Genomic DNA, 62,662 nt, shown 5'->3' on the forward strand with positions numbered 1-62,662 from the left:
CTTCATTGTCTCTTCAAGGCCTTTATTCTCTTACGAATCACCTCAGAACCTAATTTATGCTACTGGATGCTACTTGTTTCACAGATCAGTCAGAAAGTGGTTTGTGAGACCAGTGAAAGTCGATGTGGAACAGTGCGGAATTATATTTGTCTAGGTTGCATGCAAATAGTTCATGAAACACTTCTGGCCACCTGCAGGAATCATTTCAAACACTGGCCCTTGTATCACACTGTACATTATCAGTTAGATTATGCAGGATTAGGTGCAATAATAACAGCTCGGTACAATGGCAGTGTGGTTAGGGGCATATGAGAATGCACAGCCTTTGAAGTGGATCCGTAGTCAAGGTACGCAGCCATTGCATGTATATATGCACCTGGGGAGTGATTCATGAATGTTAAAATGATCGTTTTTGTTTATTAAATATTTTCCTCAAGAGTCAACAACTGCACTCTCGCCTTAATAGAAGGAATTATCTAGATGGGAACTCAACTCATCGCTTACAAAATGTCCCAAAAGTATATCTCAGCACTGTGCCCTTGAGGTTAAGACTTCTTCCCTAATTTCATATAAATAGTGGAATAATGCAGATCTTTGTTCTTTCAGATTGGGGGTGGGGGGGGGTTGTTTATGGCTAATGGTTTGGAGGCGGGATCACTGCTCTGGGTTAGAACTCCCGAGGAGCCAGGATTTCCTGCTCCTGGACATTTACAGAGCGCCAGAGGTTTGAACTGCTCCTCTCTACCCAAAATTCCATTCCCCCATTGACAGACCCGTGGATGCAAAATTCCAGACACTGCATTCTTTCAACCTACCCAACTGCAATGCTTGAAACCAGTTGGGGAATGTAAGTTTAGACTGTAACAATAAATGATCTCTCTAGTCGTAAAGTGCAGCATCTTAGCTATCCTTTATATAAGTCTCTCGTGTTCTCATGCAAGCACTCAGTATTTTTCATTCTTAGTCTTCAATAAAAGGCTGTACTAGGCTTTCTGTTCCAAGCATCTAAAAGGCATCCATTAATGAGTGTGCAATAAAGAGTCTGTTAACATCAAAAGGAGATGGGAACGGCAGCATGTGCGCCATGATCTTACTTGTGGAAAATGTGGTCTCTAGTGGTTGGTTTTATGTCTTGCCTCATGTTTATAATTTTTTAATTGAATCGTCCCATTTACAGAGCTTCTGTACAGTACTGCCATTATCAGCACTGCAATTCATATTAAAAGTCTCTAGAAAAAAATGCGTAGATGGGTAGTTTGCACTGATTTGTTTAAAGTAGCCTGATGGCGTCGAACTTCTCTATGAAACAGCACTACACGGCTGAGCTTCTGGCTCCCTCTAGTGGTTAATAGAATGAGCACATCAGAGTTGCGGATGTCTGCTGCCTCGCGGCTGACTGAATGCAGAGCGTTGTTTATAAATAGAGCAGTGCAATAAACTCTGAACGGGCTCATAACCTTGTAGTAGTAAATAAATGTTCTCAGTTTCGGGGAGCTCCAGCTTCATTCATAAAAAGTGCAAAAAATAAATGCTGTGAAATATGACCCAGACCATGACCTTCATCTGTAGTATATCTTTGATCCTGAAGTCTTACATAACATTACATTATTTGTGTGTGTTGCCGGGGTTACATATTGACCAGGATAAGCGGCTGAATGTGGAAGTATTGTGCTTCTGCTTTTCTCAAATGCATTTGGACATACAGGTGATCTCTCCACAGAGACACAGCATCTGCGCAGATAAAGTTAAAAAGTACGACTTCGGCTGGTCGTCGGTCTCTGAATCGTCCACCAGGGGGCAGATTGTTCAGCAAAACAACGAAGGGAGAAAGCAAGTTATACACATCTTCACAGAAACATACGGATATACACACACAGACGCACGCAAAATAATTACATTTATTCTTTAGAATAAGCTGCCAATTTATGTTTGGTGAAACATACAAAGTTCTCAGGAAACTGTCAAATAAACCTGTCGTTGGTTTTTTTTCCCCTCATAAAGTATTTCGGAATCCACACGTTCCCCACACATGCACAGTAACTACGCTGAAAAAATCCCGCATTTTAGGGGTATTCCCTTAAATACTGCAATGCACATAAATTGCCTCCATATTGTAAGAAACTGTAAAGGTATAATTACCAAATATTTAGCACCTTTTAATTTTTGGAAAAAAAAGAAAAACACAATATTTAACATACATACATTTTTTGACTGGTCATAGCCAATAAAAATACATTGGCAGCCTAAACCAAAATGCTTGTTTTTGGCATTTGGGCTACTGCTTATTTTTCAATAAACAGATTTGAACATTTCTGTCGCAGACTGTTGCTTATACTCGCTCTTTGGTTTGACAAGTGTTTCAGGCAGTTTAAAAACGAGACAAATAAATTAAAATGTAGATTTTTCACAATAAAATAATTTCAAAGCAACTTTTAACTAATGTACCATCTAACTAAACATTTTTAACATTATCTGACAAAGTGTCACAGCAATGCTATGTACAGGTATGACAGACATAAATAGGATTCTCTCATGCTGTACTACATACAGCCTCTAATGATGACAGTATCCTCTTGAGGGTCTTCCTCTCTGCTGATGACCTCGAGTTATTCCTAGTCACTCCAATGTACATTTCAGGCCAGGCTTCACGGGGGGGGGTCAGGATCGGCCTGGCCCACCCAATCATGAGCTTGGTCTACATCAAGGCTGGTCACATGCCAGCCAATCACAGGCTTATTTATTACTGTAAATAGAAAAGAAGCAAGCTAATTTCTTAAAACACTCCCCAGCCCTCCAGAGACTCTTGTGGTCCACCCGATATCTCAAAGCTGGAACAGGACCCCATGCAGTCACTGTCGGTAATCATTCTTTCTTCCTCAGCACGAGGTACAATAAGCCACTGAACAAGGCCAAGGGGAAAGCCACCCAAGCCAGGAAGTATGCAAATCCAAAGAAATTACCCTCCGGTACCCATTCTGGACTCATCAGAGTGTAGATGATTGCTGCACTCAGCACCAGCAAGCCTTGTGGAAGAAAAGAGGAAGAGTTAGAGGAGGAGTCCAAGTTAGTCATCTGGGAATGTAAAACATGTGATGTGTATTTCTCTTGGTTAACCAACAGCAACCTCCGAGAGAAGCAAACGCTAAACCAAAACTAACGAAAAAGCCAATGGTAGACAAAACAAATCGTTAACCATAACTCATAAAAAGCAAACGATAAGTCCATTCAAAACAAACTTTCAGCCTGCTCCAGGGAAAACACACCATCAATTAACACCATGCAAAACAAACCATAAACCAGCTCCAAGAAAAACAAGGGAAATCGATGATATTCAAAACGAACGGTCACCCGGCTCCAAGAAAAACAAGCGAAACAAACCATCATCTAACTTGAAGAAAACAAACGATCAACTGCCTCCATTCAAAATACTCTGTCTGGCTAACCAAGTCCATAAAAAACAAGCTATGGGACGGTGTATATATTAAAAAACAACATTATCTTGGTTTTCATCATTGATCGTTAAGGTTGTTTCTTTAATGCTTTTAGCAGGTTGTAAATGTGCAGCTTTTAGTTAACGTTAACTAATTACCGTGTGATTTAAAGGGTGATGACTTTGGCATACGTAGGAGTTTGCAAGCTTAGGGTATTGGATGCCACTACTGACGTTACCATATTCTTGGTCATGTGTCACATGAATGCAGTGAAAGGTTTTGCTTGATAAGTCAGGGGTAGAAATGTCTTGGGGTCACACTCACTGGCAATGATATGGATGATCCCGGTGAGGATGAAGCGTCCACCTTTCTTGAGGGTGAAGATCTGGCAGAAGAAGACGAAGAAGGCGATGCCACAGAAAGAAACAGACAGGACCATGAGGCTCTGCACGGCCAGCATCCACTCTGAAAAACAACGGGGGGGGGGGGCCTAAACTCAGGCATGTCGGGCAAATAACTGGGCAGCAGAAGAAGGACTGCCAAGAGCAGCTGGACATACCCAAGAAGCCATGTCTGGAATAACTGGGGAGCAGGGTGGAGCACGGGGAGTGGAATAGTGCCCCTTTCAGCAGCGGAAAATGCATGAACAGTTTACAGTGGGCCTCTGCTATTGCACCCTTTAACTTGCATCTCATACTGTATATACTGCAATTCCAAGAGCACAAGCCTTTGTCCATCAGATAGACTATTTTTGTCTACTTCTTGCCATATCTAAGAATTAAACAGGCCCAACTAATCAATCCTCAGACTAATACAGTAGCTCTGTACAGTATGACAGTCTACTTCTGCTTAATGCCTGTACTCCTAAAAGCACTACAGTTAGCTGTTCTATTTAGGGTGAAAGTCTAGTTTGGTGAATTTATATACACATCGTTGCTACCAAAACCATCAAAATCCTCAATCTAGATTCTCTATGGACGACTAACTGAACTAGTGATGCATTTGTTTTTTTGTGTGAGGAGCTAGAACCAGTTGGATCTGGTCCTTTTACTGTTTCCCAGAATTCTGAGAAGCTCCTTTCCAGTTGAAGCATTCGGAATTCAAAGCAGCACTCTTTCTACACAGACCCGGTCCCAGTGGCCAGCAGTGCGGCGTAGACAAGCTATTTGTACCCCTATGAGGGTCACGCACGTTGGAGGTCTGAGGGTTTGAGAGGGTTTGGGTTTCTCCGTGCGTAACCCGGCAAGGCCGCGTCTCAGAGCCTCTCGTGTTCAGCTGTGTCCGCATGTCCTGTTTTGAGCTCGGCCTACGGCATGGGCGGTCTTCCGAACGTCTGGCTCCCACCCAGCACTCACTCACATCGCAGGTGACCGCGATATTCCCAAATAGGACAACAATGAGGAGTAATGCAGCCGTCGCGCAGCCGTCACGCAGCCATCGCACAGCCGTCACGCAGCCGTCGCGCAGCCGCCGCGCAGCCGTCACACAGCCGTCATGCAGCCGTCACGCAGCCATCGCACAGCCGTCACGCAGCCGTCGCGCAGCCCAGAAAACAGCTTCAGAATCGTTTCTCAAATTCCATGACTTTGCTCGCCTGTGTTGTGCATTTTGATGCTACCATTGAATATTCAACGTTTATGCATAATTTTATATAATGAAACCTGAATTACTCATTTGTAGCGTAGATATTTTTATCCATAAGTGTGGCTGGAATTTCAGTGTAGCAGCCAAGGTAAATTGTGAAGGACACGACATTTCCTGACTAGCTTTACAAACACACAAATACTCTGCATCTATGTGCAAGGTACTTCATCATCAAGCCTCCAACGAGAAGTAGGGTTGGTTAAGTTTCGATCTTAGCGAATCTTTTCCCTGAACTAATGAATTGGATGTTAATGTCAACAAAGACTTGCAGTCCTTCCAAATGAGCCAATGCAGCTTGTACCATGCAATGCTGAGATATCCTCTACCTTGGGTGTGGTTCTGAAACCAAATTTTGGGAAACAAAAAACAAAAACTCCTACTAAACAGATATTAAACCCAACAGCAATCTGGAGCACAATGTAACACTTTACGTGTGACGAACAAATGGATAATCGTCATTATTTGTACTATTATTGGGGGCATTTTTTACATTTTCCCTCTAGATGGCAGCACTAAGTGACATCTGAGTGCTGACACGCCCACTACTATTATCACTGTCCAAATATAACATCTATATTACAGTATCTTACAGTATACTTGCGCTCGCTGCTTGAAAACTTCGACTCATCAATGATTTCCTCGGATAAAACCCGTAACTCTTACTCCGGATGCCCATTTGACCAAGCATGTCTGTCTATGCAGTAAAAGCAGTCACTAGTTTAACGGACACTTACCTCCTGAGTAAGTAGACACACAGTGATAGCCTTCATTGAATGAGGAGCAGTTAGTCCAAAGGTCAGAGCTACTGCTTTCTCCCACTGTCCAGGCCTGAGGCATAAACACAAAATCTATGCACCTTGGGGCATCTCTGCCGCCGCATCTACACATATCAATACACGTTTGAGTGCCACATAAACACAGCGTATGCAAATATATCCCTGCACGACAACTCAAAGCCACAACAGCGACGACGCATTCCTTAACTTTGGATGAAATACTTTAAATATAGGATTCATCAGTTTTCACAATAAATAAGCGTTGGCATGTTTATAAAGGAAAGGAGTGCCGAAGGTAATTGTAACTCAAGCAGTTCTTAAAATAAGTAAATAAATAAAGTACTACGTTACAGGTAGCGAATACTACGATTTGCAAAACAAGTACTCACGCTGAAAACAGTGGAGACGAAGAGGACGGTGAGGGCAGCCAGGTGCAAAACCACTATTCCAAATAGCAGGAGAAGCATTTTTCACAGCTGAAGAAAAGGAGATTTAGGGGACTGCAGTACACAGTCTGGTCAATAGGCGCCCAGTAAGCGCCCGATTGATCAACAATTCATACGGAAAATATTTACTTACGTCGAGGCGATAAAAAAAATAAACGCAATATTTTGCTTGTAAGCACACCCGAAAATTCATGCTAAGATCTGGTAAAACATTCAAATAACTAGAATTATAGGCTACTTAACTGATTTAATACAGACCAGGTCGTGCCACTTTAAAACTAAAAGATTCGACTAGGGAAACAAAAAATAAACAATTCTATTCAATTTTATTTTCCAAAAATAAAAATAAAACCCCTGCGATACCGTGTTTATTTGCATGCAAATTTACATTAACAATTACTCGAAATATGAACAGGTAATTTAAAGCTGTACGTATTTCTAAGCAGTGTGCATTGTGTATTTTATTGAAATTATTATAGGACATCAGGCACAATAAAAAAAAATAAGTGAATAGTATTCAACGTCATGCAAAATTATAACTGCAAGCTGCGGGCAGAGATAAAATTGTGCCATACATTCCTGATATATTTTGAATAGGAGTAAGAAGTTCTTAAATTCTGAAATTGTATCATACAGCATATCGCAGTTCAAGTACAAAATATAATCATGATAGTATAAAATAAAATCAAACATTACTGAGTACAATACATTTAACTTACTTAAAACGTGTGAATGTGTATTCCACAAAAGAAAACGACAAAAACGAAAAAGAAGAGGGAAGGAGAAGTGATTTTTTCCCCCACAGATATACTCCACAGTGCCTGCAGCCCCCGACCACATCGATTCTAGCAATAGCTCCCACTTATAGTCCCTCCATGCACGCGCGAGGAACGTGAAGACTGCGTCTCTGCGTCACAATATTGTGGCATTCCAGTTCCAAGAATATCCATAAACTGCCCAAATGCCCAGGTACGGCAAAGAATCTTGCAACATACAGCGCATATGCACAGATATCATTTAAACTGTATTTACTGTATATATGACTGTATATATTTGCACCGCAGACACGCTCATATATTGGCTGAAGGGCATCTCGAGGTGCTTTTGGATCATCGCAGAAACTCACGAACATTCATTCTCGTCGCTGGTGCAGAAGCCAGTACAGCAATACCTGCCAGGGATTCCCGTCGAAGTGTTTCGAGTTCCGCCATGTGCAGAAATACCTCCCCCCGCCCCTTTTCTGTTTGTTGTCCGTCCCATTGTGGATTACTCAGTGCGTGCTTAAACAATTCTTTTTAATAGCAACCCATCTGTGTTTTTTTGTGTATTATTCTATGGAAACCCACGGCTTCATACAATATTTAAGCGTGCAATTTAAATCGCGCTTTTATTGTGAGTGTAATGTTCCGGACCGTAAGTGACGGGCCTCTTAAAGAACAAACAGCGCGAGGCTGTTACGGCTGGGTAATGAATTACAGGATTTGTATTAGCTAGCTTAATTTATTGCTATTTTTTCACTTGATGCCACCAGCAGAGATAATTAAGAGATGGGTGTATTGATTTCACATGCTTACGAATGAAAGCTGTACTTCTAGCCCTCATTTATTGCGTTTGCGTTACTTTTAAAAGCAGTACCAGTAACAGTTTCTCAGGATGCCATCAGTCCTTGATTCCCTTTCCTACTGCGCATATACAGGATGTCGGTCCAGCCGAGCTCTTAATTTATTAGGCTTGACTGAAACAGTAATTGAATGCCTCGACTCAAATTGCATTATGGGATATGCAAGTTGAGCTCTTGCTATATATTTATAAGGCAACTCAAATAAAAAAAAATACGTGAGAACATTACTATTATTTGTGATAAAGTCGATATTGACTCATGCGATAATATCGACCACATTCCGCCAGAACATTCTGTCAGGCTTCCCATTGACAGGTTCACTCATGATCAAGTCCATGTTTATGGCTGTCCTCTCCCTCTTTGGCCTACAAGTTTTCTGGTGCATTGCATCTTCTCCTAACATGCCCAAAACGAGCTGGAGGTGGTAACCTGGCCTCACACCTCCAAGACTGAAGGTTCACATCCCGGCTCTGCCCTGTGCGTGCAGTGTGTATGTCCTCCCCATGTTGCTTGATTGATTTGCTCCAGTTTATTCCCACGATCCATAGCTAGAGTACGGATGGATAACATTACATCTCAAGGCTAAGTATGATCGAAGGCTTATTTCAAGTTTTACTGCATACATATGTTCAATCTGGCTTTCAGATTTTTTTGTGAATGCTGAAAGATTAGGATTAGGCGAAATCGCATTAAGCTGTATTTTTGCAATTTGCTGAAACTGAAAAAGTCTTAAGTCTCATTCAGACCTGCACTGCCACCCTGAAACTTTCTAGACGTCACCTGGGGGGCTTACATGTGTGAACACAGACGTCCAAATCAGTCGTACTGGGTATTTAATAAACTTTACCATACTAGCTCCATAGTGCAAGGTCCGGGTAATTTCCCGGTTGACCTCCTGTCATTACTCAGACTCAGGTATTTGAGCATACAGATTAAAAATGTTTATTAGTCTATATGGACAACGTTTGTAACAGAATAGCTCAACCTGAGCCGTCCATCCATCATGCCAGGGATTCTGCTCCCTGGCCCCTGAGATCAACAGCCCCAACACTGCTGGAAATGGGGAACCAGGGGGGACTAGGGCCGCTGACTGGACGGACGGCCTCCAGGATGAGGTGAAGAAGAAGTCGGACTCCAATGCAGGAGGCAGGTAAACAGGAACCAGGGAACGTAAACGAAAACTACAGGACCTGATTCTCCGGACGGCATCTGAAATCCATGTATGAACACGGCTATGCTGTACGGAACAATACCAGATGCGTAGTTCAGTTTCCTAGGACTAAAACTTGACACCACAGGTGTTGCTAGTCAGCTGGCTACCTTGTAAATTTCGGTGATGGACGATAACCACGGGCTCGAAAAAACAACAAGCAAAAAAATCTGCTTAGACAGGCATTTTTGGCCTTGGGAAGGAATGTTGGAATGGCAGGGTGTGAAAGCAGACCCCGGCGTGCGAGATCTGCGGGGGGTCTTACTCCCTGCTTCCGCGTACAGGATGTGCTATAGCTTGGTGTACGTTAGCCACACGCTACACATGAAGCTGATGACTGCAAATTGTCCTTGTGGCTGAAGCAGGGATTGCACCAGTTTGCATGTGCTACGTGGCTAACTGAGCTGACGGGAATTAGGGCCAATGTGATGGCTGGCATCTCAGAGAGTCTCCCGGAGATTTTTCTTCTTAGCGGGAGCAGAGCACCGAATGTGCTGTTGCTAAGCATGCGTGCCCACAAATATATACAGAGCCAGCCCTCCTGACTGGAGCCCTGCAGGACTTGGCAGGGCGACGTGAAAACCCCATTATTTCTCCTGGCAAACAATGCCCCTGCAGGTGAGAGTGAAAACACGCCTTCAGGCCTCTGGAGGGAAAAACTCTGTCACTCAAACGGAAGGGAAGATGGGGAAGCCGAAATGTCCGGTAGTCGTCACCATAGCTCTGACAAGTGCTACTGCACATTAATAAAATAAATGTTAGTTATGTTACTGAATTGTGTCATGGGTAATGGAAATAACTACTGCAAGGTACAGGGGTTAGGTAACAGGGGTTGAACATGTTTCATGGGCAAGAGAATACAGAACCCAATCCTTTATGTTACTAATAATGGAGCCGTGTGTGGCTCTGTGATCGGAAGGCTGCTGGTTCAAATCCTGTGGTTGGCAGAGTGACATCATCAGCAAGGCCCTTAACTCCAGTTGCTACAGGGATTGATTGACCCTGTTTCCTCTATTATACATCACTTTGGATAAAAGTGTCAGTTAAGTAAATATTAAGGCAACAAGGGTTTCACATCCATGCTAAAAAGGCAGATCTAACCGTCTGCTTATTCTATAACCAGAAAAACCTTTCAAAGAAATTGTAACAGATTCTTTTGAACTTTATCATTATGACCAATATGTTGAACTACAGTATGAGGAGAAAACGGAATCATTATTCAGAGGGAATGATGTTAAAGTACGTGGCTAACAGCTAAGAGGAAAGCACATTTCCTTTCAGTGTACAGAGATATAATCCTATATTCCTGTTTTTCAATAAATGCCATATTCATTTCAACTGACCAGGTGTTAACAGGCTATTGAAACTTACTGGATTATTTCGGATGTCATCTTCATTAGGGGTCGCAGCATCTACAGATTGTGTCAATATTGAGCCATACAGGCATGTTCCTATAGGAACTTCAAAACAGCAAAGACCAATAAAAGTCCATCGAACGTGGGAGAACCAAGATGGCTGCATCATGGACAAAACTAAGCACTCTGATTTGTTGAAAATTTGATCATTCCTTTTTATTACAGTAAACACAGTATTTTCTGCTACAAGGTGACCGGTGTGTCGCCTCCTCCAGAGCAGCCGAAGGTGGTGCAGTTGGCAGTGCCCGAAAAAGGCTGGCACAGAAGGCTGGGTATTGTGGTTGGCAACGACGCTGTGCTGATTCAAGCATTAATCCATCTTTCAAGAGGGATCGTAGGAGAGAGCCGGTTTGCCATTTACAATTCATGGGATTAGACTACAGATCCTGTCCTTGTTAATAGCATCGGCTTGGGCTATAAAAGACTTCAATGACTTCATTTATTTGTTATTTTTTTAGGTCTGGAAAGTTGCCTCAGTGGAGTAAACTCTCCTGCCAATGCTTTGATCTCGTGGGCCAGACTTTCCTGCAACGTAAGTGAGGTTTGTTGGCTTCCCTCCCCTGTATCATGCATGATCCGCCAAGCAGTACGTCCATCAAGACTGTAGACCCAATCAAAGAGAAAGGAAGCCAGACACAGGGGAAATCCCATGGAGCTGCGTCCAGTCGTCAGTTTGGGGATCCTGTGGCATTCCGGGGCATTGCGAGGACCTTAAGACATCCGGGGCTTAGCCCAGAGGGCTAATCTGTCCAAAGGTTCTCAAACTGAGAGCATGGTTGCTGAAACATCTGAGCTAAGCAAATGATGCGGGGGCTCATTTGGATTCATTTGGGGCTTCAGTCCCAAATTCCCCAGGCTCACGATGGATCTGGTGGCATTCTCAGCATCTTAACTGCATACCTTCTCCAAGTCATTCCCCCCAAAAAAGGGAGCAAACATCTCAAGCCAAGGGAAAATGGGGAGCTGAAGAAGATGACAGTGGACCTTGTTTACAAATACCAGACATTTGGTAAGAGCTTGCCGACTTGCATTGTTGACCTGCTTCCAGACATCTGTACCGTGACTCTTAGCATTTAACAATAGTACTGCCTTGTCTCTGAGACTTCAGAGAGCACTAGCTTTGGCATTGTCTCTAAGCCTTTTTTTAGTAACTTTACATTTGGGCTTGACTTTTGAGTCATCGGAGACAGTATGACCAACACACCCGTGAGTGTTTTGCCAAGGTGAAAGCTGTTGGTCTTCCCCTGTCAACTTGCTCAGTAACGTAGCCTGGTGGCACACTTAACATGGACAGGTCTCCCCAGCACACGCCAATCCATTCCTCTGATTTCACAAGATATAAATACACCCGAGAAGCCAAGAAAAGCTAGGCCTTCAGATTCCAGCCGTCGATCGAGTTCCACACGCCCTCCTGGGTGGCTCAGCCACAGTGCCTCCTTATCCGTAGGATGAGCAGCATTGCTATGTAGGGGAGTTAAAGATGCAGAAGACACGTTCTTTCGACTGTTTCTAAGTGGTGTACACATTCTGCTTTGGAGGACAGCAGCTACTGAATTTCTCGATGTAAAAGTGGGAGGGGAGACCGCTGCTCTATTGTCCAACTGAAGTAGTTTCAACCTGAGAGGTGAAATTCGTGGAGAGGCATGGTGGTGCAGTGATTTACGCTGTTGCCTCAGACCTTTAGGACCAGGATTTGAGGCTCCGTCGGGGCTCCATGTGTGGAGTTTGCATGTCCTCCCTGTGTTATTGCGGGGTTTCCCCTGACTACCCCCCCCCCCCCCCAATTCCAGGTCATTCCCTGCCTTCTGCTTGTAGCTCCAGGATAGGCTCTGGACCCCTTGTGACCTTAAATAACACAAGTGGGAACAGAAGATGAATGGGTGGAGGTGAAATCTGCAATCTGTTTAATCATCGCGTCATGCATTGTGCCTAAATCCAAAAGCTATTCTGTCTAATGGGACAAAAAAAAAACAAACAAAACAAAAGCACAAAGGCGGAGCGTTAACTGGTCATCAGCATCTACTAATGCAACCTGTGTGTTTGTAGGACGTTTCTGTCACATTTCTCAAGCTGTCAGCTGTCTCTGTAGGGAGAGCAGGCCAGCCTGAGACCTAAAAGTGTGCTGTTGTATCCTTGAATATCTATGGGAAAAAGGTCACTGCATAGAAGCGATGCTAACATTCATAGTTTACTTATTCGGGACACATTGCTTAAGCATACCTTTGCAAATTAAGGCATCCAGTGCCCTAATAACTAGCTTTGAGATTATTTTAAGGGTAAACAACCCCAGTCAGGGTGAATGAAAAGTAAAACTTGAATTTGTAAGTGAACAGGCGGGCTGCAAATAGACTAAATAAGGTCAGCAAAAACCAACGTAGTTGCACATTTGGGGGCAGTTAAACTGCATGCTTTTGCAGTCACTCTGTGCGCAAAGGTGACCTCTTTTTTGATTTGACACGCAACAGCCAGAAAATCTCACTGCAGGGTGGCTTGCTGATTCAGTGCGGATTTATTAGCCTGGAGCCATATCAGAGATTGATCATGTCAACTTTGGTGCACCAGGATGTGATGGAATATGTGAGTCATTCCTATCTTCAGGAAGGGGAACGGTTAGTGTATTTTTTATTTTTTTTTTGGAGGGAAAATCATAGAGTTTTTTTTTTGGTCAGTGCATGATTTGCTGTCCTCAGCAGTCTGTTTATGCTCTCTTTCCCTTCGAAGCTATAAATATTAAACGTCGGCTTTCTCAGGCTTGACGTGATGCGCGTACGTAAATGTAAGCAAAGGGGCTTTTGGGCTGCTCTCGTACACCTGCCAAAGCGGACGGGCCTCTCGCCGTCATTAGCTGGTTTCAAAGCAGCCGGGCCTCGGCTCAGCAGAGACGTGGAGCGGCTACATTCTGTCTTTTCTCCCCTGATCAAAAAGAATGAAGTTCCGGCTGCAGGCCGGACGAAACCGTCCGTCTCTCTCACGTGCAGTGTGATGGCAGCCAGGCCAGAATTCCTCCCCCCCCCCCCCCCCCTTGTGATACCCATTCATTATAATCACAGCCCAAAACTGGATGGAAAGAGAGATTTTAACAATCCCAATGCAAGAGTCAGGGTTTCATACAGTATAGTTGTATTTACTGAGAAAATAAACTATCCGGAACACAGGGTACCACTGGGTGGGATTCCAGTTCATCGCAATATATAGAGACAAAAAAATGTTTACGCTGAGTGCATGTTTTTGGCCTGCAGAAGGAAGCCGGGTGCCTGGAATAAACGTGCCCCACACTCAACAAGGGCGAGACTGCACTTAATATCCTGTCAGAGCACCTTCCAGAACCTCTGTGTTTTTTGACTATCTGCATTTCAGCACCTACTTGCACGGATCCAGCATCTTTATTAGTTTACACTTTATTAGTTTACATTTACTCTTAAAAAATACATAACATGCTTTCAGCACCGCGCTGTGTACCAATTACAGGGCCTGCCCCCCCCCCCCCCCCCACTCCCAGCACTGATAACAAGCCTAAACTTAATTAGCGAACAAGAAAGCACGACTCCCCAGATTCCCCAGAAATTCGACACCGAAGCAGATTTATTGCAAAACACTGCCGTTAAGTGAGCCTTTATTCGTGCTTGGGTGTAATACCCCCAATGGCCACTAGAGAGCCTTCATTTGTGCTTGGGTGTAATGCCCCCAATGGCCACTAGAGAGCCTTTATTTGTGCTTGGGTGTAATGCCCCCAATGGCCACTAGAGAGCCTTTATTTGTGCTTGGGTGTAATGCCCCCAATGGCCATTATAAATATTCACGACAAACACTGCATGCGACGAAAAGCGCAAATTGGCAATGTGACAAAAATGTGTTTCTTCACTATTGACACTTACAAGAAAGCCGGGAGGGAGTAAAAATGTGCACTGTCCGGGGGTCTGCAAGAATCAGGTTGGGAAACCTTCTTTACCTCTTTGATGTACAAACAGTATATTCGGTAATTACAGGTATTGTGATGTTATCGCTAGAGGTCATGTTGTTTTTTTTGCTCCATGTCCTGGCAGTCCCGCCCACCTGCCGGCCGCCCTCGGAGCCAGCCTCTGTCCCTACACATGGGCCACACTGCACCACACTGCACCACACTGCGCTGCTGTGTTACGTGGGTGTCGGGATGCTGGCAGGATGGTATGAAACCCTACCCAGGCAGCTGGCCGGCTGGCTGCTCTGAGACACACACACACGCACACACACACACACACACACACACACTCACACACACCCTCTCCTGGTTTCTTTTTCGCCTTGCCGTCAAATTAATAAGTAAAAGCAGCTGGCGCTAAGGGGGAGTGGTAGGCTGTCGTCGATAGAGTAACATCTCTCACTGGAGGTGATGTGGTGGTGCAACTGTATGTCTCCAAAAAAATAAGATAATAAACTGAGCCCTTGGAAACTTGAGTAGTTTATCAGAATAATAACACCTTAAACTTGCAGTACCATCCAGCATTGCTGCCATCAACAGCACAACCAGCTGTAATCAACAGCTCCCACCTCTGACCCCGGAATGACCTCCAACATGTGCTGAAACTTGACCCTCTGACAGCGGTCCAACCGGAGTTAGAGGCATATGGAGTGGGACACTGCTTGCTGAACCATAATCAATGTATCTCATATAAAAAACTATTTCATCTGACAGGGTATATAATGTTTACCTAGGTTGAAAACCAGTGGGCTATTCCACAGCGCAGGATTTCCTAGTTAGCTGGATATCTTTAGCCAAAGGTGAAAACTGTCCAATAGGAAGAGAGATGAGTGACATTCCTATTGGACAATCGTTACATTTGGCTTAAGTTATGTGGCTACTGAAAAGTTCCTGCTTTGTGTCTCAGGGTACCCAGGAACTTTAAATGATGCACGTTTATTTAGTTGGCAGGTATTTCTACCTAAAGTAATATGTAGTTGGGTAATTCATCTTGCGCATCTCGATGACAACTGAGAGCTATTTCAGCAGGGGTTTTGCCCCTGGCAGGTTCAACCAAGCTAGGCAGGGTTCAGTATCAAGAGCAGACGAAATTCAGCACCCGGTCGCCCAGGTTGGAGGTTGCGTGTAGGGCCAACGACCCCACCCCGTAAAACTCTCATCAAGTTACGGAAACAAAGACAAATGCTACAATTGCAGACTCTGTAGTGGACTTGAGCCTAATCGCTGGTAGTATGACTACTTCTGAAGAATGCCCCCAGCAGGAAGCAGGAGGTATTACAGATAGCCTACTCGGGGTCCAAAACTAAGGGCCGCCAATGTATAGCTGAGAAAGCAGGGTCCGTCAATCCCAGGAGGAATTAAATGTTAAAGGCGTTACGCAGGGGATCCATCACGCTGACTTCCACAGCACTTGAAACAAGAACCGTCAGATCATAAGTAGAGAAACCTCACTCACTGAGCCACACGCAGCAGCTCACCTGCGAGTTCATCTGCGGCACCAAATCAGTCCTTATGTTTGTAGTAAGTACGAAACATTCTGTGGCGCTGCGAGAATTTCACACTGCGTTCATGGTCCCGCACGATGTCATATGTGAGAAGGGTATGGATGGGAATCCATGTGTCCTGTCGAAATCCACAGAAGAGAAGCCTGAAAATGCTTTAACTCCAAGGGATAAAACAAAACTGGAGACAGACTCTGCATCTGTCATGAAGGGCAAGGCGGGTATGTGGGAGCTAAAGCATCGCAATCCACTGTGAACAAACTGCAAATATATGAGCTAACCCGCCTTATCGTTCACATTGCGCATCAGACAGGCAACTGTCTTTATAGTTGTCAGACAAAAAAAAAATACATCTCCAGTCTTCTGGAAATGTATATTTTTCTCCATTGAACAAACCTTCAAATCTGAGACAGTTCTGATGTACAGATGCACCTGAGATGGGAAATTCTGTTGCCATAGCTACCGGGAACAGAATGACATCTGCGGCAAGTGATAGCTGCTAATGAATGGATAGCGCTGGGATAGCAGTAGCTGCAGCTGCATTAGGGCTCCAGCTGTAATGGCAGTAATCATATTGAGCTTGAAAAGGCTACATTGTTCTGGGACTTGGTGGAGGCTGCACCAGCTTGCAGGTCCCAGCACTGCCTCAGTCCATGTAGGACATATGGATGCAAATCAACAAGAGCAATGTTTCCCAGTCCAGTCCTTGGGGACCCACAGACAGTCCACGTTTTTGTTGTGCAGGGTGCTGGATGGGAGCAAAAAATGTGGACTGTCTGGTAGGGAGCAAAAAATGTGGACCGACTGTGGGTCCCTGAAGACCGGATTGGGAAACACTGGTCAAGATAAAAGGCCTTTCTTTAACGAATGAAGAAAAAGAGAGCATGGCAACGTTTATATACGGCGCCGGCCCAGCTGCCCTGCTCACGGAAATGCCAGAGAGTGGGCCACAGCAGTTTTGATTGGCTCTCCTGGGGGCATATTTTTTGCTGGGGAAAGTGAGGCTTGTTGTTGTTTACATGGTATGTTTACCAGCTGGTGCAGAACCATTAGCAGTAGCCTCGGTGTTATTCAGCCCTGCTGGAATCCAGGCCTGCCGGGTTCAGAGCCGCGGATCACATTGTGCTCATTAACACCCAGTCACACCCCCCTGAGCCACACCCCTGCCTTGGGCAGCACCCCCACGCTCCACACACTGGGGGGGGGGGGTGTGGCGGACTGGAGGCCATTTCTCAGGTTTCTGCATAGGCTTGATTTGGCTACTCTGCCCGAGGGGAGGAATCCGGAGGCCTAGAATAAAGTATCAGCTGACTGTTTAAGGGCAGGCGGGTCTCTGCAGCCAATGGCTTTACTGCTGTGCCACTGGCTGCCCGCCATTCTATAAGCTCTGTTTCAAATCAAAAGAAACTTGTGCTTTTTCTGCCATAAAAGAGCGCAAAATGTAAATTGTAAAAATTGCAGCTTTCCAGTCTGGGGAAGGGGATACAGTTTTATTGTAAACAGTTCCTTGTTGTCTTTGTTATTGTTGTTGCTGTTCTTGGGGGTCTCCCTAGAGGGCAGAATGACTGGCGATTGAAGGGGACTGAAGAGCCTGAACCTGGGGTTTGGCGCCACCTGAAGGCTGTTTAAGGGGATGTTTTTGCAAGATTTCTCTCTCTCTCTCTCTCTCTCTCTCTCTCTCTCTCTCTGTTGTTCTGTTTCAATGTCCAGATTCCGTGGCTGTGGCCATTTTTAAACTACTTACAGAAAACGTTGATTTCATTTACTAAGTTGCCATCCCTGATTAAACAGTGAAAAGTTTTTGTTTGTTAGTTTGTTTTTTTACCGAAGGGTGCAGAGTATGAATTTTCTCTGTCTTGTTCATTATCAAACACACACGTAACGTATTTGCTGCTTTCAGTGTTGTTTCAGTTATATTCAGTTTCGGAGGAGGTAGTAATAGAGATTAATAGAGTAATCTCTGCTGGTACTGGGAGATCTGGAGGAAAATGGTCAAATTTGAACCAGATTCCGTAATATTAATAGGGACAGGTATCGGACCTAAAAAAATAAAATAAAATAAATAGCGAATTGAAGAAGGCAATTTCCGGGAACCAAACTATGGAAGCCCGTTTCCGCCACAAAAAGAAAAAAAATAAGTCATAATAACGAGAAACTTTCTCATTATTACAATTTAGTATCTCATAATAACGAGAAACTTTCTCATTTGTACGACTTAGTATCTCATAATAACGAGAAACTCTCATTTTTACGACTTAGTTTCTCGTTATTATGAGATACTTTCTCATTAGTACGACTTAGTTTCTCGTTATTATGAGATACTAAGTCGTAAAAATGAGAAAGTTTCTCGTTATTATGAGATACTTTCTCATTAGTACGACTTAGTATCTCATAATAACGAGAAACTTTCTCATTTTTACGACTTAGTTTCTCGTTATTATGAGATACTTTCTCATTAGTACGACTTAGTTTCTCGTTATTATGAGATACTAAGTCGTAATAATGAGAAAGTATCTCGTTATTATGAGATACTTTCTCATTATTATGACTTAGTTTCTCGTTATTATGAGATACTAAGTCGTAATAATGAGAAAGTTTCTCGTTATTATGAGATACTAAGTCGTAATAATGAGAAAGTTTCTCGTTATTATGAGATACTTTCTCATTAGTACGACTTAGTATCTCATAATAACGAGAAACTAAGTCGTAAAAATGAGAAAGTTTCTCGTTATTATGGGATACTAAGTCGTACTAATGAGAAAGTATCTCATAATAACGAGAAACTAAGTCGAAAAAATTAGAAAGTTTCTTGTTATTATGAGATACTAAGTCGTAATAATGAGAAAGTTTCTCGTTATTATGACTTATTTTTTTTCTTTTTGTGGCGGAAACGGGCTTCCATACCAAACTGATGTGTTCTGGGTCCCACGTAAAAAAGGTTGTGCCGAGTCCTTCCCACCACAAGAGGGAGCCCAACCTATTCATATAAATAAGGTTCTCAGTTTACGCGAGTTCAGTTCCAAAAGCATGCCTAGAAATTAAAGTAATAACTGAACCAAGCAAAAATATTCATTTTTAAAGCTCTACATGTGTGATTTACATTTTTTTAATTATATGTAATCACAGTTGTAATACAGTAATTCTGTCTTTATTCTAAGTTTCAATTTGGTTTCCAGACATCCCACTTTAGGGATATTCGGGGAGGAAGACGGGGGGGGCATCCAGGAGGGCGGGGTGCGGGCCAATGCTTGGCTGGTATTACGGTAATACCATATATACACTGCTCAAAAAAATTAAAGGAACACATTCTAATCAGAGCATCAAATCAATTAAACTTCTGGGATATTGATCTGGTCAGTTAAGTAGCGGAGGGGGTTGTTAATCAGTTTCAGCTGCTTTGGTGTTAATGAAATTATCAACAGGTGAACTAGAGGGGCAACAATGAGACGACCCCCAAAACAGGAATGGTTTAACAGGTGGAGGCCACTGACATTTCTCCCTCCTCATCTTTTCTGACGGTTTTTTCACTAGTTTTGCATTTGGCTACAGTCAGTGACACTAGTGGTAGCTTGAGGTGATACCAGGACCCTAGAGCGGTTGCACAGGTACAACTCCAATTAGTCCAACTCCAACTCCCCACGCTCGCCTGACCTAAATCCAACAGAACACCTCTGGGACGTTATGCTTCGGTCCATCCGACGCCGCCAGGTTACACCTCAGACTGTCCTGGAGCTTAGTGACGCCCTGGTCCAGATCTGGAAGGAGATCCCCCAGGACACCTCTCATCGTCTCATTCTGAGCATGCCCAGACGTGGTCAGGCATGCATACAAACTACTGAGTACGATATTGAGTTGCTGCAATGAAATTTCGGCAAAATGGACTAGCCTGCCGCATTTTTCACATTGATTTTCTTTGAAGTCAGCCTTCTATATATTGATCATTTTCATTACCATCAAACGATGTGGTATCTTTTCTTTCCTAACACATTAACCAAGTCCATATCAGTATAGACATCCAGAATGATGTGTTTTCAAAGTGTTTCAAATTTTTTTTGAGCAGTGTATATTGTCGACCGGGGCTAGAGTGGTGGCAAAATTTGGGGCGTGGCCGCAGCGTTTAAGCTTCCTGCCAGCTTATTCCACCACAGGGGAATAACAGAACGACACACTTGCAGAACATTGTGCATCATTCGCAGGTATCAGGGAGCTGCTGTCAGTTCTTTGCCGAACTCCTAGAGAATTTGCTGTTGCGATGGACCAGAGATTTGTTGTTGTGATGCGATTCCCAAGGGTTTTGTTATGCTGTTTAAAGGAGTGGCTGGAGATTTCTAACCCTATACCTGGAACCTAAATGACACGAAGGTAGGGATGATTTGCTTTCGGTCGAGTCCATCAGCTCGTAACAGGAGAATTAGATCTTTGGCTCAAGAAAACTCAGTAAGTATACCAAAAGCCATTTCATATTGGAGACGGGTTGTTCCAAATATTTTGTGGAAAAAAGTTTGGTCTTTGTCATCCAAATATGTCATTCTAATAAACCTACAGATGTTTGTTATAAATTGCTACGCAGCTGTTACCCGACAAATCTTTATTTACAGACGCTGAAGAAAGATGTTGAGACAAACTGCTCTTTTTGTAATGTACATGTTGAAACAGTTTTACATCCGTCCCGGAACTGCCTTTTTGTCACTGTCTTGCAAAGACTTCTCAATTTGTATGCCAATATATGAGTGAAAACTTTTCTTTCATTTAAGGACGCGTTGTTTAGATTTTATAATATCTGTCATTCTAAACAGAAAGAATATCCCTTACAAATCTTTTTATCATGCTGCAAAATTTCACATTCATAAAGCAAATAGTGCAACAGAACACCCAGGCCTGTTTATTATTTTTGAAAACGAATTTCAACAATATCTCCGAACTGTTTACTATTGTAATAATTCCGAAGACATAAAGGCCATCAGTATTTGTAAAGAATGAAATGTATTGCTTTTGTAACCTACATTATTGTTCATTGTGTCTTTTCTGTTTTATTTATGTGCTGATCCACTGTGCTGTATCACATGCCTGAAGTGCTAATAAAGTATTGTTCAAAAAAAACTCTCGGAACTCGGAAATTCCGAGGTGAGGAAAAAAAGGTGTTCGGTTGTCTCCTTCTGTGGAGCTGCGGTGCAGCTGAAAAGGGAAAGAGGCAGTCAACACAAGGAGTGCACCACAAAAAAGGTGTATTTATTTCAGTGCGTCTAAACACCCCAAAAAACCCTGCACGCATGAGCATTGATTTCTGGCAGTATGGCGGTATTATCCATATTTTGTCATTTTGTTATATTAATAGTGTGAATAGTCAATCCTCTATATTGGTTCTTTCTATGAATATGTGTTTAATTAAATAAAAACAAAGAAAAAAATTCCGAGGTGAGTGATCCTGGGTTCGATTATCTCTCTCCGAGTCGGACCGTGGATAAAAACGTCACTTCCCGTCGTAAACACGCCTCTTTCAAGACGTTTACGTCGGATATCGACCGTAGGATCAAAATTTGCCTGAGACTCCCGGAACTTCGGCATATCTTAGCTTTCATTTTCGCATCGGCCAATTTAGAAGTTCTCTTCGACAGCCTGAAATTACACCTACAAAGAAACGATTACCGAAAGTATTCCACGTTAAAATGCATTAAAATTGAAGACAGGTCATTTTTTTCGACAAGTTTAATCAGTTCCTACGTTTAGCAGGGGAAGGTTTCCTACGTTCCCAAACTTCATAGAATCGGCAAATGGCGTCAGTTGAAAGTAAGTTTAAAAGTTAAAATATTACGTTTTATGTTACGTTTTTGCAGTTGACTGTAGGGACGTACGTCTCAAGTTAATATGCTGTTAATGTATATTTTGCCACTGTACCTGTGTATAGACACTTTTATCTTGATTTTAGTCGATGTGACACGAAGACGGAGAAGACGGAGTATGGACGCACCTTTAACAAGTAAGTCCTTCGACAGCAACAGCAGTTCAAAGGGAGTTCAGTTATAATCCTGAAACGGAGTGAATGTTGTCCATGTTCATTGTGTAGTGTAACGCAAAGCCAACATACCCTTCATTTTCAGCTTGTTATTATTGTTGTTGTTTTGTTGTGTCGTGGTTTTTTCTCCTTCCCCGCCAAATCAGAAGTCAGAGGTCCGCTTGTGCAGTATCCAGAATTCAGTCTTTATTGCAACAATGAAGTTACAACCAAGGCTGGACACGTAAAAGTGTGTCCAGTACTGTTTTACACCAATTTTTATATAAGTTCTTATTTAACAATATCTCTTCACTTAAGCATCATCATTCCTTCAGCCATTCACAATAATTGTTTTTTCCCTTAATCCACACCCCTAGGTGATAAGTTTGTCCATCATTTCTTTTACCGTTTGGTCTCTCGGCTGAACATAATGGTGGCGCGACCATCTCCACTTGGTTTTTTAAAAATGCTCAGCCGTGAACTTCTGGTGAACTCGGGCGATTCACTTCCTTCAGTAATAACCTTGGCAGTTTCAGCCTGTTACACATTGTCGAAGTAAAAGGTTGATAATATATTTGTCCTTTAACATAGTGATGAAATATACGTTAATAAAAGTGAATATTCATAGATTCAAGACTAACATAAAATAGCTAACAGAATCTCAGACTAACAAAAGGTGCAAATACATACTCAGTTGATTACATTATAATGTTTACATTGTAATGATTACATCATGGATATTTGGCATACTTTTTAATAATATCATAATACTTGTATTCTACGTTATATAGTGCTAAATAATATTCCATAGTTGTTGTTATAATATTATTAATATTATTATTATTTTATTATTATTATTCACTCCCTATTTGCAGTTTTTTTCCAACAAGGTACCCCATTAAATAGTGGTTCTCTCTGTTGATTAACAAGAACAAATCAAGTTAAAGTTTATTTATGAAGCACTTTTAAACAACCAAGGTTGACCAAAGTGCTGTACAGATTCGCATCATTAAAAAAGAAACACCAATAAATGACATCAAATAAAAAACGTAAAACGAAGAACAACAGACTCGGCATTTTATGCCAACTCAACCTCAATAAAATGCCATCGAGAAAAGATGTGACTTGAGAGAAGATTAAAAACAAAAAAGAGCAGTGAGAGGGGTTGCTACTGAGGGCTGGAGAAAACAAAAGTATTAAGAAATAAGTCATTTGTGTGCTTCAGTTTAATTCATCCACGTCTGCACTACCTACACAGCTCCAAACAAAATGTCATACTAGGTAGGCTTGTAATACCATTGGGGGCAGCGTGTAGCTCAGTGAGCTAAGCCTGTGTGCCTGTCATCAGAAGGTCTCTCTTGGAAGGTCTCAAACCCCACCTCTGCAGGTCCTTGAGCAAGGCTGTTAACCCCCAGCTCCCTTTGCAGGTAGCTTGCTCTACAAAGGGCAAGTTGAAAGAGGCATAAAAAACAATAAAGGATCTATTATTATTATATAGTGCGTCATTTTTGTTCAAACCCCCCTCAGCAAAATGTATCAAGAGAAAGCCGGAGTAGCATTGCTCTTTTTAAATACTGTCAAAATACCTTACTCTGTACTTCTGTTCGTAGTATTTCTCTTTAACTGGTCTTTAGTAATGGAAGGTGATGTAAAATGCATACACAGTAACACAGGTAAGGTTTAAAATGTGTATTTAGAATACGATTTAGTTGCAGGCACTGCTCTCAGACCCTGTCAGCTTCACGCAGACACACAACAGTTCATCACTCTCAAGCTTCACCACTCTTAGGACCCCACATGCGCAAAGTAAAAATAATAAAATAATCGTGTAATAATATTGCTTCAGTATTATTTGAATTCTGATGTAAATGTATGTTAAGAAATATAGATCGTGGACAATTGTATGTGTCGGACATTTTTTTTTCAAATACGTTAAACTATATTTTGAAAATTGGTGAAAACAATAATGAACTCCATGTTTCATACGCATTCACTCGTAAGTTTTCAGGTTTTTATTGTCGTGTTCAGAGTAACAGTGAAATTCTTGCCACAGGATACTTCTATTTGTAAATACTGCTGCCGTCAGTTTTTCAGAGTAGCCTTTTCATTTGTTATTTTTATATTTAAAGCATGTTTTACAGCCCCGTCATGAAGAGAAGTGGTTTGATTGACGTTACTTTAATAACATTTTTGTTATTCCACAGTGTCTGCGGAGTTGAGGATTGTGCTGTTTGGCAGCAGAAGTCCCTTACAGTTCATCGTCTCAAACTGTATCCTGGGACGACAGGTGTTCATGCCAGCTGAATGCATCCTTTCACAGAGTTTGAAGAATCTTGGGGAGACAGACGGCAGAAGAGTATCAGTGATCAACACACCAAACTTCTTTGAGAAGGACCGTACACAGCAACATATCAAGAAGGAGCTGAAGAGATGCGTGTGTCTGTCTTGCCCGGGACCCCATGCTGTCCTTTTAACCCTGGACTTGGAGGACATCTCAGCATCTGATGTCCGTACTGTGGAAGAACTTACCAAGTACTTTGGGGACAATATCTTAAAGCACACAATTCTTCTTCTGTGCCATGAGGGTAAGGAGGAAAATCCAAACTTGGAGGATAGACTGCGGAAAGATAGAAACCTCAGCGAGATTATGGACAAGTGTGGACATCAGTATCATTTGTTTAACAAGGATTCGATGGGAGCTAAACCTTTGCTGAAGAGCATTGAGAGTTTGGCTGAAAATGGAGACAGATTCTTCACTAATTACAAATATGAGGAGATAGAAGGTAGCATTAGAAAAGAGCAATCAGTTATTGAGAAGGAAAGAGGGAAAGAAATGAGTAAAAGGCTTCGTGAGCTAGACTGTTTGTACCAGGGAGAGGAGCTGGAGAGGAAGAGAGACCTACATCTGAAAAGTGTCAGGGCTGCCGTTAGAGAAAAGGCTGAAATTGTCGTTCTGGATCGACTCGGATTTGCTGCTCAGGCTATGAATTATGCAGCAGCCGTGGGTAAAGGCATAGCTGTAGGGGTACTTGGAGGGGCAGTACTGGGGCTGATGGTAATTGTTGGGGGAGCAATAATAGGGGCAGTGCTGGGGGCAGTGGTAGGGTGGAAATTATGGAGACGTTAGAGGTGCTGCTACTGACATTGCAGAAGATTGAAAGCGGTGCTGTATTATACTGTTTCTTTTTAAAAAAAATTGTGAAGAATTAGTTGAGTCACTGGTAAGCTAGATCGAAAATAAACTAGAATTAATGCATCACCAAAGTAGACTTAAAAAACATGGAGACATGAAAGAAAAGTTTTGGATAACTGGGTGACAAGGTAGGGATTGGCACCGTGCTACTGTGTAGTTCTATAAATAAGTAAAGAGTTTATGGGAATTAACTAAGTAACTGTTTTACATGGTAATGTATTATTGTAAGATGGTTTAGGGCTCTTTATGCTTGAAAACCACATTGTACATTGTGAGTTAGTGAATTTTTTTTACTGAACTAGCTAGGGCTGCAGCGATTCATTGAGTAACTCAAATAACACAATTACAAAAAAAATCTTTGATGCAAAGTCCCTGTCATGGTGCACTGTTGAGTGGACATGAGTGGAGGATTAATCCGCTGTTGTGGCTTAACCCCTGAGTTAGCTTCTCACAGAGAAGCTGGCTGAGAGGGAAGGCAAGGAAAATTGGTTATTTTGGATAATTGTGTTTTAATGAATCGACATACAGATGCATAAATAAGATGGTATTGTAATTTGCAGTATTCGTTTTGTTTTATTGACAGTTATTAGCTTAAAATTGTGATTAAATGCACTTTCAGTGCTTACCAGGCTTCTGTTTTTAGAGCCTTTGGCCTAATGGTTGTAAATTTACATGAGTGTACATGAGCTACTCGCCAGTGACAGTGTAAAGATCGAAGGTGTTAAAAATATATAATCATTTGACATCCTTGTGTATAATACAATGTCCTGTCTTTGCATATTGCCATCTGTTCATCTGGTCTTTTTGAAAGCATTGAAATTCATCTTGTACTACTTGTATAACTAGCATTTTGTTAGTTGTACAATCTGTACATGACAAATGTGAGCTCGGACTGCAGCTACATCGCGTCGGCTGTGTCTGTCTCCCTCATTCTGTGTGTTGTATTGGCTCGCTGTTAGCTCTGCATCTGGGTCTGCTGCCCCAGAGCTGTTCACAGGCAAGATTAACTAAGTTATTGAAGAAACAAAATACTAAATGTACTTCCTTTGTTAAATTGGGGATTTAATTGATACTTCATTGGTCCCCTGTAGGGAAATTATCTTTACGCCTCCCTCAACTTGCTCTTTGTGGAGTAAGTTGACCGTGAAGGGAGCCTGGGGTTAAGGGTCCTTCTAACAGAGACCTTCTGATTACAAGGACACAGGCTTAGCCCACTGAGCCACACGCTGCCCCCTTGAATTAATGCTGGGTGCAGATAATCATGAACAGTGTGAAGGTTTCTTTGTTTTTAACCGATACACAGACCTAATATTTTAATATGTGGGCCAATGACATGATGAAACTTTGTTTTGTGTTCATATGGTTTAGTTAAATTTAAAGGCATTAATTTTCAAATTTTAACTCTCCTTCAGCTCTTGACTGAATATTTTAAAAACGTAAGCGATTTTACAGTTGTTTTTAGGAACTGACATGTCGTCATGAACTTTGTGTCATCAGGCAACATGCCTCACTGCTCGACCAAGAAAGACCTCAGTTTATTTCTGCTTCTCCGCTTTCTTGCTGCTACTGGATAGTTTGCTCTGCCACATCCCAGAATGCAAAGCAGACCTGGCTAATGGAGCCATTTAGCTGAAGCTCAGGCCACCTGGAAGTTGGGTCGGATTGAGGTCAGATCACCTTCACGCCGAAAACAAACCGCTCCAGAGTTTGGGATCGGACCAAGACCATCTCCTTTTAAGGGTCTAAGTATGGTTCTTTTGGTCCACACCCAAGTGTAATTACTGTATTCACACCTGTTCAAACAAATTGCACCAAGGGGGAAATCAAACCAGAGTCTGTTCTAACTGGACTAAAAAGTGCTGGTGTGAAGACACCCGAAAACACAATGCAGGCGGCTTGCTGTAGCCTAAATCTGACTATCTAAATTATCAATGAATACTTCAGTACATTGTGAGCCTGTGTGCTTGCCATGGTTGCCCACTGGGTGGCACTGTTGACTCATCCCTCGAAGGTTTGAGGTTCAGAATAAGTGTTGAGTTTGCATGGTCTGTCGGTGTTGGGTGGGTTTCCTCTGGGGACTCCGCTTTCCCCCTGCAGTCCAACAAAGGTGTCCGTAGTTACCCATAGCAAGGGGTAGACTGGGATTAAACATTGGTCCTGGACTACAATAAGTTTTGCTGGCCCACCAGTAAAATGCCCGCTATGCCAGACAGCCAGTCCAGTACAGCACTTCCCATAGCATGTGAGTGTGTTTGTGTGTGTGTTATTTCTCAGTTATAGACTGGCATCCTATCTAGGGTGCACACCAGCCCTGTCCTGTCCTCCTCCATAACCCTGACCTGCATAACCAGGTGGTAGATGAATAGATGTGATCTTGTACTGGACAAGCTAAATGGAAGATGGATAGAAATTCCAAAATATATTGCAGTCTCTTAATGCATCTTAAAATCTCCATTGGATGCTCCGAGAAGCCTTTTCGTCGTTGAAAGACTCGTGTTGTCCGGTTCATGAGAGGTTTTTGTCTTTCACTGAGCATGCCTAACAGATGATGGCCAACTTCACCTGTACTCTAAGGCTGGAATCTCACCTTCAGAGAGGTGGTTCACTAAGATGCTGACTGGTGGGTTTTGCAAAGGGTGGGGAACGAGAGACCCAGAGAAGGGGAAGACTGGGAGCTGGAGGAAATAGAGGAGGTGTTGGAAGAGCATGCAGGGAACGTTAAGCAGCCCCAGAAAAAGTCAGGGATGGGCAAGGAGAGGCTTCAAAAAAGCCCTTCGCAGAACAAAGACGGGATCAAAAGCACACTGACTGGGGCTAGCAGAGGGACGGGTGCTGGAGCTGTATGTGGGGTGGGGGTATGTAGATGACGAGGGTGACGAGGACAGAACAGCGGGGCATTGTGAGTGAATGCCAGGCACTGGTGTCCGCGCTTGGGCATGCACACACGCTCCGACAGCAGCTCGCCGTAGCGCCACACTGGGACCCATTCTTAGCGGAACTTTCCCTGGCCAACATCAGCACAAGGTTCTTAGGCACCTGACGACTCGTGGGAAGCCGCCCCCCAGGCTGTCTTTGGAGAGACTCCCCAGGAGTTGTGGACGACGTACCAGAAGCTCCTTGCAGGTAGGATGATCATCCTCACTGTGGTCATCGACCAAAAACACCCTAACTGCCTGAACTGTGAACTGAACCCATATGTAACTTCTTAGCGACAAATAGCAGCAATGACACGTGACAAATTTGACTTGTGTGTTATTCGTGAATCCGGTTCCTACAATCCTGGTTCTCTGTGTGAGGTTACATGTTCTCCGCTTGCTCCAGTAAGATCGCTAAAGCAGCTACTATCCTTCTCTGTTTTTTATCTGTGTTCTGGTTCTCTGGTTCTCACGTCAATCCAGGCATCAGGCTAAGACAAATCCCACGGCTAATAACCCTAATACTGACTCTAAACACCGCACATCTGACCTTCTGTGTCATGTGCTGGTAGAATGTATCCTGAATATTAAACGGTGAGACGTATTCTATATTTTGCTTGATATTTATGTCAATAACAATCAAAAGTTCAGTATCAAAATGAACTTCAGGACTCACTTTCAGGTGTAAAGAAATAACTTTATTTGTGATTAGGATTAGATGAGGGCTTATACTTTCATAGTAAGAGTGGCAACACAACAGTGCGGAGAGTGAGCAAACAGATAAACAGATGTGCCCACTCTGGGGGTGCCGATAATGGCTCCCTCTATTCAGACACTCTTTGTGGTTTCGTGAGGTAATCTACTGGTCCAACAAGGCGTAGCTTGACTCCCACGGCCTCGTGAAAAGAGTCCATTCTTACTGGAAACCAGTTACAGCCCAGATTCCAGCCTCTGCTCTGCCAATATATCATGATGCTTCTTGTAACCACTGTTATGTTGACCTTGAAACTGGCAAATCGTACGTTTTTCTCTAATTTGTGCTCCAAGTTATTACAGGTATTCTGAAAGATAATCTGAAGTGTTGGTATTTTGGCTTGTTTTCAGTGTTTATCCAATGCATGTTTTGTGATGATTTTTATTGACATCAGGTGTGAGCGGTAAGGACGAGGAGAAAGCAGAGGATCTTGGGAGCCAAAATCACTATTGTGCAAATTCTACTGCTGTCCTTCCTGGGCTGCCCACCTGCCCACGAGTGAGAGAGAGCGTGAGATAGAGGTGGTGAGACCCACGACCAGAACCGCTCGACCCAATGGCGTCCACGGGCCTGCAGCTGCTCGGCCTCATCATGTCCCTGCTGGGCTGGGTGGGCGGAGCCCTGGCCTGCATTACCCCCCTGTGGCGGGTCACGGCCTTCATCGGCAACAACATCGTGGTGGCGCAGATCATCTGGGAGGGCCTGTGGATGACGTGCATCATGCAGAGCACGGGCCAGATCCAGTGCAAGGTGTACGACAGCATGCTGGCGCTGCCCAGTGACATGCAGGCGGCCCGCGGTCTCACCGTGCTCTCCATCATGCTGTGCGGCGTGGCGCTCGGCATGGCCGTCCTGGGAGTCAAGTGCACCAAGTGCCTGGGCCGGCAGCACACCAAAGCCCGTATTAGCCGCGTCTCCGGCGCCCTCTTCGGCCTGGCGGGTTTCCTCTACCTGGTCCCGGTCTGCTGGACGGCACACTCCATCATCCGCGACTTCTATGACCAGCACGTGGCGGCTCCCCACAAGCGCGAGCTGGGCCCTTCCCTCTATCTCGGCTGGGGGGCTTCGGGGCTCCTGTTGATCGGCGGGGCCCTGCTTTACAGCGGCTCCAGCCCGCCGGGGGTGCCGTCCTCGCCCACGTTCAGCAGCGAAGATGAGTCCTCTCGCAGGCCAGCAGGGGGCGCCACCCAGGTTAAGGGGTACGTCTAAATGACGCTGGAAGAGCTCATCAGACTCCGCTGGCACCTGGGACCCGGAATCCACTTCCTGTTTGCTCACCCTACTCTCTTCCTCTTCCTCTTAATACCCATTTTACTTTTACTGTGTGGTATTAGCTGTGGTTGAAGTGTGGATGTGGAAAAAAGAAATGTGAAATCATTTTGTTGCTCCACCTCTCGTTTCATAACCCCTGTGTGTGTTCGTGTCTGTATAAAACAATAAAGTCTTCCATCTTCACATCTTTTATGAGGTTCTATGAGGTTTTATGAGTTCCTTTAATTTTATTGAAATGTCAAACTTCAACCGTGAAACTTGTCAGGGATCTTCAGATGCTTTTCATAAACATGGACATAAAGCTGCGGATAAACAAAAGGTTCCTTTGTAGGTCTCGTCGCTTTGCATTGTAATTTTGACAGGCCTCACAGCATAAAGCAAGGGTGGGCAAGGAGTTGTGAGCCGTGCTGGTTCTCGCTGTGATCTTTTAATGCAGTACTCTGGAAGAATGGATCAAAGGGCGGATTTACACAAAGCGTGAAAAGGCAGGATCGCATAAGAAGGGGTGACTCAGTGGGCTTGTCGGGGTCTTGAACTCTAGTGTTGAGGAATTGTGGAGGGTCTTGTGGTCCATTGGAGGTGCTTTGAAGAGCGGAGCTTCCAGGTCAGTTATCATGGTGATGGACACCAGGACATGGACAGGACAAGCCCACTGGAGCCCACTGTTGGGGAGGGTCATAGAGATGGATTAGGGGAGACAAAGGAACAATGGCGTGTCTATATGAGCATCAGTGGGCAGAATCTCGTTACCCCCCCCCCAACCCTAACGCCTAGGCCCGCTAAATCAGGGCTTTGTGCAGTTATTCTGCAAGACACAGAGAACGAAGGCGAAGGTCCCACCCACCGTGGATCAAAGTTCATCCATACGATTCACAAAGCCCATGGTCGCCCCCCCCCCATCCCGCCCCACCATTTGTGTTTGGCAGGCGTGCCGAGCCCGTGTACGTACGTACGTTCCGCATGTGTCCTCGTGGGCACTGAACCGTGCCGTGGGAGTCAGTTTTTCACAACGGCCTGGGGGGGGGGGTGAATCAGTAGATGTTTATTAATGCCACATAACTGACATCTCTAAAATTCCCCTCTGCCTCTCTGCTGAGCTAACAGACTGTCACTCTCTCTGCCTCGCCTGTGTCTCCTTCATCATTCAGATAATTCCACTGTGGAGTAGAAACATTGACATGTAGCAAAAATGATGGGGAGGGTCACCCGTATTTAGTGGGAACGGGTGAAATCCGCTTCAGCCAAGACTACCAGAGAGTGGCAGCAGGGAGACCAGGTATCAGAAACTGTACTTATACTCCAAGCTCAGCAAAGACAGTGAGTAGAGAAAAACAAATGTGTTCAAATGCTTTTAATTGATTGTTCAGCCACAACACAATCCCTGCCGCAGGTTAATGCAGAGATGAGAGAACTGAGGTTTTGTACTCATCTGGGAAGGTACTGGATATACAGTGCCCATCAAAAGTTTGGACACACCTACTGAAAATTATTTGTTCTTCAACAAGATAACGACCCGACGCACAAATTATACACAGGTTATGTGTTAAGTATTATTTTGTGAACAAGGAAAGAGAGGGAGTGCTGTGACAGGTGACCCAGCCCCCGTGATCCCTGGATCTAAACTCTATACATATATTAGGGATAAGTTGGATCGAAGAGTAAGAGCAAGGTAGCTCCTTCTAACTTGTGCTCAGAACTTTCGGAAACTCCTTCAGGACTGCAGAAGAGGAATTCCAAGGGGCTCCATCTGAAAGCTGGCTGAAAGATCGCCAAGAGTCTGCAATGCTGTCATAGAAAAAGTCTGTTTTGGAAGAATGTAACATTTGAAAACAATTTCAGATGTTTAGCACTTCTCTTGCTTGTTGCAGTATGTTATATGTATTACTTCATTGCCTCGAGGACTTTTACCATAAGGCATATAACATAGTTAAAATAGAGAAAATGCACTAAAAGCATGTGTCTGGGTTTTTCACTAAATGCTTATTAGCGTTGTACAGTATGTAGGCAGTATGTGGTTGATTAGTGGGTATCACTGTGGCCTCTAAGTTTGTGGATTAAATTCCCATGCCTGGCTCTGTGTGTGTGGAGTTTACGTTATATTTCCCGTGGTTCTGTGGATTTCCGGCCAATGGTTTCCTCCCTCAGCCCAACACATGATTTCGGTGAAATATGAGCAAGTGAGTGTGCTATAAGCGAGTGTGTGAATGTGTGCTCCGCAATGGTGTCCATCCACAATATCCCCTGCTTCGTGTTTCAGCTCCATTGATGAGCATCAATAGAAAATTCAATTTAAAAAAGCACTAATCTTTCATTATCGCTGCTATGCTATTGCTAGCGCAAGTAACCTCATCAATTTAGTATGACAACAGTCTCGCATAGTTAAAGGTTACGAAGCATTAGGACTCTTCACTTCTGCATCCAAGAGGGCAAGTTCACAGGGAAGGGTCTGCACTGGAGATCGCTACAAAACACCAACACTAGCGACAATGGACTGCAGTGTTCTGTGTGTCAGGCAGACTGGTGTGGAGTGAGGGTTAAAAAAAGAAAAGAAGGGAAAAAAATACAGAACAAGCCAGCCCAGCTACAGTGCCTAATTTTTTCGATCACTTCGGAGAAATACAATCCCCATATACGGATCTGTCAGCCTGAGAGGTGTGAGGCCATTGCACAAAGAGGCGCAGTGTGTAGCAATCGCGCTTACTGTTGGGGTCACAACGCCTCGTTTTTCCCGCGATATAGTCATTCGTATATACGGCCGCCAGGGGGCGCGAGCGACATTACTCGTGGAACGAACGGACCCAGCCGACGCGATCTACGTCACGGGAAACCGGAAGTGGAGCCGGGAAGCTGCTGAAGCTTTGGGCTGTAAACCCGAGCAACTGCGTCTCGTAGCAAACCAGCTAAGCGACATCAAATCTGCGATGGGCAAGGGGAGAGGCACGTTTGAACGGCTGCTGGGTAAGGATATGTCGGCTTTAATGCGCTGGCGCTCGCCGAGAGCCCGCTGCTTGGCGCCAGCCGCTTCACCGACCCGGGGCTGTTGTCTGGCCGATATTGTCTGCGTCGCTTACGGTCGGCCGGACGCTTTAGGCCTGATCCGCTGGCTAAATATTAGCCCCCGGGTTGCCTTGACCTCCTTCCGGTGCTTTTTAAGCCCCCTTCGGGGCCCGGTTCTCTTCGGATGTACGGAGCGTCGGAACCAGCTGTGCCAGGCCCCGAAGTGCCGGGGGTTGCAATGGCTGACATTTATCTATTTCGTGGTTTTCCGGTGCGGGTATTTCTGTGAAATTACGTGGTACAGCTAGAAGCGGTTTATTGCTCGGCGATCGCGGTGTCAGGGCGCCCGGCGAGTTTATCCGCATTTACTGTGCCGCTAGTAAAGTGGCAAACAGGCCCGTGTGAGTCGGGCTTTTAATATCTGTACCTCGGGCGACTGGCCCAGGACGGGGTGTCATATGCCGAGTCACCAACGGGAATCACCTGGCTGCGGGATCCTGGATGTATCTCTTAAAAAAAATGCGACCAACACAGTAGCGGGTGAGGCAGATGATTTATCCAGAGCCGTAGAAACCAATAATAAATATTGAAATAAATCATTTAAAATATAATCCAAGACGTCTAAATCGCCACATTCTTTTTTTTGTCACGTTCTGCGGGTCTTAATTCTTGGTTGATCAGGGTCAGTAAGCGTTATCTTCAGATAGTTGTACGTAAGGAAGATATTTAGGAGACGTGCCCCCTCCAGATGTGTATGTGTGTATGTATATCGGAATGCCACTGCAGTCTAACTGTTGTCTTGTTTATGGAATCGGGCTGTCTGCGATCCTTATGTGTCACGGTCTTATTATATTAGTAATACCCTCATGAAAATGGAACTCCGTGTGTGTTTATGTTTAGCCCAGAATAGGCAGTTCTGTAACACAAATAGAGCTTTCTTTTTTTTTTAGTGTATCCCCCCCCCCACTTATTTTCCTAAGCTGCCATCACTGTACAGTTTCCTTGTTCCAGTCACGTCAGCACAGCCTTCATAAACAAATTGACAGGGCACTCTAATTTAAGGATGAATTATGTGCAATCTATATAATTTCAAGGGTCGGTGTTTGTTTCCATGTGTTTACCCATTTTTCCTAGCGACAAGTAAAGGTGTTCGTTTTAGTCCGGGCCTGTATCAGTTACTCAGAAGGCGACTTTTCACACGGATGTCTGACAGGTTTTTTTTTTTACGGCCAAGCATGTGATCCTCTCGTTCCACAGATAAGGCCACCAGCCAGCTGCTCCTAGAAACTGATTGGGAGTCCATCCTGCAGATCTGTGACCTCATCCGGCAGGGCGACGCCCAGTGAGTCAGCTCCGCCTCCCCGCCCTCTGACCTTATACACCGCGTGTATAATTTTGAAACACAGTTTTGGTGTAACAGCCAAGGTGTTGCTTTATTGACTCATTTTGTAAAATTGTGCGAGTATTTTGCCAAACGTGTCTCACGACTTTAACCTTTTAACTGATAAATTGTTGTGCGTGTTTTGTCAATAGGGGTTGTCATGGGAGGGGTGATGTATGCATTTCCAAATGTGGGGAATGAAAGAGTCACGACAAGCAGATAAGCCCATTTTATAGGTTAAGAATGGATAAAAGTGCGTATTTTCAACAACTGTGTGTGTCACCTCCTACAGGGCTAAGTATGCCGTCGGCGCCATTAAGAGGAAGCTGAACGACAAGAACCCCCATGTGGCCCTGTATGGGCTGGAGGTGGGTCCTGCCGGCCTACTGGCCTTGCCTACTGTACAGAAATAAACAGGCGTCATCGGTGATTGGCGGAGCTGATTCACAGGCTCAGATATTCAATAGGGTTAAACGTGTTTTCGCCATGCAGGTGCTGGAGTCTGTGGTGAAGAACTGCGGCCAGACGGTTCATGACGAGGTGGCCAGCAAGCAGACCATGGAGGAGTTGAAGGACCTCCTGAAGGTGGCCAGATCCAGTGCCCTTCTCTTGCTGTCCACCCCCTTGCTTGTTTCTCCTTAAAGATTGTTCTAAACAAAAGTAGATGCCCTACATCTTGTAAATACTTTAAGAGCAGGACAACAGGGTTAAGGTTCTCTTGGTCTAACATGACATGAGAGTAAAATGTGTTTTTCCACACAAAGCTTACTCTCACAAATCTGTTTTAGGTAGATTGCTCAGGTTTTACTTTGATACCTTACCCTGTCAATAACATGAAATGTGAGGCAAACCTAACCCTATTGTGTTGTTGTGTTGTAGAGATATGTCACGCCTCTGTGATGCTATTGGCTGATAAGCAGGGAGAAATGTTGTTTGCTGAGCAATTGTGTGCTGGTTGGCTGAGTCATGTCAGGTGACTTATGACTCGCTACTCTGACTTCCAGGTCAGAGTGTGTCACATGATTACTCAGTCAGACCAGCTAGGGGAGTTCCTCAGTCTTTTCAGAGGAACATAAAAATAAACACTTTAAAGCATCGTCTACGCAGAGGCTGTTTTTAAGGTAATACTGTAAGAATTATTTTCGGCCTGAACAAAAACATGGCTGACGTTTAAGGCTTCACGTAATGTTTAGGGAAGACTGAGGAAATGGTACATGAGAGGAAGTGTATTACATGCCATGGGTTTAGTTTTCAGTAGCAGCAGATGTGTGTTTGATTATAGGTCAGCCGTTTCCTCTAGGTTTAGTAATGAAGAGCTTCCTTAATGCTATCTTCAGAGTGAATACAGCCTGATGTGAGAATAGTCTAAGTTTGGGGGATAGTAGTGAGTTTCTTGGAGCCTAGAGTGCTACTTTTGGCTCCTGTCAGGTGAGATGTGTGACTGATTTCCGTGTTAATTGCTTAGGCAAACAGTATTTTCACAGTTATACATAGCTGCATATTTTTTTGGCACAGATCCGATTAAATACGTTGCTTAAGGTGGTTTAAACGGACAGTCTTAAATTTACCACCGGTTGGCACCCTAACCCACTACACCTCCTTCCTGTTTGCTTTCCTGTTTGACTGCGTTGGATTTATCATCTGCTCGTGGCCGTCTGTCACTCGGTCTTCAAGCTGTGATCTGAGTTCCTTTGTAACCTTCTTCCTCAAGAAGCAGACTGAGCCCAACGTCAAGAATAAGATCCTGTACCTGATCCAGGCCTGGGCTCACGCCTTCCGCAACGAGCCCAAGTACAAGGTGGTTCAGGACACCTACCAGATCATGAAGGTGGAGGGTAAGCAGGGATCTGCCCTCTTCTGCACCCCCCTCTCCCCTCCCATCATGTGGAGCAGCAGATTCAGAGCGCTGTGTCTGCCCAGCACACGTCGAGATGGGTAGACAGTGGGGATTATGCATTTTAGACAAGGAAAGTGAATCTCTTCGCTGCTTTAGCGTTAGTCGTAGATCATTCAGCCTGTTTTCTCCTCTCGCAGGTCATGTCTTCCCAGAATTCAAAGAGAGTGATGCCATGTTTGCGGCGGAGAGGGTGAGCTCCATGCTGTTCAGCTCGTGGGTGACGCCTCGCGTTCTGTCCTGATCCTTCGTTATCTCCGAGTCTAACGCTCTGTCTCCTTGGTTGTCCAGGCTCCTGATTGGGTCGACGCAGAGGAGTGTCACCGGTGCCGGGTCCAGTTTGGGGTCGTGACCAGGAAGGTGAGACCCGGCCGAAAGCTGTCTGTCAGAGCTCATGCTTCGCGATGTTTGTTTAACACCAGTGGTCATTCATAGCTCTGCATGGTAGAGTTAATGTGTTTTTTTGTGTTCACCTGGGAGCAGTGTGTGACTTGGTATTAGGACACTGTCTATGTTCAGAAGGTTACCGGCTCGAATCTCAGTGAAGCTGTCATTGGACCCCTGAGCTGGGCCCTTAACCCCCCAGTCTCTCCAGGGACTGTCTGACCCTGGTTTCTAACAGCTTAATGTAGCTTTGAATTAAAGTTTGTGCTAAATAATTGCGAAAAAGAGATGGAACCTCAGTGAGAGTACTATATTTTTGGATGACCAATATTTTATATTACTTTGACAAAAGTCTTCATTAGAAGTTTTTTGTCTGTTTCCTTTCCCATCGTTTCCTTTCTCCGTACAGCGCTAACTCCCCACTTTTCGCTCCCCTTGCTACCCTCTGTCCTCTTGTTGTCTAAGGATTAATTAGTGTTCTTGTTGCACGCCCCCCCCATCCTTGATCGCAGCACCACTGCCGGGCATGTGGGCAGATTTTCTGTGGCAAGTGCTCCTCCAAGTACTCGACCATCCCCAAGTTCGGCATCGAGAAGGAGGTGCGCGTGTGCGAGCCCTGCTTCGAGCTTCTCAACAAGTGAGCGCCGCTGATCCAGGACCTGCGTCCCAGCAGATAATAACTCGTCTGTAGGAAGGAGCCTCACTGGACAAGATCCTTGTTCTTCTGTTACAATATGAGTAATACATTACTTCAGTTGCAATAATTAGATAAAAACTGTGGCTCTGTGCGTCACCCATTGTTCAGACACAGCTTCTCTTCTACGTTCGGGTTAGCAGACCATCACCACTGTGCTCCCTTGTCAAAATCAGCCCCAGATCCTCTCAATTTCTCAAGCATATCTCCGTTGTGAGGCTCCGAATTATGTAGCTGATTTCTTGTCTTTCCAACTATTGAGTTCGCCTGTGAACGTATCCCGCCTCCCCCCCCCCTCAGGAAAGTGGAGGGTAAAGCAACTGCTGGGGCCCCAGCCGAACTGCCCCCCGAGTACCTGACCAGCCCGCTGTCCCAGCAGTCCCAGGTAGTAGTCACGGGTAACTGAGTGATTGTGGGTAATGTAGTTTTTGTCACTTTGCTACATATGTTGATATGCAGCTACTTTAACAGTCTGAACTGACAGTAGGTCAGTGTGATGTAAAAGCCCTCGGGTACCTGGGTCGTACCCCAGTTAAGGTACCTCCCCCCCCCGCAGATGCCCCCCAAGCGGGATGAGGCAGCCCTGCAGGAGGAGGAGGAGCTGCAGCTGGCCATCGCCCTGTCCCAGAGTGAGGCTGAGGAGAAGGAGAGGATGGTGAGGCCCACACTACGAGCTCTCGTGCCGTAATCGTTGCTGGAGCCGGCCGTAATACGCCGACACACTTCTGTTCGCAGAGGCAGAAACCCACCTACTCTGTGTACCCCAAGGCGGACCCCACCCCTGTGACCTCGTCAGCCCCCCCGGCCAGCACCCTCTACTCCTCTCCGGTGGTAAGAGGACATTCCGTTGGGAAACATTCTCAGCTGTAGCACGTGTGTCACGTACCTGCGGGTGTCAGCTGGCTCTTCGTGTCTGTGTCCCTCCCAGAATTCCTCAGCACCCTCAGCTGAAGACGTGGACCCAGAGGTGAGGTGATGGTCTCTACATCCCGCTCTGTCTTACAGTGTGTCCCTGTGGTCTTTTACCCCCAGCATTGGGGGTGAAGACACGTCTTGCCCAAAATATTTATTACTATGAGGCTTCAAGAAATTCCTCATGGATTATGGACAAAAATCCAGGTAGCCCTTTAGAAATAATGACCTGTAAGATACAGAAACCACTCTAGGTCACCTTCGAAATCTGGAACATTCTTAGGAACCTGGTGCAGTATTAATTTAATAAACACAGTTAGTCATGTGTCGCTTTCAGTGCCCACTTCTATCTGTGGGTTTGTTTTGCTGAAATATGTGCAATCAGCGTAGTCTGGGAATGAGTGCCGGAATGTTCTCTCCACAGCTGGCGCGATACCTGAACCGGACTTACTGGGAGAAGAAGCAGGAGGAGGTGCGCAAGAGCCCCACCCCGTCTGCCCCTGCCCCCGCGCCATTGGCCGAGCCCCTGCCAATTAGCCAGCCCGTGGAGAGCCACATTCCGGTTCAGCCAATCAGCATCGTGGAGGTACGCCACGCCACGCCCCTTCAGACCCGCACGCTGTGTCGAGAAGCCGTTTTCACCTCGCCCAGTGTGACGCCGGACCTCCTCCCCCAGCAGCAGTACCAGAACGGCGAGTCGGAGGAGAACCACGAGCAGTTCCTGAAGGCGCTGCAGAACGCCGTCACCACCTTCCTGAACCGCATGAAGAGCAACCACATGCGAGGCCGCAGCATCGCCAACGACAGCGCCGTCCTCTCGCTCTTCCAGTCCATCAACAATATGCACCCACAGCTACTGGAGCTGCTCAACCAGCTGGATGAGAAGAGGCGTAAGTGGACGGCCCTCCCCACCGCCTCCAGCCCCTTCCAGCCAACCCCCTCATCTGTTTTTAACCCCCCAGTCAATCATAAGGGCGTCCGTTCCTTCATGCCCCAAGCAGCCGCTTGTAGTGCATGTTCATCTCATGCCAGGGTTATTATCCTAAATGAAAGCTATATACGAAAACATTTTTGTCAGCTGAAATCAAATGATGCAAAAACAAAATGGACTAAACGAAAGCTATGAATTTTGCTTTCAAACGAACTGAAATGAAATCAAATTTAACTTAGTTTTCAAGTCTTCCGTCTGATGGAAATCGTTTGAAGAAACGTAATCCAGTATATTGTCTTTAGACGGCCTATAATAATACTTGGAACTTTTTTCCAATACTTTTGCCAGTTTTGAGGACTTTAGTACATAGTGCATGCATGTGTATATATGTAGGATTCCCTAATGATCAGGCACATAAAATAGCTTTACAGTTTACCACTAGGAATAAAACTATAGATATATATATATAGGGATATATCTTTAAAATATAAACTAATAAAAAAGCACTGAAAAGTAAACAGGATTTCAAATGCTAATTAAAAATTATATAAAATGAAAACTGAATTTAAAAATCCCAACTAATAGCGTCCCCTGTGAGTTTGTGGCTCGTCGGTCGGCCGTGGGTGACTCAACACCAAGGACGCAGAGATCGTACCTGCGGTCTTGGCAAGACCGGTCTTGCAAACTTGCCTTGCAGGAATGAACTTGGGGCTCAATGAATCATGGGATTGGTCTCGTTTGGCGAGGATGCAACCGACGTATCCTTAGTGTTTGGGGCGGGACGGGAATGACATCAGATTTTTTTTTACCATATTCTTTACTTTTTGTTCTTGAGCATTGCAACTGGTCTGCAAATGGTACACACATTGAGAAACGCCTCCCTGTTCTGCCAGTGTACTACGAGGGACTGCAGGACAAGCTGGCCCAACTGCGGGACGCGCGCGCGGCTCTCAACGCTCTCCGGGACGAGCATCGCGAGAAACTCCGCCGTGCCGCCGAGGAAGCGGAGCGCCAGAGACAGATTCAGCTGGCCCAGAAGCTGGAGATCATGCGGCAGAAGAAGCAGGTGACCTGTCCGGCCTGATCTGGGTCATGTGACAGATAGGGTCATGTGACACATCCACCGATATGCGATTGGCTGATATGGCGAGGCCCAATGACGCGATTGGCTGCCGCGTTGCAGGAGTACCTGGAGATGCAGAGGCAGCTGGCCATCCAGCGGCTCCAGGAGCAGGAGAAGGAGCGGCAGATGCGGCTGGAGCAGCAGAAGCACACCATCCAGATGCGGGCCCAGATGCCACCCTTCACGCTGCCGTACGCACAGGTGGGCGCTCAGCAGGGTGCCAGCGCTGGTCACGTGACCTGCAGCCCTTCAGGACAGCTGAAGCTTTGGGCTTCATCCATTTGCAATGAAACCAGTAACACGTTTGAACTTAATGTATGTGTTTAACATCACATGGGTCGGTAAACGTAACTGAGCTGTTCATGTATGAAGGAATTGCTGTATTTCTCTGTTCCAGATGCAGTCCCTCCCACCTAGCGTGCCTGGGGGGGTAGTGTACCAGGCGGCGGGCCCCCCCAGCTACCCCGGGACCTTCAGCCCCTCTGGATCAGTGGAGGGCTCCCCCATGCACACGGTCTACATGAACCAGCCAGGCCAGGCTGGTGCTCCAGCCCCCTACCAGGCCATGCCAGTCTCTGCCACAGGTGAGTGCCAGGTGTTGGGGGGGGGGGGGGGGGGGGGGCACTCGCTGGCGCCTTATTTTCTAATACAGCCATAATATGCAGGTTATGAACATGGGATCTAATGCCGTTCATCACTCAATGTGTCTGTAGACCCCAACATGGTGAACGCGTACATGTATCAAACGGCGGGCTCCGGCGGGCAAGCCGTGCCCCCAGCCCAGGCCCCTCCCACAACCAACCCCACCTACTCCAGCTACCAACCCACCCCCACGCAGGCCTATCAGGTAAGGGCTCTCGGGCTGTGTGATCTGGAAAGCGAGCATGCGGCCACTCGTTCGCCGCTAGTTAAAATATAACCAGGTTCAAGCGGAAGGACTGCAGATCTGATGAACAGAGAGTTTTCAGTTGGCTAATTTGGTGCTGGTTACATTTGCATGCGGCGGAGTTAGATAAGAATGGCAAACATTCTCCCTCTCTCTGCCTCCCCCCCCCCCCTCCCCCCCCGCAGAACGTGGCCTCCCAGGCTCAGCCCATGCCCCCCATGTCACAGGCTGCCCCGTCCAACGGCATGGCGTACATGAGTTACCAAGCCTACAACATGCAGGTCAGCGTGCGGTCACTGTAATGGCCGATCTGTGCTGTTATTTACAAGGAGAAGCTGAAGACCTCGCATGCTGTTGCTAACACCCCTCCTGTCGCCCCGGTAACGCCCCTAGAATATGATGTCAGCACTGCCTGGCCAGGACCCTGGCATGCAGTCCCAGCAGTCATACTTGCCTGGACAGCAGCCAATGTACCAGCAGGTGAGTTGTCTCCTCCTCCCTTTATTTTTTTGTTAGTTTGCTCATGTTCCTTCTTCCCTCCTCCCAAGTCCTGGCGGTGCAGGCTAATCTGATTGGGTTTCACTGTTTGGGTGCAGATGGTGCCCCCTGGTGGCCCCCAGCAGCAGGCGCAGCATCAGCCGCCTCAGGCAGCCCCGGGCAGCGCAGAGGCTCAGCTCATCTCCTTCGACTGACCGTCTGTCTCCCTCCCACGTCCACCCCTGCCTCCTACTGTCAGGAGCCTAGCACACTACACCCCAATATCCCATCTCCCCCCTGTACCCCCCTTCCTTGCCTAGTGTCACCACCCCTGTCTCACGTTTCCCTGGAAACAAAACACAGCAAGAATGGCCCGGCCTTCCTCCTGTGTGCCGCTGCGTTGTCCTTCCTCGCTCTATAGCACATGCTCAAAAGCTTTGGGATTTTGTACAGGGAGCACAGAATGTGTGTCGGCTCCCTTCTGTGTATCTAGTGATTCCTAAAAAAAAATAAATAAAAATAGTTAGCGACATCATTAAATGAACTTTTGAAGGGCGAGGCGTAACTTTTTTTTATCGAATTGCATGCTTTAAAAAAAAAAAAAAAAATCAGTTGCGAAATGTTCTGGCACCTTTGCCACTGGCTTTGCTGTAATTGGTCGAAGTTGGGGTCTAATAATGGTTTAGATTGGCTGACATAGAGGGAATTCAATAGCTCCTGGAAGGTTCCATTTTCAACACCAGAGATGCCCCAGCTAGCCCATCTAGCCCCTGCTGCTTATGCCCCCCCCCTCCCCAGGTAGAGGATGTCCCAGTCTGTCATTGGTACCCTTCACCTCTGTGTGAGGCTTGCCACATATCTCTGACCACTTGGTGGCGCTGTTGGATTCCAGTGGTACATTCAGCCATTCTCTGTTCACTCCCATAATCATCACATTAGTTGCTTCGCAGATTTATTTTTCCTGCCGCTACTTTTACACTTTTATTCGTGCTCTTTACCTTTTGTGTAAAAATTCGAATTTATAAGCACTGCGCTATCTTCTAGGCTGCTCTTTTCGTTACTTCACCTTCAGACTGTTCTGTGCATGTAGCAGTGAGAGGTCTGTCCTGTATATGTTCACCTTAGAGCAGTGTGCCACTGGACTGCTAATGTGACAGACTGGGTCATTGAAAGCAGACCTAATTTCCAGTGTAACCGTGCTTCTTGGTGGTGTGATGTCACACAGAGTCACCTTAAGGACACCTGTCTGACACCCCTTCTGCTGAAGCGTTTTGTGGGTATTCGCCCATTAACACTTCGGCTTTAATTTCTTGCACACGTTGACCTAATTGAGCCAGATAAACATTAATATAAAGGAAGCATATTGATGGCTGAGCTGTGTAACTGCATAGAATGTTCAACAGCTAGACTTTAGTTGCTGACGGGTTTAGTTACGAACTTAAGAAATGAGGCAAGCTGACCGTCAGAAACACAGATTTACATTAAGCTTGCTCACATGTGCTCAGCTCGTGGCTTCTATAACCTTCTAATGTCATTTGTGAACTTTTTTTGTTCTACTTGTCATGCTGATCTTAGTCTATAAGATCATTCAGTAATTTTAAAATTATATTTAATAAATATTGTGTTCCTCTGTTTTTGCGTCTGATCATTTATGTTGTATCTGACTGTCAAACAAAATATTTGATGTTACTCGTATTTGGATCACGTTTCAGGAATCGTTTAACATGACGGGAAAAGAAACGCTGAAAAATGGCAGGCATTTGGGCGCTCTGGCTTGTGTGGATGTTTAATACCGGGAAAAATAATGTAATAAGTTTTGTAAATGTAAATTTTAAAAAATAGAAACATTCCAAGCACTATTTCACTTTTGTGCAATGTTGCCTTAATTTAAACTACGTCACCACTAGTTCAGTTTAAGAATCATGCAGTTTTGAATTATGAATATCGTCTCTGGACCAAAGGCTGACAACCTCTGCCATTGACGGGCTGTGATCTATGTAGGCAAAACCGCGTTTTATATAAACAGCTAATAACCTGAGTAGAAGAAAGAACTAATGAAAAAAAAAATCATGTACAGAGAAATAAGCCAGGAGATGAGCCCTGCGTTCCTACGAATCTCGCAATATTAAAATAAGCCTATTATTTTGGTAACTTAAAGCATCCAATATGGGGTTTCTGCTTCTAAAAAGATGAGATGGAGAGAGAAATCTTTATTGTCATTGTCACTTGAACAATGGAATTGAAATGTAATCGACTCAATGCGAGGTATGGTAAAAATATTAAAAACATACATATTGCACGCAATATACAAATAGCATTGATATACGAATTGCACTGACAAAATATAAAATTTAACAATTCTATTTTGAATTTAAAGCCATGACTGCTTTGGGATAAAAAAAAAAAGACGTTCTGTTAACCAGGCCAAAACCAAACTAAACAGTCCATTATTGTATTACCTGTTATTTGGCAGTACATTTCACCGCAGACTACCTTGGTGATCTGTGAGCGATGGGTTTGCTCACTGGACTAGAGATTATCTCAGTAAGAGGGTCCAAGCACCTTTTCCAGAGCAGAGTTCAGGACATTGCCTTTCAGGTGCCATGCCAGGGGTGATTTCTTTACCTTTTGTAGCTCGATAAATACCTAAGTTCAATGAGAAGTTCATTCAAAACTACAAATGAAGATTAAAAACTACAAACTTGGGTCTTTGTGCGGCTCAAGCGTCACGGCGCACAATGCATTGTGGGAGGAACAGAATCGACTGGCGGACGCCATGTGCGCTTAGGCGGCGGGACATACAGGTAGAAAGGGAACAAAATCGCACTGGGGGAAAGATCAGGACAGCAGATCTGACATAGAATACCTGGGACATCGCCGGCATGATCCGCAGCACACAGTGCATCCGGGCTGCGATGTGGTTTGCGGCGAAGGCGCCCAGGTGAGGACTTAACGCCGTGGTGACGGACCGGGGAGGAGGTTCAAGGGCAGCGCTCTGATCTAGTACGAGTGCACAAATGTTAAGAATTCCTATCTGCAGGAAAATATTCCGCATTGCTTATGATTTCGTCAGCGTTTTAAATTTGACAGGAAAGCTTTTTATGTACCTAATATTAATGGCCTCTGACTCGCCGCTGCCGGGGACCAGCGGTTCTTTTAGAAGGTGGTTTTAAGTAATCGGGGACGCTGCTGTCCCGGAGTTCGCGTGTGCCACGAACAGTCACTGGGTTTGCAACGAGCCCTTAAACAGCCAAGGTCAAAACTGCTGCGGAATTGCTAAAATATTGCTGTATCTGCATCGTAGTATCGTTTATGTTTCATAAACATGCGCCTAAATTTTCTGTTTAATTCGGCTGCCGTAATTTAGAGTAACCAGCAGACCAGTGTAAATAGTCGAGAAGATTATATGAAGTCCGAAATGACGGCGAGAGAGATTGTGACAGTGATGAGTGAAAGGCGATCGTCCTTGTGGTGCTAAGTGATGCTTCCACCTTTCAGGCAGGACCTCTGGGTATCAGGGTTCTGTGCTGCTCGGTGTCTGAGGACGAGTCCAGCCTGCTCCTCCGATGCCCTCGCCACGCCGCCGCTGGATGGGGCCCCCAAGCAGTACTCCCCGAAAATCCAAAGGCTAGTCAATGAGATCGCTGGTCTCACGTTACTGGAAGTGTCTGACCTAAACGAGCTCCTCAAGGTATGCGAGAGCTACTGCCTCCTGGATGCCGCCAGTTCAGATCACCACTCGTGCACCCCGTGTGTTTTTATTTTAGGCACTGGCAGATATCGTGTCGAATGTTTATTTGACTATATTCATAATACCTACACCTTTAAGTCTTAATCAGCTGTTGTGTTCTTTATAGAAAACGCTTAATATCCAGGATGTTGGTGTCCTGCCCACAGGGGCAATGGCCGGCGCGGTCGCACCTGCTGCTCAGGTAGGGCGCCACCTCTCTGCTAGTTTAAGTACTACTTGGACTTATTTACCTGTTTGTTGTCTTTTCTTATTGGTTAATAAGGATAACTGGTCCTCATAACCCCCCCCCCCCCCCAAGTGTTCTAACTGAATCTAAAGGGAGGTTTTATTCTTCTTGGTCCTAGTCAGTGGAGGAAGAGGTAGTACCAGTGAAGGAGAAGAGCCTTTTCATTGTGAAACTAACAGAGCTGAAGGCCGCCGAAAAGGTCAAGCTCATCAAGGAGGTGAAGAACTGCGTCCAAGGATTGAACCTCGTACAGGTATGGAGATGCTGTTTGCATGACTTTGTGTGGGGAAAATTCTGGAAGCTGTCTTTGGTTTGTGGGGTTGTCATTCATCCAGTTCAGCTGTTTAGGAGACTTATTTGAACGTGTTTCCGTTTGGTAGGGTTGAGGAGTATTTAGTGTTAGCCAGCCGTATGAACGCACAGAAGTGTCTTAAGTAAGCAAGTTTCATTTATAAAGAGCGTTTCACAGCCATGTAGCCACAAAGCACAATACAATGTTTTACGAACATGCTGGCAAACCTGAATAATCATTAATGGTTTACTTTTCCCATAACTACCACTCAGGCAAAAAAGCTGGTGGAGTCGTTACCGCAGGAGATCAGAGCGAACGTCTCCAAGGAAGAGGCAGAGAAGATGAAAGCAGCTCTGGAAGCAGCAGGGGGCACTGTGGTGTTGGAGTAGACCCCCTGTCCTGGAGCGCTCCGCCCTTTCCCGCTCATTTCCACCCATCCCCCCTCCTTACCGGCACTCAAAGAAGCATTAGGAAGACGACAGCAGTATTCTCTCAGCGCCACGCGCTCCGCCGCTGCTCGACAGGGAGAGGAGGTGGACTGAAGCCAGACCATGGATCTTGGGACAAAGTTTGGCCAACTTGAGAGCTGATTGGCCAGGTCCAGCTACCCACATATGAGATTTGATTGGCCAGGGCTCTGTGTCCAAATGTTTTGTCAGGTAACAAATATGCTGGACTCGAAGGTTTTGTCTGGTACTGGAGCTCTCTGGACTTCAGAGTTCCGTTGCCTGTGTTGAATTAAACGTGATTTGATACAGAAAGTGAGATGTACTCTCTACTTGTGTTATCGGGCCAGCATTAAAACAGAAATGGCACTGAATTGTTTCACATTTTTGTGAGGGCAGTGCCAATGAACTCAGCTGCTAGTCTGATGAAACCTCACGCAGGAAGATGTCTGAACTAGCGCAGGAGACCTTAAAGGGGCAGTTCACCCCAAAACTGAAAAAAATATATGTTTTGGAAGACTTTTGGCGCTGTCTATCCATCTAGGTTGTTCTGCTGGGAGTTGTTTGGTTTTGGAAATGTTGGTCTTTGTAGTGAGCAGCTTAATGTAGGAACTATTTTCCTTGACCCAACTCCATACACCAGTCATATCACTGCACAGGTGGTCCGAGCACCCTGGGACTTTCTTCTGCGCAGTGATACGATTGGTGTGTGGTGTTAGGTCAAAGAAAATAGTTCCAACATTAAGCTGCTCACTAAAAAGTCTGTGGATTATCATAAGTAACCGGGTCATCATTTCTGGTAAGAAACATTGCTGTTGAATTTTTCTAATGTGTTTTCTGGCACTTGAAACACCACAGACAGAATGCCGTCCAGTCCCATTATATTCGAGAGAAGACTGACGTTTCTACAGTCGACATCTCCAAAGCTAGGCACCAACACCCTTCTAAAACATCTTTTTACAGTTTTGGGGTGAACTGCCCCTTTAAGAAATGTCATTCTGTGCTTGTGAGTGCTATTTTCTTCTCAGTAGTACCCAGTTGAACCATTAGAGGGCGTTGCCGCTGTTTTATTAAATATTATTACAGCATAGTATTAGCGGTATTATTAAGTAGTCCAGTAAAACTCTCAAAGACAGATTTCACCCACAACGTTTATTTGCGACTCACTAAAGGGTATCCAGGAACCTAAGATTATATATTTCTAACCAAAATATGGTTTAATCGTCTTTGGTTTCATTTTAGGAAATCAAATATCCTTCTTGTCTCTAGGCAAATAGATGTGTTCATACTATATCTACGGAAACATTATTGGATTTGAAGATTCCAGAATGGGGGGGGGGGGGTGTTTGATCACGGTTAGAGATGACCTCCCCTTGCAGGGGTGCCACTAGAGATTTTGGTACCAATGAAAGCATATATAGCCCCCCCCCCCCCCCCCCCACCAAGCAGGCAGGGGTGTATGACTTCCTAGTCTTATACTCTGTACTTCACTGACCCCCTCTTACTTGGTAATTCAGTACACGTTAAACATCCACTCGTATGTTGCATTTACGTTTTGGTCCCGAGACCCTCATACCTCCACTCCCGTTGAGTTTGGCTTTCATGATTGGGCAGAACTCCCAGCCATACGTGCAAACCTAACCCAGAGCCTGAACAGCTGTGAAACGTATCCCTTGAGTCTAGGGTGACCACTCATCCGGATGTCATCCATACAGCCCGATATTCCAGCCCCCTATCCAGACTACTGTTGGGTGTCCTCTTTTTAGGACCCTTGTCCATTTTTCATCCTTGTCTCCCTGTCAACAATTAGTGCCATTCTCCCCAACCCCCAGTCTAAATGCTGTTCTCTTGAGTTATTTGGTTACTCTAACCAATAATTATTGCAGTAGTGAGTCTTAGTCCTCTTTTTTGGATGTGGGTGTCCTCCTCTTTGAGCCTTAGTCCTCCTTTTTGGACGTTGGTGTCCTCCTCTTTGAGCCTTAGTCCTCCGTTTTGGACGTGGGTGTCCTCTTTGAGCCTTAGTCTTCCTTTTTAGAGTTATGCCGGTGGCTGCCGTACTTGAGTCTGAATGTTAAATCACTGGCTTAGGCGCAACTGTTCAACCGACTACGATTCGTGCTTATTAGTGTGCCTGTTTTCCGTACGTCTGTGTCCGGACTGACGATCACTGCGTTCATTTTGGAGTTCTTCGTAAAGTCTTGTGATATTCACCAGATGTTGGGACTGGGTGAAATCACCACTACAATTTTCACAAAAACAGGTATGAAATGTGCTGCGTGTTTTTTTTTTTTTGCGTTAGCACACAGCGAGCTGCGCGACACCTTATGACATGAGTGTATTTGGAAACCGGCAGCCACTTGTGCACATGAATATGCTTAAAAAGCCAGCTGCTATTTATATGTTAGTCACGTAAGCTGATGTTCAGAAGGCAGCTGCAGTGTTTCTTGGCACAGTTTGGACACACGACATGAAACCACACAGTGAGGGAAAATAGGTTATTTTTTTAGATGTTTTATCACACATAAACCTCTACTACAGCGTGACAGTTCGTGAATTTTATGCTCATTCCAGCGGAGTTTCTAGCTATCGAACAGATCAGGGGCTAATCAAGTTTACCTGGGGCTTGCCTTCAATTTATTCACTTATTTATTGGAGAAAGATTGAAATAGGGGCTAAAATACTGGGGCTAGGCTTAAAATACTCGAGGTTATACCCCCGAGTGATCGGAGCTAACGACGCTCATGGCTCATTCTGTAAATTTGCACCGATTTGCTTGCAAGCGATTAATCCCAATCTCATTTAATTGCAGGAAATTCAGGAAGTTTTGAGGATATTTACTTTTCGAGCCCCGCCCCCTTGAGACCTTTATGCTTTCTTCCCTGCTGATGAAATCTTACGTTTCCAGCGACTTTCTCTTGCTTGTAGGTTAGGAGACCGTCTGAGCAGTAAATTAGCAGTAGTGTTGAGATCGAGGGCTCCCGCGTTCCCATCCGAACCGAATCTGTCTGGCGGCGGAGGACAGGATTGCGTCCCTGCCCATGACGAGCCGTGTCTGAGAGGCATGCCGGAGAAGAGGGTGTCCCGCTGGTACTTCGGGGGCATCGCGTCCTGCGGAGCCGCCTGCTGCACACACCCGCTAGACCTAATCAAGGTAAAAGCATGATGAATGGAGGCTGTCAGCGTGAAACCAGGGCTGGCAGAGGGAGTTCACACTGACAGTCCGTTTGGGCAAATTAAAAATCAGAGAATCACTGAGACCAGCAATTTACAGATAGTGTCCAAATCGGGAGCCGCTTTAGAGAGCGCAGTCTGAGTCGCTCACTGAAGGTCACTGGTTAGTCCATCTTAAGCAGACAAGTGCTCTGCCCCAATATGTTGGTTCAACCGGAGACCCGTCGAATTTGATTTGTGATTTATTACGCTTTTCAGAATGCATTGGATGCGCAGACATCGCAGAACGCGAAATTTCCGACGCTATTCTACTTTTAAGGCACTTTTTATACCTCTTCTTTATACTAGCATTCTCAATAACGTGACCACTTAATAATAATTATACATTTTAATTATATAGCGCTTTTCGAGATCTCTCGAGATGCATCTGTAACAAACTTTATGAAATAGTTTAATCATTTATTGTCACCAACAGAGTGGCTCAATATCAACTGAGTATGACCCCTCCCCCTTCTTAGGATAATAACTGCGCGTGTGGTGATCACAGCAGAGCGGGTGGTTGCTGAGTTTTGGGTTTTGTGCGGGGTCTTTGGTCTCTGACATCTTGTTTTATGAATGTCGCTTCTGACTTTGAATGACAAGCCAGTTCATAGTACAGTATATTAAATAAAGAGTGAGGACAAAGGATTGCATGAAATAGAAGAAAGCTGTTCAACTGAAGATGGTCTCTAATTAACGGTTAATTTCAGTCGGGACCATTAATCAAGCACATCTGGTTATTCTGTTTGACGATGTGGTTTTATATTCAGTTTTCCGATGATTTTTAGATTTGACAGAAAATGAGGGTTGAAGGTTTTGCCCTTTTGCCTGTGAGAAGTGGCTGAAGTAGGAACATCAGACACGCATGCTGAGGCAAGAGGGAGGGATTGTGGGACGCGTAACCTTTACCCCAATAAACAGAGACACCGTGAAAGGTTAAGACGCGCTATTTCTCTGGTGTCAAATAACGGCTCGTCATGGAAGCTGGTTTTGATGCCATTAAACAAGACGCTTTGGGGGGGGGGGCACAGCCCGTGGTATAAGACAAATTAGCACATTTTGAAAATAACTTTTTAAAATCACGAATAAGTCAGGGGCACCAGGTTTTCATTTTGTGGAAATATATTTTGTGCATGGATGCAAATTATTGGTATGATCTGAATATTTTTTATGTAGAAATGACTTGTTGTTTCAGCTCTTTGTGGTGCTGTGACAACGTGGAGCATGTTGGAAATCCACTCCAGAAGAGACTCTTGTGTGCTAACAGTGATTGAGTGATGTAATCCCATTCCCTATTCCTTACAACACCCTTTTAGATAACAGTAATCAGTGACTGAGAAGGCATGATGATCCTTTATGTGATTGGCCCACCAAGGTCATGTGCCTGCTGCTGACCCCGCCCTCCCGGTCCCCAGGTGCACCTGCAGACGCAGCAGGAGGTCAAGCTGAGGATGACGGGGATGGCTGTTTCCGTGGTGCGCCACCAAGGGGTCCTGGCGCTCTACAGCGGCCTCAGTGCTTCCCTCTGCAGGCAGGTTGGTGTCACATCTCCTCAAGGAACAAAATACTGGTAATGGCAGGAGTGACGCTTCCCAAACTCCATTTCTGATCAGCTACTTTATTGATACCTATTGGGTCAAACCAGGCAGTGATTGGCTGAGCACGGTAATCCCACCTACTGTCAGTTTCCAAGTCTGACTCATTTCACAATAACACTTAGCTTATAATGAAATATGTATGGAGTGGCAAAGTAGTTCAGCAGGTGGCCCTGTTGCCCCCCACCTCCAAACAAAACCTTGGTCTGGATTTTTACATTCTGGACCTGAAATGCACCTTAGAACCAGTCAGGATATTTTGCCAAATCGGTTTCCCTCGATTTGACGGAAGTATAAAGAACAACAGACGTGATTGTTGCGATAGGCGGCTGTTTTAAGGATGCTGGTCTGGTTGTGTAGGCTTGCGCCACTGACAGTCCCTGTAATGACTCTGAGTACAGATGTCATACTCAATGACCCGCTTTGCCATCTATGAGACGGTGCGCGACACGATGACCAGCGGAAACCAGGGCCCGATTCCGTTCTACCAGAAAGTACTGCTGGCGGCCTTTGGAGGTGAGTGTGTGTGTGGTATAAGTCAGTGGGGACCTCACCGTTGACGGGGTCCTTTGGTGCCATTGGCTGAAGCATTTAGCGATGCACCAATCTCTCATCCTCATGACCCTGATAGGCTGTCTTTTTGCCCCGCCCTCAGGGCTCATTGGTGGTTTCATAGGGACCCCAGCAGACATGGTCAATGTCAGGTGAGTCACGGTGGCTGAATGGGTGGCACCCTTCCCTTGTGGGTTTGAATTCCACACCCCCTCAGCGTATCTGGAGCTCCGCCCACGTCACACCACTGTCCCAGGATGTACAATTAGGCTAACTTGGCATCTCTAAAATGCCTGTAGTGCATGGTTGTGTATGTGACCTGGCATCACCAGGCTCCAGGCACCCCTTATTCTCACCAGAATAAGCCATTAAAAGGTAAATGGATGGGAAAACTTGCATTTTCCGAACACTCTAGACTCTAGAGTGATGCAAAATAGCTGTAATTCACAGAATATCCACTAGGTGTCAGTGATACCACGTGAAAGGTTGGTATGGTTTGTGGTTTTTATAAGCACGTCGGACGGTAATCGGTTATGTCTTTGTGTCAGTAGATAAATACTTGTCTGTGAAGGGAACAAGGGAAAATTTCTTTTACAGGATGCAGAATGATGTGAAGCTGCCACCACAACTCAGGAGAAAGTGAGTATTTCAGGTTTCAGAGCAAAAACGGAACTTATCTTGTGCTCTGGTCACATGCAACTGTGGAAGCTGCAGCTGTTCCGCCCGGTTGCTGAGCCATTTGTTTCTGTTTCACAGCTATGCACATGTGCTGGATGGACTCATTCGAGTCTGGAAAGAAGGTAAGATACAGATGTTGGGGTCTGAGTAGGGCGTGGTCTGGATGGGGCGTGGTCTGGATGGGGCGTGGTCTGGGTGGGGCGTGGTCTGAGCGGGGCGTGGTCTGGGTGGGGCGTGGTCTGGGTGGGGCGTGGTCTGAGTGGGGCGGAGCTATGCATTGACCCTGCAATTGGATTAGTTAGCTGAGGTGGGATTCGAGTGGGTCAAAGCCTGCATGAGGTAGCTGGGGTCAGAGTGCGCTGGAGTCTAAGTGGCCAGGGGCTGGTTCCTTCAGAAAGATTTACCGCTAGCAGTCCGCGTGTCCATTGGTAGGATCCACACCACTGTGTCTGTCTCCACAGAAGGAGTCATGAAGCTTTTCTCTGGAGCCACGATGGCATCCAGCAGGGGGGCCATGGTCACCGTGGGGCAGGTGATGGAGCACTGACGTGTGTGTGTGCGTGAAGCAGATACACTGTATTCTGCGTTCTAACATACCTGCCTGTGCGTAGCTGTCCTGTTATGACCAGGCGAAGCAGCTGGTCCTCGGCGCCGGGGTCATGTCCGACAACATCGCCACCCACTTCCTGGCCAGTCTGATCGCAGTACGTGCTCCTTTTCTGATTCCGACCAGTGAAGGCCTGTATTAATCAGCCCCACTTTAATGACTGACTGAAGAGGTCATGTGACTGATTCACCACCAACATCACTTCCCTCCACTCTCTGCATAGGGTGGCTGTGCTACCGTCCTGTGTCAGCCGCTCGACGTGATGAAGACTCGACTGATGAATTCTAATGGAGAATATAGGGTGAGGCTGCAAGGCAGCGTGTGCCTGTGTGTGTTACGCCCTCTAGTGGCCCGGTGAGTGACCCTATTCCCGGTACTGCAGGGAGTCGTTCACTGTTTGAGGGACACAGCTCGACTGGGACCGCTGGCTTTCTACAAGGTATGGAGGCTTGTCGAACTGCGTGGTTTTCGCGCTTGCCTTCCAGTGCCCTTAGCAGGCTGCGCTTTTCGCTCTGACCAGCTGACCAATCGCATTGCAGGGTCTGGTTCCCGCTGGAATCCGACTCATCCCCCACACAGTTCTCACCTTCGTCTTCCTTGAGCAGCTACGCATCCACTTCGGCATCCTCGTCGTCACATGACCTCCCGGGCTCCTCCCCACGACCCACCCAGCCTGTCCTCGGTCTGCCTCCGAATCACTCCCCAGGGCACTGGGGGCCTGCCGCTATAATTGGAAATTCCAAACTGAAAATACAGAAGATAGACAATGGCTACGTTAATTTCCCAGATCCGTCCCTGGAAGATTCCACGGGAGAGATGCCACTACAGGCATTTATTGCCAGGCAGACAGGATTACTCTTTGGTTGCCTTGGGGTCAACCTGGGTCAACCTTCACCTCGGCGCCACTTACGCCTTGGATTCCAGTCACATGATGGATTCCGTTACCAGCACCAACCTCTGTCTCAGACCTCTGCCAACTTCCTAATCTGTTTTCTTAGGAAAATAATGCAAGATTGCCTCTGTTTGGTGATATGATTCCGGAATCTCGTGACACTACCTAGTATCTACAAACCTTTCCAGTCCTTCAAACTTCTGTTCATTAAACGTATCATGCAATCTCTCCCTTTATAAGTCCATTTTCTAAATGGACTGTCTGTTAATATTGTCAGCATGTCATTATGAAAGTAGACCTGTAGGGGGCGTTGGGGTTCAGTGCAGATGCCCGGGCTTTCTGTGTGGGCTTGGTGAACAATGTGCGTTTCAGACCAGGCTGCCTATCTCTCCCTTTGATCGGCCTGGCCCCTGTTCTAGCAGCTTCAGTGATGCTCACCTCTCTGTCACAGTGCAGAAGGTCCTCTGGGCATCAGAGTTGTTGAGCCCAGGTCTTGTTGGTGACCATCTAAGGAAAGATAGATGTGTGGTCTGGAGCTTATCAGTACAATTATGTACTTGTCTGTGTCACGATAAAGGTCATATATGCAACAGATAAACACACTTATGCCAGAGGCGTTGTCTCACTGGTGGGTGTATCAATGTCTGAAAATTGTTTATGTCTGTGATGTTTAAGCCCTTTTTAAACACTCCTGAGACATACAGTGTTAATGGGATTCTTGCTCTCGTTGACACATGACTGTATTTCCAAGTCAGGTGATTTTCACACCATGTGCATGACAGCTAATTTGGAGAGCAGGTAGACTCTGGACAGCTTAGAGAACAGGAACATTCTGGAACATTCTGATTTGCTCTGTCTTTGGCTTCAGTTTTGGAACTAAAGTGATTTAGAGAATACAGTGAGTAGTGGTATTCTGTCTGCTTTCACACGAACCCCGTTTGGTGTCCTGGTCTATGAAGCACTACGGCGGACGCTGGCTAGATTCTCTGACACCCTGTCACCCCTCGGTCACCCCACCTTACTTTGTCACAGCATTACCTGGAAGGCAGAACAACAATCATTTAAAAACCCCGGCTTTGGCAGAAATTCAGGTACATCATTTCATTTAGAGGGAATCGGCAGGACTTACCAGCTGCTCTGTATATAAACCTTTTTTTCTCCCCAAACAGCTGCAGATTTTATCGTTAAAGATCAAAGAATCCTGTTAATTTATCTTCTTTTTTTGACGGGGGAGCTTACATTTCACACTGTCGTATTTACAAGACTGGTCCTCCTCGTAAGATTAATTATGGCCAAATTATGCAGCCGGCACATTGCAAAGCATAAAGACACTTTAACCCCAGCATTCTTTTTTTTTTTAATTGGGCCCGATTTACCCGAAAAAAAGCAAACAGACTGGGAACACGCTGTAGCCAAAATGGCGGAGCGTCAAAGAAAAATTAATGCTTGGAAAATCTATGAAGAGAGAGGCCAGAGGAAAGCAAACTGTGATTGGAAGATGAATTTTTGGTCAGTTTTCTTGAAAAGCTACCAAAACTATGAAAAGGTCAGTGTCTCTTGATTTTAGCAGGCAGTAATGTAACATAGATACGTTAAAAATTGACTGGATATGTTAAATATTTAATGTTAAATCAGTTTTTTTGAAGGCTGCCTTTGTTAGTGAGAGTCACTGAACCTCTAACCAGCGTTAATGACTCAAACTAACCCCACTTTCCACATTCTGCTATAAATGTAGATCCCATTAAACGAATTCCAAAGGTACCATGAAATATTCCTTCCCTTCATCTGTGTGTGAGCTGACCCTGTCTGCTTTTCTCTGACACATATCAAGATTATGGAAACACTGTGCACTCTCCTTTAAAAAGACATAATAATGTTCTTCAGTCCCTTTGAGGTAAAACTAAAAACACAGCATGTGTTGGTTATGTAAATTCGATTTCCATGTTGTTGTTTATAAGGGAAAACTTCTTCTGAAGATGAACAAGCATAAAGTCTGTGTGGTTATGTGTGAGAAACCAGTTTCTTAAGGTATGCTGCTCTCTTGTTGTCCAGTATGAAGATCCCTGACATGTTGGTCTCGGAGAAGTTATCTAATCGCAGGTTGTCAGAGGTGTTGTGGAGGTGAGCTATGGTAGTAGCACCTCCAGACCAGCAGAGGGCGCTTACAAATTGGTCCTTAAAGCACAAAACGGCACATAATTTTTCTAAGTATCGCCAAAGTTCATTTTCACTGCCGTGCAGGCATTAATTTTGCTGAAAAACTAAAGTTAACGGCTTACTGTTAGTTTTGGAATAAAACTTTGTGTTTTCGTGTATTTAGAGAAGTACTCTTCAGCGTGATAAAGTTTTTTAACAGAGTGAGGGAGCAATTTCAGAATTCTCAGGCCATTTGTAAAACATGTAGGGTTGTTGATTTTGCAGTTAACTCCAATTTGGGTCCATCTGGCAGGAGCTGGTCCCTTCCTATAAAAGCATCGCGCTCTGAGCTCTGCCCCCATCCTCACAGTCATCGCCCATGTTTTCCTGCACTCTAATACAGCAGACAGGGCCTTTGGGATAACTGCCATTAAGATAGAAAATTGGAGCTAATGAATGCACCAGAAATTGCGCTAATTCCTCTCAGAGAACCGGACTCCTGCTCTAATACTATCTCCGTAGACCTCTGTGCTCTTTGCTGATTGGGGCATTTAGTCAGAGGCTGATAGCTGATAGACTCGCAAAAAAAGCCATTTGCTCAGTGATTACATTCAGTTATGATTCTTCATATATCTATATGCATCACTGTAAAACCCTAATATAGCCTTGTTATAGTCATTATGGTCCGATTAAACGATAGTTAGCATTCTAGCAGTTAACTTCTCAGGTGAACAAAACAACTTCAAACCGTGACATTACTACTAACTCAAACTCAAATTTGCTTTATAACACACTGGAAGTGTCCTCCTGTCCAAGGTCCAGGTAGAATCACATATCATTGCCGTAGGACAAGAAGTGGGAAAGATTGGATCCATAACGGCCTTTTCCTCTCCTCTCGGTCTTCGGGCAGAGGCAGGGTCAAAGGGAGATGTTGAGGGATCGAGAACCAGATGAGTGCACCGGGGCTGGCTTTGGTGGGGATGGAGCTTGGCTGGAAGTTAGACGGTACCTGCAATGCAGGCCGGAGTAACAAAAGCACCGGGATACCAGAAGACCCAAGGTTTCATTCCGTCACACGCATGAGCCCCATTGAAGTTAATGACACATAAATTGCTCCCATCCTATTCGTTAAAAATCTGCCTGAGCTCCTAACTCCAGATGCCACTAAACTGCACAGGTAACATACTGGTTAAGGACATAGACTATCAATTTATGTAAAGGTCAGAGCCCTGATTCCAGCTCTTTAAACAGGTACTCAACCTGTAGATTGGGGAAGAGTGCCCCCACGTGGACACATTGTGTATCTATCTGCTGGGCCCCGATTCTTAAATGATTGTTTCCTCACCCGATCGTTCCAGTTACCCCCTAATGGTTCGGCAGTTAGACGCAAGCAGTGTCACAGATTGCTTTCGCATGCATAAGTCATTTTGCATTTAATGTATAATGCTGTCAAAGAATCTAATTAGAATCTGGCTAGCTGTTGTTTTTATTGATTTGTTTACATGAAATGGTCCTGGAAAGAATCTGGCTGCAACTAAAAGGAGTCAGCAGACTTCGTCTTTGCTCGTCATTTCCGGGAAGGCTTGGTAACACGCAAGAATTGGGGAAAAATTGGTTATTATAATTATTACTACTTAATTTTTTCCAAAACAGCACAGAAGTGCGGGGTTCATATGCCTCGGAACTCGACACACGAAAACTGCCATGTGCATCATCTCCCCCAACTCCCGCACCCAATGTAAACGCCCCCCCGTGTCCCGCATTAGCCAAAGTGTAGCTCGGCACATAAGGAGATTGTGTGATGTTTGTGTTCGGACACATTAAGGGGATATTTGTGTAATTTATTTTGCATCCCGCTCGCTCCCCCGGGGTTAACCGGCTGCCGAATCGCAGCGATGAGCGTAATTTAAAACAAAACCAGCCTCACATGTTCATCTGTGACTGTGCGCCAGGAATAACGGAGGCGATGAAGGCTGACCTGCGGTAGAAATTAAAGTCCCCTGTACTGGACGGGCGTTGACGTCATTTACGCTGCCGATATTAGCCCTGAAAGGCTCCCCCATTAGCCAGCGGATGGCAGCCGTTAGTCAGAGGCTGTTTGTCAGTCACCCCCCCCCTTGCTGTCAGAATAAAGGTAATGTCCCACTGCTCCCCACAGCCCAATCCACCTGGCACTGTGCAGGCGTCCATCGAAACGACTTACCAGAGCAAACTGCTCGGCACCACTCCAACTCGCCTGCTTCGGATAATACGAGGAACACAGCACCTGTTATTTCATGAATTAGACCTGGAAATGTCTTAATTGGCTTACACGCACTGCACATGCTGCATACCCGGCCCATTCCGTTTATAAATGGTTCAGTTATTCCACCAAATGGCTTTGGCACATCTTGACATAAGTCGGTACTTGTTTAATAATTAGTTAAGACAATTATCACCCCAGAAGGAGATTCAGCATAGAATTTGTCACACATGTTCACAACAGTCTGTTGTCTTGGAGGGAAACACACCGGTAGAGAAGTGAAAAATCGGCTCAGATTTCCAGGAGAGGCGATAGATGTGAAAATAATAATATTTACAGACAAATACATTTAATAAATGAACTTTGGAGGGTATGTGTGAATTGGGAACAGGTACATCGCTGCCAGTGACGATGAGGATAAGAGAAAGCAGGTTTATTTTATAGTTCTGACACTTCAAACATCACAATTTCTCGAGGCTTTTCCTGGCAGACATTGCTTTGTGGGATTATGCGTGTGACAGCGATACTTTGAAAGCCCATTCCGCTACTTTTAATGCGTTTTCGCACAGAATCTCTCCGAGTGCAGAGACTTCCATCTTCTTGTCTTGAACATCCGACACGTATGCTTACTTAAATAGCAAAATGAGCAGGATCTGCAGGAACATGGTCGTCTCCAGTCCGTAGTCAACACTTGTTTTTGTGCCCAGAGAATAAGCACAGGATGCAAAATCACAGGCAAACTATCCCAGACCCCATGATGTGGACGGGGGCCAGATGCTGGCCGTAGAGGCTCTTTTCATCTAAGCCACCTGTGCTGAAATAATTATGGGGATTGTAAGTTGCCTTACCTGCTGCGTCAAGCGTCAGTCTGGAGACACTTCAAACATACTCCTTGAAAATTCCAGTCGGTCTTTCCTCAGACCCCGAGTCCTCAAGGGAACAGCCAGCTGCAGTTCTCTCTTATTCTGAGATTAATCATGAGATGATGTTGGACCAGGAGAGAGAGAGCCGCTCGCAGCAAATGCTGGTAGTATTTTTAAGTGACCCTTTGCCCCCCACATGCCTGTAGAGGAAGGGAATGTGATTTTACACTTGAACATTTCCTTTAAATGTCATACCTTCCTGAGTCACTTCCTAACTTAGCCTCTGGGAAATGGGATGTTCTGCTCCCAGGCACCAGACAGTCGTTGCCATGGCACCATACCCTGTGTTGATCCCAGATGTAGCTGGTCTTATAAATTCTTCTGTCCGACCATTTTCCATACTGGTTTGACCTACGTAGGGTCTTGGGGGGGTTCAGAGCCTATTCCAGAAGCTACAAGCACAAACCATGGACTAACTCATGACAGGGCAAATGTTTCCACCCTACCCTACCTCTGACTGATTTCTAATCTAGGATTGACTGAATCCCAAATCTTGTTAAATAAGGACGTCTGAGCATTTAGCACACAGTAAAGCATTGAGTTAGCAGCATGGTTTACAAGAACCTAACAGATTGTCAGTCAGCTGCTAACTAAACAAGCATGACACCAGTGTCTTCTCTCTTGTATATACCCTTCAAAACTCAACTCAGCGTGCAATAAGGAAACATACCGTGAAGCTCTTTACATTACATCTGGCCAAAGAGAGAAGTCTTGGCCTCCTTTTGCGGTCCGTCACTCAGTAAATTCCAGAGGATTACTTTGGAGTGTAAACTCTGCTCCAGTAGTCAGCTTTCTGTCATGCCAGCTTCCAGCTTGCAAACAGGGGCCATACGCTGGCTGAAGAGCCTTTGGCAGCTGAGGGAAAGAGGCTGCAGATCTTTGCTTCTTGGCACATTTCTCTCGGTGGACGCGTGCCTGAGCTGGTGCCCAGCATCAAACTCTCTGTGCATCTGTGCGCCGTACGCGGTGCCATGTGTCTCATTACAGCCCTCGAGGCCTGACTGTCAGCAGGGGTAGTGCCATCTGCCATTAACCCCACAGAAGAAGCTCCCTTCCTTCCATCCCATCATGGAAACTGAATTCAGGGATGTAGTTCTTAGGTGTTGAGCTAGCAATATTCCAGACTTATTCCAGCAATATTCCAGACTTATTCCAGCAATATTCCAGACTTATTCCAGCAATATTCCAGACTTATTCCAGTAATATTCCAAACTTATTCCAGCAATAATCCAGACTTTTTCCAGCAATATTCCAGACTTATTCCAGTAATAATCCAGACTTTTTCCAGCAATATTCCAGACCCTTAGATCCTCTAAGAGTGATGTTCCCCATCTTCCTCCATGTTTTCCCTCCCTCTATCCCATGTCGTTATTTTACACCTCCATCTCGTGCCCCCCAGCTGTTCCTCTCTTTCTCCCTTCTTCTCCATCTGGCTCTCTCACTCTCTCCTACAAGAATGCTTCGACAGGACTGCTGGGACACATCAGTCGGACAAGCCGCCAAAGTGCGGAGTAACTGGGTTGAATGCAGCTCTTTGTTTGTAGCGAATTACCTAACGGCAGGCGGTCTGGTCTTAGCGTTCCAGCTGGGCCGGTATATTAAATACGCTGGTATACCGTGGCAGCAAAGCGTACCTGAGCCCACTGAAAGAGCAGCTGAGAGCAGTTAAGGGAGCAGCAGAGAGACCTGTGAAAATGGTCAAATTTAGCCTGGGAACATCTGACATACCCTCCAGCTACTGTGATCGTCGTGCATCAAAGTGCTGTTTCCTCCTGATTTCTTAATAACATTAACTTCCAGGTCTGTCCACAATAAGTAGTGAAAGGATGGATGGATGGATGGATGGATGAATTGCTAGATCCAATAATCATTTAACCCAAATGAAAGATCTCGTTGGTCGTGCTCATTATGGAGCCATCCATCCTGTCTCCTGGGCCTTCAGAGATCCGAAATCCCAGTAAACCGAAGCGCAATTCCTACATGATCAAAGACAAGCAGGCCTTTCGTTGTGAAGCTTACATTCCTGCCCTCACGGTGGTTGACCTTGTTTTCCATGTTCCTCCAGAAGATACGAGAGCTAAAATGGTCGACTGGCCGATGCCACCAGCTCAGGTTGACACAAGGTCGGAATACATCAAATCAGCAGGTGTAGAGCAATACAGGAGCTGGGCAGGTGACCTTCAGTCAGGTGCATCAGGACGATCCACATCTCACTGGACTACAACCCTACAACTAAGATCATTCCACACACACACACACACACACACACACACACACACACACACAATTCTCTCGTGAAAGAATGATCAAAGCAGCGTGGATATCATAATTTCAGCATGCACGCTATTTGTGAATCATACTTTAGCAGCCTGATGGTCATCAAACTTCTCTTCTCTGGGGAATTAAAGATGGGAAAATGAGCAATTTTGAAACCGCTGTCTCAGGGGAAATACTAAATTTCCTTCTCTAATTCGTGTCTCCCAAAAATGATGCGAGTTCCTGCCTTGTAGGCATAGGTGAATGACATCCACTCTGGTGGGAATGGGGCCACAGTGCCCCTGACATTCCTCAGCACGAGGCTCTAAGGTTTGGGACAGGAAAATGGAATTGGGAGGAATCCTTAATCGAAGAGCTTAATTTGCGTCTTGCCACTATTGCCGCATCCCATAAGAAGAGCTTTCAGCATGCAGGGCAGAGAAATGCCTTTTTTAGCCCAGAGCAAAAGACATTGTTTGGATTCATCAGTCCGTCGCCAGCTCTTTCGTAGTGAGCATCATGAGAACTTCAAATACAATCACATCTCACCTGCCAGCCACATCCCATCATCCTCCATGCAGTTCTTCTGCTCAGGGGCGTGAGGAATGAGGAAACCCTGGGTGGGATGCCAGTCCATCACATGGCACATCCATGCCCACCATTTAGCTAACTGCAGGTCATTGGGCTATAGGAGAAACCTGAGTATTTGACGAAAACTCACAGATACAGTTGATTTGGGATTTGATCCCACAAACCTGGGTTTTGATCCCACAAACCACAATGTGTCCTACTCTGTACTCATGAAGATGACTGAGTGCTTCTGTGTATGTGCTTGTTATACCTGTAAGGATTTTCACCTGAGCTGTTGATGTGTATTAGCACGCAGCATTTATTACAAAATGTTGGGGTGTCAATATTGCTTTGGATTTATGACCTAAGGAGATGTGCTGAAATAACAGTCTTCGCAGCTCAGGGAGAAAAAGGGAAAACTAATTGAGTTTCATATGCTGCCTGAAAGCAATGTATTTTCCTGGATGTGTAAGTGTAT

The 62,662-nt window shown here is 45.3% G+C and overlaps 5 protein-coding genes and 1 long non-coding RNA gene across 11 annotated transcripts; 4 read left to right on the plus strand and 2 right to left on the minus strand.

Annotated features, from left to right (window-relative positions):
• Positions 1-1,885: 1,885 nt before the first annotated feature.
• LOC125717623 (peripheral myelin protein 22-like) lies at positions 1,886-7,507 on the minus strand. 2 transcript variants are annotated; one of them, XM_048990771.1, is made up of 5 exons: positions 7,469-7,507; positions 6,241-6,327; positions 5,810-5,903; positions 3,756-3,896; positions 1,886-3,023 (listed from the first exon to the last, which is right to left on the minus strand). In XM_048990771.1, exons 2-5 carry the CDS (start codon positions 6,316-6,318, stop codon positions 2,863-2,865), a joined length of 474 nt encoding a protein of 157 aa, XP_048846728.1. In that variant the 5' UTR covers positions 6,319-6,327; positions 7,469-7,507; the 3' UTR covers positions 1,886-2,862. The 2 variants fall into 2 exon arrangements, with proteins under 2 accessions (XP_048846728.1, XP_048846727.1); XM_048990770.1 differs by lacking the exon at positions 7,469-7,507 and adding an exon at positions 7,017-7,432.
• Positions 7,508-21,429: 13,922 nt separating this feature from the next.
• Positions 21,430-30,321, plus strand: cldnk (claudin k). Of its 2 annotated transcripts, XM_048990728.1 has the most exons (4): positions 21,430-21,790; positions 21,930-21,980; positions 24,200-28,311; positions 29,252-30,321. In XM_048990728.1, exon 4 carries the CDS (start codon positions 29,413-29,415, stop codon positions 30,064-30,066), a length of 654 nt encoding a protein of 217 aa, XP_048846685.1. In that variant the 5' UTR covers positions 21,430-21,790; positions 21,930-21,980; positions 24,200-28,311; positions 29,252-29,412; the 3' UTR covers positions 30,067-30,321. The 2 variants fall into 2 exon arrangements, with proteins under 2 accessions (XP_048846685.1, XP_048846684.1); XM_048990727.1 differs by lacking the exon at positions 29,252-30,321 and having other exon boundaries at positions 21,465-21,790; positions 24,200-26,043.
• A 2,630-nt stretch (positions 30,322-32,951) lies between these two features.
• hgs (hepatocyte growth factor-regulated tyrosine kinase substrate) lies at positions 32,952-43,442 on the plus strand. 4 transcript variants are annotated; one of them, XM_048990636.1, is made up of 21 exons: positions 32,955-33,087; positions 34,384-34,468; positions 34,800-34,875; positions 35,000-35,092; positions 36,219-36,342; positions 36,542-36,594; positions 36,693-36,761; positions 37,298-37,422; positions 37,780-37,864; positions 38,036-38,134; positions 38,215-38,310; positions 38,408-38,446; positions 38,816-38,977; positions 39,068-39,281; positions 40,216-40,388; positions 40,506-40,646; positions 40,843-41,029; positions 41,159-41,292; positions 41,517-41,612; positions 41,725-41,811; positions 41,928-43,442. In XM_048990636.1, exons 1-21 carry the CDS (start codon positions 33,051-33,053, stop codon positions 42,021-42,023), a joined length of 2,271 nt encoding a protein of 756 aa, XP_048846593.1. In that variant the 5' UTR covers positions 32,955-33,050; the 3' UTR covers positions 42,024-43,442. The 4 variants fall into 4 exon arrangements, with proteins under 4 accessions (XP_048846592.1, XP_048846593.1, XP_048846594.1 ...); XM_048990637.1 differs by having other exon boundaries at positions 39,071-39,281; XM_048990639.1 differs by having other exon boundaries at positions 36,225-36,342.
• Positions 43,443-44,552: 1,110 nt separating this feature from the next.
• LOC125717619 (39S ribosomal protein L12, mitochondrial-like) lies at positions 44,553-46,897 on the plus strand. Its single transcript, XM_048990763.1, has 5 exons — positions 44,553-44,749; positions 45,307-45,499; positions 45,666-45,740; positions 45,904-46,038; positions 46,350-46,897. Exons 1-5 carry the CDS (start codon positions 44,691-44,693, stop codon positions 46,464-46,466), a joined length of 579 nt encoding a protein of 192 aa, XP_048846720.1. The 5' UTR covers positions 44,553-44,690; the 3' UTR covers positions 46,467-46,897.
• A 2,645-nt stretch (positions 46,898-49,542) lies between these two features.
• On the plus strand, positions 49,543-55,818 carry LOC125717604 (mitochondrial dicarboxylate carrier-like). Its single transcript, XM_048990736.1, has 11 exons — positions 49,543-49,674; positions 51,149-51,268; positions 51,730-51,844; positions 51,984-52,032; positions 52,478-52,519; positions 52,637-52,680; positions 53,020-53,090; positions 53,170-53,262; positions 53,389-53,466; positions 53,548-53,604; positions 53,705-55,818. The coding sequence occupies exons 1-11, from the start codon at positions 49,585-49,587 to the stop codon at positions 53,804-53,806; spliced, it is 861 nt and encodes a 286-aa protein (XP_048846693.1). The 5' UTR covers positions 49,543-49,584; the 3' UTR covers positions 53,807-55,818.
• LOC125717633 (uncharacterized) lies at positions 49,545-59,474 on the minus strand. The gene is made up of 7 exons (XR_007384564.1): positions 59,284-59,474; positions 54,991-55,095; positions 54,496-54,564; positions 53,752-53,909; positions 53,156-53,298; positions 51,155-51,281; positions 49,545-49,665 (listed from the first exon to the last, which is right to left on the minus strand). It is a non-coding gene; the product is annotated as an uncharacterized LOC125717633 (long non-coding RNA).
• Between the last annotated feature and the right edge of the window lie 3,188 nt (positions 59,475-62,662).

The sequence above is a fragment of the Brienomyrus brachyistius genome, chromosome 22 (genome assembly GCF_023856365.1).
Source record: "Brienomyrus brachyistius isolate T26 chromosome 22, BBRACH_0.4, whole genome shotgun sequence".
NCBI lineage: Eukaryota > Metazoa > Chordata > Actinopteri > Osteoglossiformes > Mormyridae > Brienomyrus > Brienomyrus brachyistius.

Coding starts and splice junctions, on each gene's coding strand:
- LOC125717623 (XM_048990771.1), bottom strand. CDS start 6,318: ATGCTTCTCCTGCTATTTGGAATAGTGGTTTTGCACCTGGCTGCCCTC. Junction 5,904..6,240: donor TCGTCTCCACTGTTTTCAGC/GTGAGTACTTGT, acceptor TTTATGCCTCAG/GCCTGGACAGTGGGAGAAAG. Junction 3,024..3,755: donor GATCATCCATATCATTGCCA/GTGAGTGTGACC, acceptor TTCTTCCACAAG/GCTTGCTGGTGCTGAGTGCA.
- cldnk (XM_048990727.1), top strand. Junction 21,981..24,199: donor TATGGACGCACCTTTAACAA/GTAAGTCCTTCG, acceptor GTTATTCCACAG/TGTCTGCGGAGTTGAGGATT.
- hgs (XM_048990635.1), top strand. CDS start 33,051: ATGGGCAAGGGGAGAGGCACGTTTGAACGGCTGCTGG. Junction 40,389..40,505: donor TCATGCGGCAGAAGAAGCAG/GTGACCTGTCCG, acceptor GCCGCGTTGCAG/GAGTACCTGGAGATGCAGAG. Junction 40,647..40,842: donor TCACGCTGCCGTACGCACAG/GTGGGCGCTCAG, acceptor TCTCTGTTCCAG/ATGCAGTCCCTCCCACCTAG.
- LOC125717619 (XM_048990763.1), top strand. CDS start 44,691: ATGATCCGCAGCACACAGTGCATCCGGGCTGCGATGTGGTTTGCGGCG. Junction 45,741..45,903: donor CGGTCGCACCTGCTGCTCAG/GTAGGGCGCCAC, acceptor TCTTGGTCCTAG/TCAGTGGAGGAAGAGGTAGT. Junction 46,039..46,349: donor AAGGATTGAACCTCGTACAG/GTATGGAGATGC, acceptor ACTACCACTCAG/GCAAAAAAGCTGGTGGAGTC.
- LOC125717604 (XM_048990736.1), top strand. CDS start 49,585: ATGCCGGAGAAGAGGGTGTCCCGCTGGTACTTCGGGGGCATCGCGTCC. Junction 53,091..53,169: donor CCATGGTCACCGTGGGGCAG/GTGATGGAGCAC, acceptor GCCTGTGCGTAG/CTGTCCTGTTATGACCAGGC. Junction 53,263..53,388: donor TCCTGGCCAGTCTGATCGCA/GTACGTGCTCCT, acceptor CTCTCTGCATAG/GGTGGCTGTGCTACCGTCCT.